This window comes from Engystomops pustulosus, chromosome 3 (genome assembly GCF_040894005.1).
Source record: "Engystomops pustulosus chromosome 3, aEngPut4.maternal, whole genome shotgun sequence".
Lineage (NCBI taxonomy): Eukaryota > Metazoa > Chordata > Amphibia > Anura > Leptodactylidae > Engystomops > Engystomops pustulosus.
Window position 1 is genome coordinate 204,885,830 of NC_092413.1, and position 61,515 is coordinate 204,947,344.

A 61,515-nucleotide genomic window follows, 5' to 3' on the forward strand; every position below is an offset into this window, starting at 1 on the left:
GCAGTTGGACAGGTGTACCTAATAAAGTGGCCAGTGAGTGTATTTGCTTAGTTAGCAAACAAAAAACAGATCAGGTTAAGACTAGAGAATCAGACTACACAGGGTTTGTTTGTTGTCTGTTACCAAGGAGACACCTACATCTGCAGAACAGTAGATTTCTTTATCCAAATTAGCCAAAATGTAATCCCATTTTACTGTATATGCATTGGAGCAACAGAAAAATGGATGAAATAGCTTATGAGACAAACAATATTACAGCTTCACACAACATGGGGGTCTCTGGCGGCCGGTGACAAATGTTCTCTCTATAGGCTGTTACTGACACGCAGGGCACACATTGCCAAAAGTAAAGAGAACTTTATCTCAACTTTATTAAACTTTTCCTGGAATGATAGGACGGCAATTAAGAAAACTCCAAAATAGACTGACTCCACTTCTCTGCCAATTTTTTCCGAGGCGTTTGTCAGATACTCCCAGCGCGCTTCATACCATACACTTACTATAGGAAGAAGTGGGATCGTAGGACTCAGTATGCTAGAAGTTATGAGAACTGCAAAATCTGCAGGTCCTGGGACCCCCCATCACTGAAAAGGGGCCCCTTGTTTATCCATCATGATAGCCCAGGGACATTACTCATAGATCCGGGCACCATGACTGTGGTATCTTCTTATATTTGTTATCCATGGCCTCCCTCCTTTTAAATTCAATTTTTGCTTTTTATAAATGAGCCTTAAGGACACCTGGGGTTTTTACTGGAGCCCCTCTGTGCTGTAGCTTCACAGGCTGTTACACTGTCTCCACCTCTGCTCCTTCAGCACTTCACTCTTCTCTTCCTGCTGTAATCTCACACAGTGATAGGGGAGAAGTGCTCCTGCACAGTGTAACAGCCTGTGAGGCTACAGCACTGAGGGGCTCTGGTAACACCACCAAGTATAACAAATATAAGAAGATTATCGCAGTCACAGGACCTGGATCTATGAGTAGTGTCCCTGGTTTATCAGGATGGATTAAGATTCATACTTTATACTTTATAGTATAGTATATACACTCACCGGCCACTTTATTAGGTACACCATGCTAGTAACGGGTTGGACCCCCTTTTGCCTTCAGAACTGCCTCAATTCTTCGTGGCATAGATACAACAAGGTGCTGGAAGCTCCTCAGAGATTTTGGTCCATATTGACATGATGGCATCACACAGTTGCTGCAGATTTGTCGGCTGCACATCCATGATGCGAATCTCCCGTTCCAACACATCCCAAAGATGCTCTATTGGATTGAGATCTGGTGACTGTGGAGGCCATTTGAGTCCAGTGACCTCATTGTCATGTTCAAGAAACCAGTCTGAGATGATTCCAGCTTTATGACATGGCGCATTATCCTGCTGAAAGTAGCCATCAGATGTTACAGGGTACATTGTGGTCATAAAGGGATGGACATGGGCAGCAACAATACTCAGGTAGGCTGTGGCGTTGTACCAAGGGGCCCAAAGAGTGCCAAGAAAATATTCCCCACACCATGACACCGCCACCACCAGCCTGAACCGTTGATACAAGGCAGGATGGATCCATGCTTTCATGTTGTTGACGCCAAATTCTGACCCTACCATCCGAATGTCGCAGCAGAAATCGAGACTCATCAGACCAGGTAACGTTTTTCCAATGTTCTACCAATTTCGATGAGCTTGTGCAAATTGTAGCCTCGGTTTCCTGTTCTTAGCTGAAAGGAGTGGCACCCGGTGTGGTCTTCTGCTGCTGTAGCCCATCTGCCTCAAAGTTCGACGTACTGTGCGTTCAGAGATGCTCTTCTGCCTACCTTGGTTGTAACGGATGGTGATTTGAGTCACTGTTGCCTTTCTATCAGCTCGAACCAGTCTGCCCATTCTCCTCTGACCTCTGGCATCAACAAGGCATTTCCGCCCACAGAACTGCCGCTCACTGGATGTTTTTTCTTTTTCGGACCATTCTCTGTAAACCCTAGAGATGGTTGTGCGTGAAAATCCCAGTAGATCAGCAGTTTCTGAAATACTCAGACCAGCCCTTCTGGCACCAACAACCATGCCACGTTCAAAGGCCTCAAATCACCTTTCTTCCATGTGATTGGCTGATTAGATATTAAGTGTTAACGAGCAGTTGGATAGGTGTACCTAATAAAGTGGCCAGTGAGTGTATAGTATAATTTATACTTGAAAATAAAGGAATGTACTTATTAAGTAGATCCTGACAGTAGATTCCCAAAATAAAATGAATCCCTATTCACCTTTTATTATCTTCTATAAAACAATAGCTATACGCTTTATATTTTACTGTTTACAGTAATTACCTCCAGAGTGTACAGGAGCATGGAGTAGCCTCTGTAAGCTCCGGGGTTAAGGATAATGCACACCCCTAGTTGCCTCTGCAGCGCTGCACCCCCTGGCGCGTTGCATGACTGAGCTGGTGATGGGGCACTTGGCCCAACGCAGGGGAAGGGGGGGGAGGCGGCTCTTCAGCGGATACTCAAGTCATGGAGTAGCCTTAGCCCCGGAGGTCACAGAGGCTACTCCACACCCCAGTAACCACTGCAGTTAATCACCATAAAAATAACATAAAATAAAAAAATGTATAATTTCGTTTTTAGAAGATAATAAAAGATTATTCAATATAAATAAACTTTAACTGTGGGAACTCTATGACCACATGTAGCGTGCACAAGTTTGGGAAGTTGGGGTATCCTCAACATAAAATATATATGAAATAGTATAAGAATGTAAACTGGCACGGCAATAGATGGATATATCACATATGTTTTTTGATAGTAATCTAAAAATGTATATAACACACAAACATGTAAATGCAGGGCCCTTGCATAGAATATTACATGGATATAATAGACACATCAGGTAAGTATAAAAATTACTATAAAATAAAGATAAAGTAAAAAAAACAGCATTTATTCTTATTACAGGCAGTCCCCGGGTTACATACAAGATAGGTTCCATAGGTTTGTTCTTAAGTTGAATTTGTATGTAAGTCGAAACTGTATATTTTATAATTGTAGTTCCAGACGAAAACATTTTTTGACCCCCACTGACAATTAAAATTACACATTTGTTTGCTATAATGGGACCAGGGATTAGTCAGTTCAGAGCACATGTAACTACGGCGTCCCGGAGTGCTGATAAGAAAAGCTGGCTGATCGCTTGGCTGTGCGCATGCGTGGTTTGTTTCAGTGGCGAACCTCAAGTCCCAGCAGGACACACTTCCGCCGCGGTTGATATTACAAACTATTTCACGGCATCCAGTCGAGCTGTAGTGTTCACACAAGGTCTCCACAACAAACAGCGGTATGTCATCCACTTTTTCAACAGCGTTCAGTGGTGAATAGATGGTTTGAAGCCACGTCCACAAAGTGGACCACATACCACTGTTTGTTGTGGAGATCTTGTGTGAACACTACAGCTCCATTGTATGCCGTGATATAGTACTAGGTCATAGTAATGGGCAGCAGGCGGTCAGGCAAGGAGTAGTTATATACAGGCTGAGGTCAGGGCAGGCAGAGGTCAGGGACAGAGACAAAGGAAGAAGCCGAGGTTAGGGAAGGCAGAAATTATTTAGAGTGAGATCAAAAAGAATAACCGGATTGCAGGTCAGACACAGAGTCCTATAACAGATCCGGGGTCAGGAAAAATAAAAGTCAGAACGTAGAGCAGACACCTGCCCAGGAAACCAGGGAGCGGCACCTATAACGCTTGGAAAGTATCTTATCATTGGGAGAATGGGTGCAGACACTTTAGGAATGGGCAGCGCATGCAGACACCTTATGATGCGGTGGAGGAGGTGGTCAGGACCTGGTGACAGTAAGAAGAAGCAGTGCACCTGTGTACATACCTGGCAGGCAAGAAGCAGCCATACACCTACCCAGGTCTGAATGTCCCTGTTAGTATAACACTGACGTGGTGATCTGGCCTCGCTGCTCACTGTGTAAGTGACACCGAACATGCATCTCATATTGTGCACAATATATTATTATTTCTGGTTTGGTTTTTCAGCTTTTTTTTCTCCCCCTTTCTAGGATTTCAGTCCATAGATTGTGTTCTACTGCCACCTAGTGGCCTCATGTGTCCCTGATGGTAAGTCACCAGCCTTGTCATTTCCCATGTTTTTAGTACAGTGCTAGGATTGCAAGAGGGGGGGTCACATAGTGTAGGGTGGTCTCCAGATATGAATATACAAATTTATCAAGGGTGCAAGTACTGGATCAATGTCAAGATCTCTGTTGGCTGTCCATTTATTTTTCTTTAACTGCATACTTGATGCTCTCACAGCTGAGAGTTTGCTACAATTGCATGGATTCTAAACAATTCGCTGGACTACAGGCTGATACACTGTAGCAAATTATCAGGACAGTTAAGAAATTGTCACAAATTGTTAAGGGCAGCCACAGCAAGCAGAGATCCTGATTTGATTAAAAACAACATTAACGCTAAATAATAAAGTACATTCAAACCTTATGTTGCCTGTAGCTTGTAGAGTAAGTCTCTGCATACTGCTGCTAGCTGGCAAAAAGTGCCTGTGGCTGAGCTGGTCTTGTAATGTAGGAGGGAGTGGCAGGAGACAGAGAGAACTACAGTGTGCAGACAAGAGAAGCTATTCATGAGAAGAATGGAGCGCAGGGAGGGTATGCAGGGAGTGGTGGAGCTGGGCGGGCGCATGGTGTCCGCCAGCGGCAGGGAGCATGTTGCTGGAGGGCGGGTGGTAGCAGCAGGAGGCGTACCGCCTAAAGGTGAGATTCTCAACTAGCCTAATGGCAGGTGTGCCCCTGTATCTACTCAAGCTGTTAAATAGTTATATTTATACAGAATAACCATTACCATCAGCCAAAGCTAAAGATATTGTTAAAAAATATATATATTTTATTATTAAATAACCAGAAACACAATGGCATGGCAAGTATGTGCCCCAACAGTGGCAAAAGTCACGATGTCAACCACTAGCCAATTGTGTCAATGCCCCCAACAGCCACAGTGTCCCCACACCATAGCCAATAATCACAGAGCCCCCACAATAGCCAATAGTCACAGCCACAGAAAAGGGGGGTTACAATAGAAAAAACATTTATACCCCTGGAGCAGCAGCAGTCTTTTTCTCTTCTCCTCTGTGCGGCGGCTGTATGCGGCTCTGAAGCCAGAAGACCTGAAGTGATGACATCATCATTCCTGCCGGCTTCAGAGCTGTATACAGCCGCAGCACAGAGGAGAAGATGCTGCTGCTGCTCTGGTGGAGCAGAGGAAGGTGAGTATGGAAGCACCTAGGCCTTATGCTGAACTCCTGCCTAGCACAACATAATAGCAGGGAGATGGGGCGTATAACACAAGGGCGCGGGCCAGATTTGGCACCCATGATTTAGCCAAGAGTGCCCTAAAGCCAATTCGTCCAATCCAACAATGTGTTCACACCTGCCGCATCACAATGTCCAAAGCAATGTCCAAGATGTGGAGTGGGAGCATGTGGGGAGTTGTAGTCTCTCAGCAGCTGTAGAGCCACACGTACAGACACTGACGTAAGAAGAAGAAAAGCCAAAAACAATGATACAAAGAGACGCACATTACAGCGCTGCTTCCTGCAGGGACTTTCTAAGAGGATAACCTAAGCCTTGTTGACGCAGTGATACGATAATCCAGAGCTTCTCGAGAGCTGCCAGCGATGGGGATTTCACTTATAGCGAGCGCCGCTTTAGATAGCTCACTACATACTTTCACTGTTGAGAGCATTTTTGGTGTCGATTCAGTAAAACCAATGTGTTTCTAATCTGCACGAAGCAAAGAAAAAAAAAAAAACCCTCCGCAAATCCGGAATAACTTAGTGGCTGACAACACAAAATGGCGGAGATGACATTCGCAGCGGCTGCTTCGTTTCTCCTCTGACACAATTATCTGCAAACGTTTTATTGATTGTGTCACTAAGTTCTGCCCTTGGATCCTCCCGCCGGATTATGTTTTGAACAGGGATTGTTAAGCGGACAATGCCAAAATGGCTCCGGATAGGGGGGGGATATCTGATGTATGACGCAATGCGAGGAACATATCAAGAACAGCTTAAACGCTGTGTTTAATAACCCCGGCAGCCATGCCAGCACCTCCGATCCACACGCTGAAGTCATCCCGGCTGCGTACAATCTATGTGTCAGGCTCAGGCACTGACTTTAATAAAAATATATTAAATCTACGCCTTATAATGTATCTGGATCACAATGGACGCTGGCGTGTTTATTTTCTTAATGTGGTAACGCTTTTCTCCCTAATGGGCGCTGTATGTGTAATGTTCGGGGGCCTGCGCGGTGCCAAGCTTGTGCCTGGATCGTCAGACTAGGCCGGCGGATGCCATGGAATCGGCTCTGACCTCGGAGGAGCAGGGCAGAGGGTCTAGACACTAGAGGCCTGGGTATCCGGGTTATTCTACTGGAATCAATGGGTTGTCTTTTAAAGGAAATCTACCACATGGTAGTGATGGGAATTCCGGCTCTTCTTAGTGATCTGGCTCGTTAGGCTCCGCTCACTAAGAAGAGGGGCCGGCTCTTCTGGCTCCTGAACGGCTCCCTATTATAGTCAGGTGCCTGGTACCACTCCACTTTTAACCCGATATTATCGGGTTAAAGGTGGCGTGGTGAGCCGTTTAGGGGCGGGTTTTAGTGAGCCATCACTGAGGTGGTCCGGCTCAGGTCGTTCACGCGAATGAGCCGGCTCTTTCGCGAACGACCCATCACTACCACATGGATGCAGCGCTTCTAAACCAAGCACACTAACATGCTCATGTGCCTCCTAAAACAGGATCGATTCTTCATATTACTTCTAATAACTTAGTTTGTTATAAAAAAAAACATGATGCAAGTGAGCCTCAGGGGCTTCTGTTACGTCAAAGGAGCCCCTGTTGGTCCTGTAATTATTTACACCTCCAGCAATGGAGGAGAAGGCAGAAACCCTGAATGGAGGTGCAAATACTTACAAGCAGGGGCTCCTGTGACGCAGACAGGAGCCCCTGAGGCTTATTTGTATAATATTAAAAGACATTTTCCTCAAATACTAAGCTATTTGAAGCAAAAAGAAGTATGAATTCTGTTTCAGAAGGCACACACCAGCGTGTCCGAGCTCTGATGAATAGGAGGAGCTGTAGTAGCCGAGTTATAAATCACTCTGCTCCCTCCCTCAGGACACATAGAGGGTGATGACATGAGGATGGTCTGGAGCAGTCAGAGACAGAAAGCTGTGTATATATGCAGAGGGCGACATGGTGAGAACAGGGAAAGGCTGAAGCTATTAAAGAAGGCAAAAACACAGGTACTATACAGGTCTAATGGGAGAGATGTATTGAAAAGTGGCCAACCCCATTAACAACTAAAAGTAACGAGACAATAATTACTGGCCTAAACAGCCTTGTGCTGTAAATGCAAGTATCATATCAAGCCTGTGAGTTGTGCATCCTACAGCAAAGTAAATGAAGACGTCCACCTGATAGAATCCTGTGTGTAGTCCCAGGGGTTGGGCTTTGGTTTGGATGCATTTCAAAAAACAACCTGTGACTGTGTCTGTGCTGCAGACTCCCCAGCTCTCAGCCCCCACCTTTGTGCTCCTGTACAGATCCTCCCTCCCCCACTTGTGGCAGGCCACCAGGCTGTGACCTATGTTCCTGTGAAGGAGCACAAAGGTGGGGGCTGAAAGCTGAGGAGTGGACAGCAAAGACAAGTCACATGTTTTTTTTGTTTGTTTTGTTATATATCATTCTTTATTAAGAATAGTTAAATGTTACAAAGCTGAGATGAACATCATGTAGATACATAGGACTCGCAGGTCCCGGTAATGTAAAGTACACTATAGAGTATGAATATCGAATTTAAGAAGAACTAAGCAAGTTAACAGAATTTTAAACTTACATTAAAAACTGAGAGGGAATGTGGGGAATAATCTAACTGAGCAGTCAGACAGTGAGTGTGACGCAAAAGCTAAATTATGCAAATGTATTGAATTCTGGTGATTGCCTGAAAGTAAGCCAGGGGCCCCAAAGGGTTGTGTTGGCTTCTCGAGTGTTATGGGTGGAGGCAGTTAGTTCTTCTAGACCAGGGGTAGGGAACCTATGGCTCGGGAGCCAGATATGGCTCTCTTGTTGGCTGCATCCGGCTCTCAGACAGATCTTTAATAAATAGCGACGGCTGCTGCTGTGTCTCTTAGACTAATCACTGGACACAGGCAGCAATGTTACCGCTGCCTACATCCTTTGTACGACCCAGGCGCCATCGCCTAAGCCTGGGTCAAAGAGAAGAGCGTGGGAGCGATGAGGAGCTGGCCGCAGGGAGCGCTGGTAAGTGAATATTCTTTTTTTTTTGTGTGATTACCTATCTAATGGGGGGCATGTGCTGTGGCTACCTATCTAATGGGGGGCATGTGCTGTGGCTATCTATCTACTTGGGGGCATGTGTTGTGGTTACCTATATACTGGGAGTATCTGCTGGGGCTACCTCCCTACTGGGAGTATGTGCTGTGGCTACCTCTCTAATTAGAGTATGGCTATCTATATACTGGGGTGTGTGCTGTGGCTACCTATATACTGGGGGACATGTGCTATGGCTACCAATCTAATAGCTGCCAGTCTTTATAGGAACACGGGAAGTGGGTGGCACCAATCAGCGCACTGGCCCTTTAAATCCGCGAGTGCAGGAGCGCGTGCTGGCCAAGCGGGACAGAAGCCGCAAAGTGGTGGGATGAGTGAGCACGGAAAGGGGCGCCGCCACGGAGAGGGGCACGGGTGTGCCTGCAATCCGCCAGCAATCTACTGTGGGGCATGTGCATATGCTACGGCTCTTATGGAATAACATTTTAAAATATGCGGCGTTCATGGCTCTCTCAGCCAAAAAGGTTCCTGACCCCTGTTCTAGACTGTGTAGCAGGGCTATCTCACCGAACCAATCTGACAGCTGTGGGATTCGGGTGGTTTTCCACAGTCTTGGAATGACACCTTTTTTTTTTTTAAATGCAGCCAAACCAAAGCCCAACCCCTGGGACTACACAGAGGATTTTTTTTAGGAAGCCAGGTAAGTTAATTATATTGTAATCCAAACGCTTATAGAAGGGAGAAAGGCATTTTTGCACTGCAGCTGTAATGGGCTTCTGCAACCTATCTTTAGTGAAAATTAGGTCCCTGGTGACAGGTTCCCTATAAATGACTATAATGCCTAAGGGAAACTATAACAGAGATGACATTTCCAATCATTTTTTATTCTCCATATTATTTCACGCTTTAGTATTCCAGTTACTGGAGACCGGTTGCTTATTCAGGGGTTTGTTCTGATTAGAGATGAGCGGACCCAACCCGTTTGGCAGCTCCACATAACCAGGACATGTTGTGTGATGGGCTGCAGAGAGGCAAATATAAGATACCACTAGTCACATCCTGGTTGCCTCCAGATGCCTGGATCCGGGGACCTGGACCCCAGTGTATAAATCTGCTATAACCTAAAGTCCTATTTCAAGTAATAAACATCCATCACTCAGTGGCTGATAACAGCGAATGGTCCCGTCCATGGAGGCGTCCACACAGCAGTCACTTATCAGTCAGAGGTCCTCCGCCGCCTTTCCTCCTTGTCCACCATACATTGTTTTAAGCCAATTTTGGCGTCTTCCAATTTGGGGTTCAGCTCTAACACCTTCTGGAAATCTTTAATAGCTTCATCATAGAATCCTGCAGTAAAAATACTGTTACCTTATTGGCCACGCATTATACATTGTATTCTTATACAACAGATGTAACGAAGGCAAAAAAAAAAAAAAACTCAAATGAAGTATGAAATCGAGGGCTTCAAAAATCCCCCGAAATCTGATATTTAGATAGAACGGAATGTGTCCCAGGCTTTGACCATTCAAATCTGCAGACAGTGCCCAAGTGTGTTTTGTTAGTGGCAGCGGTGAAAAATGCTTTTATATTCCAGGTTTGTAGCTGGACTGGTATGTGAGATCTCTTCACTGAACACAACAATGCCCCCCCCCCCCCTGCTGTAGCAGCTTCTGCTTGAATATTACAGCACTTACTTGGGAGGGAGGGGCTGTGCAGCAGTATAGTGAAGAGATCTGCCAAATAAGCGTACAAGTCCAGCTTCAATCCTGGAACATAAACGCTTTTTTTTTTTTTTTTTTTTTTTTTGCATAGTCCTGCTTCTACTAACAAAATATATAATTACACAGATGTCCAACATCTAACACTGTCTTTAGCTTTGTGTAGTCATCCTGCTGATAAGTTGGGTAAAAACTTCCTAGTAAGGGGGTCATCTAGCCCATGAGACTGGTGGATGTGGTGTATGTGGGAGACAACTCCTAAGAATAGCAGCACTCACCAAGTCGATACAGGATCAAGCCTCTGTTGTAATAAGGAACCTCAAATTTGGGGTTCACTCGTATCGCCTCAGTGTAATCGTCCATAGCCTCATAGAAGTCAACGCGGAAATATTTAATCTGCCCCCGGTTGTTGTAGGCAACGGCGAGCTCATCCGTGCTGCATTTGCTGCGGGATACAAGGACAAGTGATTATAGCGACAAGTACCGTATATATATATATATAATTCACAAGGGTCTGTAGGGAGAGGTGTAATCCATAGGACATCATGGCGGCGGCGGATGGTAGCCCCACATGACCAAACCAGATATGAGCACATACATCCTGGTAACACACTGCTCCTCGGTATCTCCGGACTCTGGACCAGACTAAGGACTGTGGCGTCTTCTTACACATTCCTCCGTCTTTTCCTGGTTATTCTATAACTTCATATACAGCAGTAACCAGCACTATATCCTGACTATAACACCCTCCATACAGGACGACTGCTCTAATAGGTCAATTTTAAAGGGGCAACCAGGGCCCAGTGAATGGTGGTGGGGGGCCCCTGGGTGAAAAAACAAATGTGGGCCCCCAAATCCTTATTTATTAACAGACTTCGGGGTTGGTGGTCCCAAGGCTCAGGCTCTGGGTACCCACCCTATAATCCAACTCTAGGGGGGGCAACCATGACACTGCCCAATAATCCGACGTGTTATTCTCTTTTCTTACCTCAGGCCCCATAGTCATGGAAAGCCCCTTTAAGTAACAGCAGGGGAGGCTATAATCGCAGTGATGTCACCACCATTACATGAGAGTCTCACCTGTTGCGCTCACACCTCTCTATGATCTTCCCGTACAGCTCCTCGGCGGCCTCCAGGTGACGCTTCTCTAGCTCCGCGTTGGCGGTGTGCAGTGCGCCGCGCTCCATTCTACATCTATAGGACAAGAATTCACCAGATTGTAATATAAATACATTAAAAAATCCACAACTACATCCTCATCTACAGGTCACAGAGACCCCGGCGAACAAAACAACGCGGCGCCCGTCCTGCCATCATCTATCTAATGCGCTCGGTTTTCTAAAATGACCTGATTCACCCTGAAAACTGCATATTTGATGTTGATATGCACCGGTTGATGCTGCACCGTGTGAATGCACACTTACAGGCAACATAACAGCTTGAAGGTATTTAAGGGTAACTACATGTAAAGTACAGGCACTCTTCCCTCTGATGCATGCTGGGACTTGTAGTTCCTCGTCTGTATAATGTAGCAGCCCTTCTAGGGGCACAGAGTCTGTATATACGATCATGATCACACCTGTCCGCACAGCCCTGCAGCCCACTACACCCCAAACTCACCAGCACATCCGGGAGCCCGCGGGTCATGTGACTCTCCTGCCTGTGCGCGTCCTCGCAGCGCGCACCCGCGGATTGATTACCGGGAGGCGGGGTCGCTGTATTCCCGGTCTAGCGCGCGCTCCGGCGCCACCTGCTGGCGGCTGCTATTACTACACTAGTGTAAGACAGTAGAGCTGTGATCATGCAGCAGCCAGTTATTAAAGGGCCACTCCAGAATCCAGTACATGAGGAGCTCATATAGTCTGTACTGGACTGTTAATCTAGTAACTTATTTAGGATCCAAGGAATTTAGAGGAGAACAGTAATCAGCCCCTTATCAGTGGAGAGAGATGGTGGATTATGGATCTATAGTGACTACTAATGTACATCCCCGGGTTCCACCATAACTGGACACTTCTTAACTAGCTGTGCAGGCAGTTTGCACTAGAAATAACGTGCAAAGTCCAACAGAAAACCGACGTAAGGGCCTTAGTAAATGTGGGCCACTATTTTTAGGTGTCAGGTCCTGCTTTATAGCAAATGACTGCGCCCCTGATGCGCCTCCCCTCCCCCCCCCCCATTTTTGCTGCAGGTGGTGCTGCCTGAGACAAGTGGCTCAACTCGCCTCATGGATGGCGCACCCCTACTGTCCTGGCCCCCACACAGTGCCACTCCAGGAAGCTGACAGCACACAGCAAAGTCTTCACCAAAGACCCAATGGTGTAGAAGGAAGCTGATGGCTCCCTGCATAACCATTGTGTCACCCCAGGACATACCTCCAGCCACCAAATCTCCACCAAAAGTCATCAGCCTGAGTTCTTTCCTTAGACCATACCTGGACATTATCTGCAGATGTAGTCTTCCACTGCAAGTGTCAGGGGGCACCAGTGTGGTGAAGGGTCTGTACAATCTTTAGGTAGGTGGCCACATGATACTAGTACCTAACACAATCCTTCTCTTGGTAGGTGCTGACCACTACTTACCTGGGCCTTTCATTGAGAACATCTGACCCGGTCATTACCATCACAATGTGGCCCTTGTCACAGTCTCTTAGATTGTGGATGTTTTTGCTTGTCCAGCACACACACCTCAGGAACTGCTTGTTCAGGAGCTGCCTGTCACATAGCACCCCGGACAGGTGTCCGTCAATCCCCCCCACCGCTGTATCATAGTATCATAGTATATAAGGCTGGAAAAAGACACAAGTCCATCAAGTCCAACCTTTAAGAATTAAATAAATGTTTTATCCCCATAACCCGTGATATTTTTGCTCTCCAGAAAGTCATCCAGGCCTCTCTTGAACATGTACATAGAGTCCGCCATAACAACCTCCTGCAGCAGAGAGTTCCATAGTCTCACTCCTCGTACAGTAAAGAACCTTTGTCTATGGTGATGGTAGAACCTCCTCTCCTCTAGGCGTAGAGGATGCCCCCTGTCTATGGTGATGGTAGAACCTCCTCTCCTCTAGGTGTAGAGGATGCCCCCTGTCTATGGTGATGGTAGAACTGCCTCTCCTCTAGGTGTAGAGGATGCCCCCTGTCTATGGTGATGGTAGAATCGCCTCTACTCTAGGTGTAGAGGATGTCCCCTGTCTATGGTGATGGTAGAATCGCCTCTACTCTAGGTGTAGAGGATGCCCCCTGTCTATGGTGATGGTAGAACCGCCTCTCCTCTAGGTGTAGAGGATGTCCCCTGTCTATGGTGATGGTAGAATCGCCTCTACTCTAGGTGTAGAGGATGCCCCCTGTCTATGGTGATGGTAGAACCGCCTCTACTCTAGGTGTAGAGGATGCCCCCTGTCTATGGTGATGGTAGAACCTCCTCTCCTCTAGGTGTAGAGGATGCCCCTGTCTATGGTGATGGTAGAACCACCTCTCCTCTAGGTGTAGAGGATTCCCCCTGTCTATGGTGATGGTAGAACTGCCTCTCCTCTAGGTGTAGAGGATGCCCCCTGTCTATGGTGATGGTAGAATCGCCTCTACTCTAGGTGTAGAGGATGCCCCCTGTCTATGGTGATGGTAGAACCGCCTCTACTCTAGGTGTAGAGGATTTCCCCTGTCTATGGTGATGGTAGAACCACCTCTCCTCTAGGTATAGAGTATGCCTCCTGTCTATGGTGATGGTAGAACCTCCTCTCCTCTAGGTGTAGAGGATGTCCCCTGTCTATGGTGATGGTAGAATCGCCTCTCCTCTAGGTGTACAGTATGACCCCTGTCTATGGTGATGGTAGAACCTCCTCTCCTCTAGGTGTAGAGGATGCCCCCTGTCTATGGTGATGGTAAAACCTCCTCTCCTCTAGGTGTAGAGGATGCCTCCTGTCTATGGTGATGGTAGAACCACCTCTCCTCTAGGTGTAGAGGATGTCCCCTGTCTATGGTGATGGTAGAATCGCCTCTCCTCTAGGTGTAGAGGATGCCCCCTGTCTATGGTGATGGTAGAGCCGCCTCTCCTCTAGGTGTAGAGGATTCCCCTTGTCTATGGTGATGGTAGAACCTCCTCTCCTCTAGGTGTAGAGGATGCCCCCTGTCTATGGTGATGGTAGAGCCGCCTCTCCTCTAGGTGTAGAGGATTCCCCCTGTCTATGGTGATGGTAGAACCTCCTCTCCTCTAGGTGTAGAGGATGCCCCTGTCTATGGTGATGGTAGAACCTCCTCTTCTCTAGGTGTAGAGGATGCCCTATGTCTATGGTTATGGTAGAACCTCCTCTCCTCTAGGTGTAGAGAATGCCCCCTGTCTATGGTGATGGTAGAACCTCCTCTCCTCTAGGTGTAGAGGATGCCCCCTGTCTATGGTGATGGTAGAACCTCCTCTCCTCTAGGCGTAGAGGATGCCCCCTGTCTATGGTGATGGTAGAACCACCTCTCCTCTAGGTGTAGAGGATGCCCCCTGTCTATGGTGATGGTAGAACCTCCTCTCCTCTAGGCGTAGAGGATGTCCCCTGTCTATGGTGATGGTAGAACCGCCTCTCCTCTAGGTGTTGTGGATGCCCCCTGTCTATGGTGATGGGAGAACCTCCTCTCCTCTAGGTGTTGTGGATGCCCCCTGTCTATAGTGATGGTAGAACCTCATCTCCTCTAGGTGTAGAGGATGTCCCCTGTCTATGGTGATGGTAGAACCGCCTCTCCACTAGGTGTAGAGGATGCCCCCTGTCTATGGTGATGGTAGAACCACCTCTCTTCTAGGTGTAGAGGATGCCCCCTGTCTATGGTGATGATATATTCTCCTCTCCTCTAGGTGTAGAGGATGCCGCCTGTCTATGGTGATGGTAGAACCTCCTCTCCTCTAGGTGTAGAGGATGCCCCCTGTCTATGGTGATGGTAGAACTGCCTCTCCTCTAGGTATAGAGGATGTCCCCTGTCTATGGTGATGGTAGAACTGCCTCTCCTCTAGGTGTAGAGGATGCCCCCTGTCTATGGTGATGGTAGAACCTCCTCTCCTCTAGGTGTAGAGGATGCCCCCTGTCTATGGTGATAGTAGAACCTCCTCTCCTCTAGGTGTACAGTATGACCCCTGTCTATGGTGATGGTAGAACCTCCTCTCCTCTAGGTGTAGAGAATGCCCCCTGTCTATGGTGATGGTAGAATCGCCTCTCCTCTAGGTGTAGAGGATGCCCCCTGTCTATGGTGATGGTAGAATCTCCTCTCCTCTAGGTGTAGAGGATGCCCCTGTCTATGGTGATGGTAGAACCTCCTCTCCTGTAGGCGTAGAGGATGCCCCCTGTCTATGGTGATGGTAGAACCACCTCTCCTCTAGGTGTAGAGGATGTCCCCTGTCTATGGTGATGGTAGAACCTCCTCTCCTCTAGGTGTACAGTATGACCCCTGTCTATGGTGATGGTAGAACCTCCTCTCCTCTAGGTGTAGAGGATGCCCCCTGTCTATGGTGATGGTAGAACTGCCTCTCCTCTAGGTGTAGAGGATGCCCCCTGTCTATGGTGATGGTAGAACCACCTCTCCTCTAGGTGTAGAGAATGCCCCCTGTCTATGGTGATGGTAGTACCACCTCTCCTCTAGGTGTAGAGGATGCCCCCTGTCTATGGTGATGGTAGTACCACCTCTCCTCTAGGTGTAGAGGATGCCCCCTGTCTATGGTGATGGTAGAACCACCTCTCTTCTAGGTGTAGAGGATGTCCCCTGTCTATGGTGATGGTAGATCCTCCTTTCCTCTAGGTGTAGAGGATGCCCCCTGTCTATGGTGATGGTAGAACCTCCTCTCCTCTAGGCGTAGAGGATGCTCCCTGTCTATGGTGATGGTAGAACCTCCTCTCCTCTAGATGTAGAGGATGCCCCCTGTCTATGGTGATGGTAGAATCGCCTCTCCTCTAGGCGTAGAGGATGCCCCCTTGTCCTGGTCACAGGTATAAAAAGATCTTTGGAGAGATCCTTGTACTGTCCGTTCAGGTATTTGTACATTGTAATGAGGTCTCCCCTCAGTCGTCTTTTTTCTAAACTGAATAATCCCAAATTTTGTAATCTGTCAGTGTATTCTAATCCCCCATTCCCCTAATAATCCTGGTTGCTCTCCTCTGCACCCGTTCCAGCTCTACTATATCCTTTTTATACACTGGTGCCCAAAACTGTACACAATATTCAATGTGTGGTCTGACTAGGGATTTGTATAAGGGCAAAACTATGTCTTTATCATGAGAATCTATTCCTCTCTTGATACATCCCATTATTTTATTTGCTTTAGCAGCAGCCGCCTGGCTCTGGTCACTAAAATTAAGTTTACCATCCACCAATACCCCCAAGTCCTTTTCAGCTCCAGTTTTACCAAGTAATTGACCGTTTAGAACAGGGGTCAGGAACCTTTTTGGCTGAGAGAGCCGGGAACACCACATATTTAAAAATATAATTCTGCGAGAGCCATGCAATATGCGCATGCCTTCCAGTAAATAGGTAGCCACATTACATGGTCCCAAGTACATAGGTAGCCACAGGCCATGCCCCCCATTAGATAGGTAGCCACAGCACATTCCCCCCAGTATATTGGTAATCACGGCACATGTCCCCACCAGTAGATAGGTAGCCACAGCACATGCCCCCAAGTAGATAGGTAGCCACAGTAAATACCTCCCAGTAGATAAGTAGCCCCATCACATGCCCCCAGGCCCCAGTAGATAGGTAGTCACAGCACATGCCCCCAGGCCCCAGTAGAAAGGTAATCACAGCACATGGCTCCCAGTAGATAGATAGTGTCAGCACATACTTGCCCCCAGTAGATAGGTAGCGCCAGCACATGCCCTCAGTAGATAGGTAGTCACAGCAAAACAAAAAAGAAAATACTCCCCTACCTGCTCTCCCTTCAACAGCTTCTCATCACTCCCGCACTCTTCTCTATGACCCAGGCACCGCTGCCACCGTTGCTTAGGCAATGGCACTTGGGTCATAGAGAGGAGTGGATGCAGCTCTACTCTATGACACAGGTGCTGTCACCTTAAAATCTTAATGTGTAACACTGTCTAATTAATGTATTGTAAATAAAAAGAGTTACAAGCACACAAGCTAGATATACACCAAGCTGAAAAATATAATACAAAGTCAGCTAGACGGCGATGTCCCGTTGGTGGTAACATCCCTGTCTGCGTCCAGTGGTCATCGCTGTGTGTGTCTTAGATGTACACACTGCCAATCTATGTTAATCAATGATTTGTCTGAGAGCCAGATGCAGCCATCAAAAGAGCCACATATGGCTCCCGAGCCATAGGTTCCCTACCCCTGGTTTAGAACATAATTATACTTTTTGTTTCCATGGCCCAAGTGCATAACTTTACATTTATCTACATTAAACCTCATCCACCATTTCTCTGCCCACTCCTCAAGCTTCCACAAATCCCTCTGTAATGCTAAACTATCAACCTCAGTATTTATTACTTTACACAGCTTAGTATCATCTGCAAATATTGAAACTTGACTGTGTAAACCCACTACAAGGTCATTAATAAAAATATTAAAAAGAAGTGGCCCCAATACTGACCCCTGTGGCACTCCACTGGTAACGTCAACCGAATCTGAGAATGTGCCATTAATGACCACCCTCTGTTTTCTATCACTAAGCCAATTACTTACCCAAATACACAGATTTTCTCCTATTCCCAGCAGTCTCATTTTATATACCAACCTTTTATGTGGCACGGTGTCAAATGCCTTTGAAAAGTCCAAATATACAACATCCACAGCGTCCCCCAGATCCAGTCTTGAACTTACCTCCTCGTAGAAACCAATCAGATTAGTCTGACAGGACCGATCTCTCATAAACCCATGCTGACGCTGGGTTATAAGGTTGTGCACAGTGAGATACTCCAGGATAGCATCTCTAATAAACCCCTCAAATATTTTCCCCACCACAGCAGTTAGACTTACGGGTCTGTAGTTTCCAGGATCGCTATTTGATCCTTTTTTGTGTATTGGTACCACATTTGCTATGCGCCATTCCTGTGGAACATAACCAGTCCTCAGTGAATCTTCAAATATTAAAAATAACGGTCTGTCTATCACCGTACATAATTCATGCAGAACCCGGGGGTGTATGCCATCTGGCCCAGGTGATTTATCTATCTTAGTGGTTGCGAGGCGGCGCCGTACCTCTTCCTGGGTTAAACTGTTGACATTATAAAAAGAATTTATATTATTCCTCATTGTGTCTTCCACCAGGGGATTTTCCTGGGTAAAGACAGTTGAGAAGGCGACATTCAGTAGATTGGCCCTTTCCTCATCTCCTTCCACCATGACCCCCATGTTATTTCTAAGGGGACCCGCACTCTCTGTTTTTAGTTTCTTATCATTTATATACTTGAAAAATAATTTGGGATTATTTTTGCTCTCCCTGGCAATATTTCTCTCAGTCTCTATTTTTGCGGCCTTTATCTGCTTTTTACAGGATTTATTTTTCTCTCTATAATCCTGTAATGCCTCATCGCTACCTTCACGTTTTAGCACCTTAAACGCTTTATCTTTCTCGCTTATTGCTTTCCTTACAAGACTATTTAGCCACATTGGCTTTTTCTTGCTCCTCTTATGCTTTTTGCCATAAGGTATGTGTTTCTCACAGGACTTTTTCAGAATATATGAGAAAAAGTCCCATTTTTTTTTTTTGGGGGGGGGGGGGGGCTTTTGTCTTTGAGAACATTATCCCAGTCTATGCCTTTAAGGTCTTCCCTTAGTTGCTGAAAATTTGCCCTCCTGAAGTTTAGAGTGTTGGTTGCCCCTTCACTAACGCTCTTAGTAAAGCGTAATACAAAATCAATGATATTATGATCACTATTCCCCAGGTTCCCCCCCAACCTGTAGTTTTGATACCCTATCAGGTCTGTTGGTAAGGATAAGGTCCAGCAGTGCCCCCCCTCTTGTTGGCTCCAGGACTAGTTGCGACAGGTAATTGTCTTTTGTTGTTGACAAGAACCTGCTGCCTTTGAAGGACCTGCAGGTTTCTGCCCCCCAGTCAATATCTGGGTAATTGAAGTCCCCCATGATAAGGACTTCACCATGCTTTGAAGTCGCATCCATTTCACTTGTACAGACCCCTGACTCCCCCGCTCTCACAGCTCGCTGCCTCCATCACAGGTACAGCCTGTAACCCGCTCACCATTGTCCCGTCACTCGCTGTAACGTCAGGGACGGCAAAATACACAAAGGAAGGTTTATGTTTATGGGAAGTTTGACAGCAAACGGTTAATAGTAAAAATGTTTCTGTTCGGCGCAGTAATTCCTGTCACTACACGCAATAAATGCGTCGCCTCGAAGATTGTGGACGAGGCTCTCGGCTTCCAAATTCGAGAGATTTCAAGCAACACATGACCTGGTTACTGGAGGATAAGTGAGAGACATAATCATCTACAGTCAGCGCCGCTAGAGAATCCAGGAAAATACTGCACTAAAGGAATTATCACCGGATCAGAACTTTTTTGGGATAAAAATCTGCATTAAAGTCAGAGGTCACAGCCGCAGTTATACGGAGATATAATAGGCGCTGCTTATCTCCCTCCCCGCAAAGGAAATCTGTGAAGAATAGCTTTTGCAAGACGTTCCTGTATAAAGCTCCGGTAGAAGAGGTTCTGCAGCAGCTTCAGTGTGCTTCATACAGTGTCCCACATCTGTACTTCTTAGCTTTGATCTGTTAGGGTTTCGGAGTGATTAGTGACCACAATGTAGCTACAGCGCTATGGGAAGTCAGAGGTAGCCTGAGACACGCCCCCTGCCTTGTCATTGGTCCAGGCTGCTGCTCTCTCCTCTCCTTCCTCGGATTGGCTGCTGTGTATAACACAAGTCTATGTCACTGGAAGGAGGAGTATTGGAGGCAATGGAGTATTACTATACTAGTTACAATAATAGGGAGAATGTAATTGATGTAACTTTGATTACCTTCTAATCGGAGAAGGTCTGAACACAGGGACCCTCCACCAATCATGTGAATGTGCGTCCAGTTCCCCCATCTGAACAAGTCAAGCACCCATACTCCTACTCCATTTATTGAACAACAATTCAAGCACCTATACTGCCACTCTATTTATAGAGGAACAAGTCAAGCACCCATACTGCCTCTCCATTTATTAAGGAACAGTCAAGCACCCATACTGCCTCTCCATTTATTGAGAAAAAGGTCAAGCACCCATACTGCCACTCCATTTATTAAGGAACAGTCAAGCACCCATACTGCCTCTCCATTTATAGAGAAACAAGTCAAGCACCCATACTGCCTCTCCATTTATAGAGAAACAAGTCAAGCACCCATACTGCCTCTCCATTTATTGAGAAAAAAGTCAAGCACCCATACTGCCTCTCCATTTATTGAGAAAAAAGTCAAGCACCCATACTGCCTCTCCATTCACTGAGCAACAAGTAAGGCACTCATACTGCCTCTCCATTTATTAAGGAACAAGTCAAGCACCCATACTGCCACTCCATTTATAGGGGAACAAGTCAAGCACCCATACTGCCTCTCCATTCACTGGGCAACAAGTAAGGCACCCATACTGCCTCTCCATTTATTAAGGAACAAGTCAAGCACCCACACTGCCACTCCATTTATAGAGAAACAAGTAAAGCACCAACACTGCCACTCAATTTATATAGGAATAAGTCAAGCACCCATACTGCCTCTCCATTCATTGAGCAACAATTCAAGCACCTACACTGCCACTCCATATATAGAGGAACAAGTCAAGCACCCATACTGCCACTCCATATATGGAGGAACAAGTAAAGCACCCATACTGAATCTCCATTTATTAAGGAACAAGTCAAGCACCCATACTGCCTCTCCATTTATAGAGGAACAAGTCAAGCACCCATACTGCCTCTCCATTTATAGAGGAACAAGTCAAGCACCCATACTGCCTCTCCATTTATAGAGGAACAAGTCAAGCACCCATACTGCCACTCCATATATAGAGGAACAAGTAAAGCACCCATACTGAATCTCCATTTATTAAGGAACAAGTCAAGCACCCATACTGCCTCTCAATTTATTAAGGAACAAGTCAAGCACCCACACTGCCACTCCATTTATAGAGAAACAAGTAAAGCACCAATACTGCCACTCAATTTATATAGGAATAAGTCAAGCACCCATACTGCCTCTCCATTCATTGAGAAACAATTCAAGCACCTACACTGCCACTCCATATATAGAGGAACAAGTCAAGCACCCATACTGCCACTCCATATATAGAGGAACAAGTAAAGCACCCATACTGAATCTCCATTTATTAAGGAACAAGTCAAGCACCCATACTGCCTCTCCATTTATAGAGGAAAAAGTCAAGCACCCATACTGCCTCTTCATTCATTCCCTTCTGATTGCACGATGCCATATATGGATATCTCAGCAGCTGCCATGAATAAGCAGGAAAGTCATTAGTAAATATATAACTTTTATTTACATTATAAAATGACGTTGGCTGGAGGTTATTAGGATATGGAGCTATGACAGAGAGGGCAGAAGCTGTAAGCAGCGATTTCCCGGTCCTGCACGCCGTGGTTACAGACGCTGCACATCCAGAACTGATACTCAGTGATGGGTCTTCCTGAAGCGATGCATGTTGGGAGCTTACCTTCCCCTCTATGAGGAGTAAAATGAGATTTTAAATTATACCACAACATATTATTCATCAATAATTACACATTTTTATATATATAGCATAGACATACGGTATTATTCCAGCTACTTGTATAGAGGGCTGGGGGTGCACTAGACATACGGTATTATTCCAGCTACTTGTATAGAGGGCTGGGGGTGCACTAGACATACGGTATTATTCCAGCTACTTGTATAGAGGGCTGGGGGTGCACTAGACATACGGTATTATTCCAGCTACTTGTATAGAGGGCTGGGGGTGCACTAGACATACGGTATTATTCCAGCTACTTGTATAGAGGGCTGGGGGTGCACTAGACATACGGTATTATTCCAGCTACTTGTATAGAGGGCTGGGGGTGCACTAGACATACGGTATTATTCCAGCTACTTGTATAGAGGGCTGGGGGTGCACTAGACATACGGTATTATTCCAGATACTTGTATAGAGGGCTGGGGGTGCACTAGACATACGCTATTATTCCAGCTACTTGTATAGAGGGCTGGGGGTGCACTAGACATACGGTATTATTCCAGCTACTTGTATTGAGGGCTGGGGGTGCACTAGACATACGCTATTATTCCAGCTACTTGTATAGAGGGCTGGGGGTGCAGTAGACATACGGTATTATTCCAGCTACTTGTATAGAGGGCTGGGGGTGCACTAGACATACGCTATTATTCCAGCTACTTGTATAGAGGGCTGGGGGTGCACTAGACATACGCTATTATTCCAGCTACTTGTATAGAGGGCTGGGGGTGCACTAGACATACGGTATTATTCCAGCTACTTGTATAGAGGGCTGGGGGTGCACTAGACATACGCTATTATTCCAGCTACTTGTATAGAGGGCTGGGGGTGCACTAGACATACGGTATTATTCCAGATACTTGTATAGAGGGCTGGGGGTGCACTAGACATACGGTATTATTCCAGCTACTTGTATAGAGGGCTGGGGGTGCACTAGACATACGGTATTATTCCAGCTACTTGTATAGAGGGCTGGGGGTGCAGTAGACATACGGTATTATTCCAGCTACTTGTATAGAGGGCTGGGGGTGCACTAGACATACGGTATTATTCCAGCTACTTGTATAGAGGGCTGGGGGTGCACTAGACATACGGTATTATTCCAGCTACTTGTATAGAGGGCTGGGGGTGCACTAGACATACGGTATTATTCCCGCTACTTGTATAGAGGGCTGGGGGTGCACTAGACATACGGTATTATTCCAGCTACTTGTATAGAGGGCTGGGGGTGCACTAGACATACGGTATTATTCCAGCTACTTGTATAGAGGGCTGGGGGTGCACTAGACATACGGTATTATTCCAGCTACTTGTATAGAGGGCTGGGGGTGCACTAGACATACAGTATTATTCCCGCTACTTGTATAGAGGGCTGGGGGTGCAGTAGACATACGGTATTATTCCAGCTACTTGTATAGAGGGCTGGGGGTGCACTAGACATACGCTATTATTCCAGCTACTTGTATAGAGGGCTGGGGGTGCACTAGACATACGGTATTATTCCCGCTACTTGTATAGAGGGCTGGGGGTGCACTAGACATACGCTATTATTCCAGCTACTTGTATAGAGGGCTGGGGGTGCACTAGACATACGGTATTATTCCAGATACTTGTACAGAGGGCTGGGGGTACACTAGACATACGGTATTATTCCAGCTACTTGTATAGAGGGCTGGGGGTGCACTAGACATACGGTATTATTCCAGCTACTTGTATAGAGGGCTGGGGGTGCACTAGACATACAGTATTATTCCCGCTACTTGTATAGAGGGCTGGGGGTGCACTAGACATACGGTATTATTCCAGCTACTTGTATAGAGGGCTGGGGGTGCACTAGACATACGGTATTATTCCAGCTACTTGTATAGAGGGCTGGGGGTGCACTAGACATACGGTATTATTCCAGCTACTTGTATAGAGGGCTGGGGGTGCACTAGACATACAGTATTATTCCAGCTACTTGTATAGCGGGCTGGGGGTGCACTAGACATACGGTATTATTCCAGCTACTTGTATAGAGGGCTGGGGGTGCACTAGACATACGGTATTATTCCCGCTACTTGTATAGGGGGCTGGGGGTGCACTAGACATACGGTATTATTCCAGCTACTTGTATAGAGGGCTGGGGGTGCACTAGACATACGGTATTATTCCAGCTACTTGTATAGAGGGCTGGGGGTGTACTAGACATACGGTATTATTCCAGCTACTTGTATAGAGGGCTGGGGGTGTACTAGACATACAGTATTATTCCAGCTACTTGTATAGAGGGCGGCGGTATTATTCCCGCTATAAAGTAGGGCACCACCTCTAGCATCAGTACATTACACACTGTACTCACCCATCAGACAGGACATCTACATCCGCCTTGCGGCTGTCCTTGGGGCTGTGCTTGGTGAAGATTTCCAGGGCCAGGTCTTCATACTGCTGCTTCTGCTCGGGGCCCAATGTCTCTAAAGACTCCAGTTTGATGAAGGCCTTAGAAGACGTCCCGAAGGCTCTGTTAGCGCAGGCGCAGAGTGCCACCAGGGAGTAGATCTCTACAGCCGGGATGATGTCCTCATAGTCTCGCAGATGGAGAGCTGCAAGTGACAAAGAAAGGTTAAAGAAGATTCCTTTAAATTAGGTTTGATAAATATCCCCGCAGGAGGGGGGGAGGTGCTTTCGGGGGGTCTAGTCTCTGGGCCTGTGTACTGGTCATTATCAGTAGTAGTAACAAGGGTGGGACCTCCACCGATGGCACATGGATGGTTTCCCGCTTTGCCTAAATGTGGACTGGATCGTCCCCTTGAATGTGCAGTACTCCTCTAAGGCTCCGGATCTTTCCTGGCCATTCCCAAGAACATAACCCTAGTTCCTATAGGCATGGTCTTTTAGATTGTCCATCACCAGGTTTTACCCCACTAAACTACCAGACCCCTCAGGGAGGGAATGAAATGTCCTTTCTAGAATTTCCTCTTTTATGTGAAATCTCATCCATTGACCTACAAAATCTCCTCCAAAGTCGTGAAAATGAGCCAAAAATATGAGCGATGTAGCAGCTAAAACAACAGTTCTGGTATCATATTAAAGTTAGGAATTTCATCTTTCAGTTCGGATCAGGCCTGCATAAAAGCAAAGATTAGTGTTTAGTTGACCCAAACTGCAAAGTAGGGGTTTACTCCGAACTTTGCATGTTCAGGTCAACTCCCTCTCCTTTAGTGCCCGCAATGGGTGCTGCCACCTATAGCGGGTGTCAACTATTTAAATGTTGCTGGCAAAATTGCCAGCTGCATTTACATTACTGGCGTCCAATGACACATGCAGGTTGGTACCAAACCAAGACTACCAAAAATACAAGCAGTTAAGGTCATAATTGGGAAGTGGATCTTTATCTGCACCTTGCATTTCCCTCTTTATCTGTAACGCCTGTATCTCGGATTCTCTAGCTGCTACAGAGCTAATGATAGGGGCGTCTTAAGTGACGCTCCCCTTCAGCCTGTGAACTTGACTCACCTCTTGCAAAAGTGACTCTTCTCGGCTCATTTGGATATAACTTTGGAGGACATTTCACTAGTGGCATGCATGCACTGCTGCCATCCTCCTGCGCTGCCTGGATTACTACGTGTCTGCCATAGGACGTTTCATAGCTTGTCACCCTACGACCTGGGTACGTGGATGCATTGCTGGCAGCATATGGGAACATGTGACAATCATTGAATTCCACTGGGACATTGAGTGATAAAAAGTAAGTATTAAACAGTTAAACCTCTTTGAGCAAACCACATCATTTTGGGCAGAAAATTGGTCTTTTAAAAGAGTGGTCTGCTCATAGAGGGGCAACTTCCATAGAACATAATGACAAAAACAGACACTAAAAATTGGTCTTTGATTCTGGAGAGGTGTCACTGTATATGACTACATGTCACGTGAGGGACGTCTACATACCTGTCCTCATGGCAGCGTCTACATAGCCCTCGTAGAGCTGTCTCTGAGCCAGCAGGAAGAAATGGTAGGCCTCAGCCCCTCGCCAGGGGTTGTCCACTATGCGGTTATCTGATAGACTGTCCTCCTCCAGCAGACCAGCTATGGCGGATGTAGCCTGCAATATATGCACATAAATAAGACCGATATCAGATGCCAGGGAGGAGGTGAGAGGTCAGAGGTCGCCTACTACACTCCTCCAGTGTCCTGCTCTCTCTGTCCCCTGTGAGCTCAGGCTCCCCGTGCTGTCAGGGTGGGGGTGAGGTGTCAGAGGTCGTCTACTACACTCCTCCTGTGTCCTGCTCTTTCCATCCCCTGTGAGAACAGGGTCCCCATGCTATCAGGGTGGGGGTGAGGTGTCAGAGGTCGTCTACTACACTCCTCCTGTGTCCTGCTCTCTCCGTCCCCTGTGAGCTCAGGCTCCCCGTGCTGTCAGGGTGGGGGTGAGGTGTCAGAGGTCGTCTACTACACTCCTCCTGTGTCCTGCTCTTTCCATCCCCTGTGAGAACAGGGTCCCCATGCTATCAGGGTGGGGGTGAGGTGTCAGAGGTCGTCTACTACACTCCTCCTGTGTCCTGCTCTCTCCGTCCCCTGTGAGCTCAGGCTCCCCGTGCTGTCAGGGTGGGGGTGAGGTGTCAGAGGTCGTCTACTACACTCCTCCTGTGTCCTGCTCTCTCCATCCCCTGTGAGCACAGGGTCCCCGTGCTGTCAGGGTGGGGGTGAGAGGTCAGAGGTTGTCTACTACACTCCTCCAGTGTCCTGCTCTCTCCGTCCCCTGTGAGCACAGGGTCCCCGTGCTGTCAGGGTGGGGGTGAGAGGTCAGAGGTTGTCTACTACACTCCTCCTGTGTCCTGCTCTCTCCATCCCCTGTGAGCACAGGGTCCCCGTGCTGTCAGGGTGGGGGTGAGAGGTCAGAGGTTGTCTACTACACTCCTCCAGTGTCCTGCTCTCTCCGTCCCCTGTGAGCTCAGGCTCCCCGTGCTGTCAGGGTGGGGGTGAGGTGTCAGAGGTCGTCTACTACACTCCTCCTGTGTCCTGCTCTCTCCATCCCCTGTGAGCACAGGGTCCCCGTGCTGTCAGGGTGGGGGTGAGAGGTCAGAGGTTGTCTACTACACTCCTCCTGTGTCCTGCTCTCTCCATCCCCTGTGAGCACAGGGTCCCCGTGCTGTCAGGGTGGGGGTGAGAGGTCAGAGGTTGTCTACTACACTCCTCCTGTGTCCTGCTCTCTCCGCTCTCTGTGCTGTCACAGTGGATTATCTGGCAGAGGTGGCCCCTTTATTGCACCAGACTCTAGTGACAGCTGAGGGTAGACCATCAAAACCAATTCCTAGAAAACCCCTTTAACACCTTACCACCCACTATTTGGGTTTTTACCGTGGTCAATAAGGGCACTTCATCTGATCTGCCGTCTGCATCAGAAGAAGATTGCCAGACATCACAACCTTATTCTCCCGGAGCTGGGTGTTAGCAAAAGCTCCAATCCTGAGTTTTTAACCCCTAAGACATGGACCGTGCTGTCTACTCAGTTGCAGAAGGCGTGAGCTCCCTCTGTCATCCATTGCAGGGCTCTGATGATGTCACAAGGCAGCCAGGGGTCCACTGACACACCCCAGGGCTGCCTATGGCCTGTCCTAATGATGGCTGTGAGTGACTGTATAATGCACTGTGCTACATGAGTAGCCCAGTGTATTATACAAGAAATCAAACAAAAAATCTCATCTCAGGGTCCCTTTGTGTTACAAAGTAAAATTTAAAAAAAAAATCTAAAGTCTAAAAAGTAGAAGAAGAAGAAAAGAAAAGAAAGCATCACATAAAAATCCCCCACCCTTTGTAAAAATAACATGCATAAAAAAAAATCTACACCCGCACCAGCCAAGGCTAGAAAATTATAATATTATTTATTCTGCTTGACAAAAAGAAAAAAAGAAAAAACATTGCCCGAATTTAGATTATTTAATCATCCATCGTATAAAAATGAAAAAGATATTAAACGAGATCAAAAAACTTTATGTGTACAAATAAAAACTACAAGTCTGTATGCAAACCGGGATCGTGTACATTAAGTATATTGTAGAGAAAGGGTTAATAAGAGCTCATCAGTAGGAAACATGAAACCCAAAATTATGCTAATATAAAATCTATATAATAAAAATAATTTAGAGCTTGTAGAAGGGGTTGATGGTAGAAAACTGAGAAATAGTCTGGACAGTAATGTGGAAAATAATATTCCTGATACCAGTGATGGGTTTGGGCCTGGTCCTACCTCCGTCTGTTTCCCTTTGAGTTTCCCCCTCTGCGTGTTCTTCACGTGTGCGTGATATTGTTCCACCAGTAAAGCCGCCAGGACATACAACTTCTTCACACGCAGCGGCTTGGTGCGCTTCTTAGCCTCCTCATCAGCAATCTGAAAGAGCAGGAATAACCCTGAGTAATGTAACGTACAGTGCAGGAGCCGGACCAACCCTTAGGCTGCGCTCACACGTGGCGTTTTGAACGCGTTTTTGGCCCCTTTTTAAGCAGTCCGTTAAAAAACGCATGCGTTTTTGACAGGTTTTACCAATTATCTTAATTAAAACTGGTCAAAAAAAGCATGCGTTTTTTAACGGACTACTTGAAAAAGGGCCAAAAATGGGTTAAAAACGCCACGTGTGACCACAACCTAATACACACCCGTATGGACCACACTGCTAAGGTTAAAGGGAATCCGTCACCAGATTTTACCCCCATCAAACTATTAGTCCCCTCAGGTAGGGAATGAAGATTTCTATGTGAAATCTTTCCTGATTACCTATACAAAACAGTGTCTAAAGTCACGTGCTAATGAGCAGAGAGGAGTCACTTTTGGCCAGAAAGGAGTCAAGTTGAGAGGCTGCGGGATGAGTGTGTAATTTCAGACCTCTTTATCTATGGCTCTATGCAGGGCCGGCACCAGCACTGGGCATACCAGGGTAAGTGCCAGGGCCCAGAGCTGCTGGGGGGGGGGGGGGGGTAGCACATAGGGCTGTACATAAGGAATCTATGGGGTTGAGGGGTGGGGTTATGTAAAGTAACCATGAGGGGCTGATTGGTATGATGAACTAGGGAGTATATTAGGGAACAGGAGACTGTTTTCATTTCTGAATTTTTTTATTCTGCCATATGACTGCAAAGGGGCCCACTGAGGCTAACTGCATGGATTTCCATCATTTACCCTTGTTAGGGTAACACGCTTTACAGCCAAGTGGGCTAAAGGTGAGCCCCCCATTTGGGGATTGTTTTATTCCACCCTATGTTATTACCCGAGGCGCCGTCCTCCGTTTGTTGTTTTCTATTTTCTACTGTAAGGTTCCTTTAAATATGACACCAGGAGATGTTTCTAGGTGCTGGAGAACTGAAGACAGAACTCAAGACAGACGATCCCCCTGCAGCCTCTCAACTCATGCTAAATCTGACTCTTCTCTGCTCATTTGCATATGACATAGATGTCATTTTTATTAAAAATAAAGGTAAACGAGCAAAATTTCTAATAAAAGAGGGAATTGTAGAAAGGACTTTTCATACACCACTTGAAGGGACTGCTAGCTTAATGCGGTAAAAGTCCATTTAACCACAGGATAAAGAATAACTTGCTAAACGCCTGGGACCCCAGCGATCATGAAAACGAGAGAGCCCTGTACTCCCTAATGAATGAAGTGGCTGGTGGCTTGTACTCGGCTATATTCAGCAAAAGTGGCTTTACCAGGTCCCTTACTCGTGTGACCCACCAGGAATACTAGTTACCATCCCCTCATCCTCATAGTCTGTAAGCTCTTGTGTCACCCCCTCCTCCTCATAGACTGTAAGCTCTTGTGTCACCCCCTCATCCTTATTGTCTGTAAGCTCTTGTGTCACCCCCTCATCATCATAGACTGTAAGCTCTTGTGTCACCCCCTCATCCTCATAGACTGTAAGCTCTTGTGTCACCCCCTCATCCTCATAGACTGTAAGCTCTTGTGTCACCCCCTCATCCTCATAGACTGTAAGCTCTTGTGTCACCCCCTCATCCTCATAGACTGTAAGCTCTTGTGTCACCCCCTCATCCTCATAGACTGTAAGCTCTTGTGTCACCCCCTCATCCTCATAGACTGTAAGCTCTTGTCATCCCCTCATCCTCATAGTCTGTAAGCTCTTGTGTCACCCCCTCATCCTCATAGACTGTAAGCTCTTGTGTCACCCCCTCATCCTCATAGACTGTAAGCTCTTGTGTCACCCCCTCATCCTCATAGACTGTAAGCTCTTGTGTCACCCCCTCATCCTCATAGACTGTAAGCTCTTGTGTCACCCCCTCATCCTCATAGACTGTAAGCTCTTGTGTCACCCCCTCATCATCATAGACTGTAAGCTCTTGTGTCACCTTCTCATCCTCATAGACTGTAAGCTCTTGTGTCACCCCCTCATCCTCATAGACTGTAAGCTCTTGTGTCACCTCCTCATCCTCATAGACTGTAAGCTCTTGTGTCACCCCCTCATCCTCATAGACTGTAAGCTCTTGTGTCACCCCCTCATCCTCATAGACTGTAAGCTCTTGTGATCAGGGCCCTCACTCCCGTTGTCCCATATGACTGTTTGTACTCAGTAATATATTATAGTTGTATATGTCCCCTGTGATTGATGGCGCTATGTAAATAAAGATTATTATTTATTATGTGAGACTGGAGTCTGAGTTGCAGGGGAGTTTACACTTTGGGAATCTAATGGGTTAAACAGATGGGGTTGTGATTTCTGAACCTCCAAATCCAGCATCATCTACATGTACAGAGCAGGTCACATGACCTAACGCTCTTTCTACTTTTTTTTTCTACCAGGTTCTTAATACAAAATATGTCCCAAAACTGAGCGCTTTCAGTTCTGCGTCAATCTCATAAACAACCAGTAGAGGGCGGCGCTGCTCCATCTATGATCTCTATCTGCATGTACAATGGACATTTCTGTATGGAGGTCCGGGTCCTGGTTCTGGGTTATACTCCCTCACCTTGAACAAGAGCTTGGCCGCCTCCAGGAAGTGGTTGGCTTTGCGGTAAAGCTCAATGGCGTCCAGCGTCTTGTTCTTCTCCAGTAGGTGAGAGGCGTACTTGGCCAGTAAGGAGCCGATCTCCTTCATGTTGTGGCTCTTGGCGAGCTCCACCGCTTTATTCCACTGTAATAGAACAGGTTCTGGTCAGTTCCATATATGTCATGTAGTGTCCGCTATGTATGAACACGTATTGGGAGGAATCGAGCATAAAGGCAAGGGATATCGCATAGAGAAGCATCACGTTTATTATGAAAAACAGCAACAGCTTCTTGCAATATGGCGCCCCCTGTGAACACTGGTGGTGTCTGGTATTGCAGCTCAGCTTCACTATAATGAATGGGGCCCAATCACAGAACCATAGACAAATGGTCATGCTATAGAACCCCTTTAAGAAAGCCCATCAGCTCCTGATTAAAGGGGATGTCAGTAGGTTGAGAAACATGGCCGCTTTCTTCCAAAAACTGCTCCACACTTGAACAGGGGTGGCGCTGTTTCTGGAAGAAAGCAGCCAGGTATTTCAACCTCCGGACAACCCCTCTCACCTGTACTTTATGTGGCACTACAAGTCACAGCACAAAAACCTGTCCCGTCTACAAAGGAAGAAATCTATATCCAAATTCGGTACAAATCTGCACATCTTCCAGCCCCAAATCAAATCCATTGTCAATGTTGTCCAATTGTCCTGGAAATGTACATATAACCTCCTACAATCCTAGAAAACAAAGATTTTATTTTTAAGCTCCTATCTTGTTTCGCTCATTTTTCGGCAAATGTTTTCATTAGGGTTACTGTAAAAATTTGCAGATAAGAGGCAGGAGACGAGATAATATTCCCGATTTCCAGGACAACTGGAGCAAATTCAGTCAGAAGCGATTTGATCCCAAACCCGAATATTTTGAAGCTACGCTTCAGCGATTAGAACCTGGAGGGGGCGCTCACAGGTAGCGTTTACATTTATTTTCTAAACGCAATTCAACATCTGTGGAGAGAAGATTTGCATTATTGATTGCGTTAACACTGCGCCAACGCGGGCTAACACTGCACCCACAGTGGGGGTCATTTACTAAGGACCCGATTCACGTTTTCCCGACGTGTTACCCGAATATTTCCGATTTGCGCCGATTGTACCCGAATTGCCCCGGGATTTTGGCGCACGCGATCGGATTGTGGCGCATCGGCGCCGGCATGCGCGCAACGGAAATCGAGGGGCGTGGCCGAACGAGAACCCAACGTATTCGGAAAAACCGCCACATTTAAGAACGGGAAATGTGTCGCTCGGGACGCGCTTACCTTCACTCAGCCCGAGCCGGTGAACTCCAGCACGTTCAGATGCTTTTCAGTGCAGCAGCGCCACCTGGTGGACGGCGGAGGAACTACCTTATTAAATCCCGGTCGGACCCAAATCCAGCGCAGAGAACGCACCACTGGATCACGAATGGACCGGGTAAGTAAATCTGCCCCAGTGTGTTAACATAAACACAATGTAAACAGAGTCACTTTCCTCTCTGCATCTATTGCATCCTACACGCTCCTCCATCGGTTTCTGCCGGTCCGGTCACCACCTGGCGAGGTCCAGAACAACTGATGCACTGGATCAGAAACCAGCCACAGGATCCAGTCTGCTGTCAGATCTGAGCGATACACTGAGGGCAAACTACACGGGATCATGATGGACCCTTCCCTTATGACTACATGACCTTCTATTATATACAGGTCAGGGTTGTGCTGAAAGCAGAGACTGGAATATACACGGGGCGCGGGAACCTTGAGAAGAATTTCACACCAGCTACAATCCTCGGCTGTTAGAAATGAATGGCGCGTTATGCCTATGGCCGCCCTGCTAGACCAGAAGAAGCGTCAGGAACGCGGCTACAGCGACACAAGGTCAGGTCATCACGTGCGCAGACCGTGACCTATCACCCCTGGTGTTTGCAAACAATAGGAAAAATGCAGATGAAATACAGCGCAGGTCATGTACATATCACACAGACACGTCACATTCATGGCAGCAGCTCTAGAATGTACACAGAGGAGATCTGATGCTATAATGTATAGAGGAGCAGGATGTATATACTGTATTACATGGGGATACAGTGACCAGTGACATCACTGCGCCTGACAGAGGAGGCAACATGTCATCAGAACCTGCCAGGCCCCAATCTTCCAGGTAACGCAGCAAGTACGATGCTACTTTCAACAAATAATTGATTTTGATTTTGCAAATAAAAGTTAAACAATTTTCAAATATACTGTATCGATTTTTTTTCTAGATCTCTGCTTGCTGTCATTTTATAGGAAGATTCATAGTGGATAATCACCAATCCTTGGTCATGTGATGTCACACAGGTGCACGGCTCGTTATATCACTGGTCATGTGATGTCACACAGGTGCACGGCTCGTTATATCACTGGTCATGTGATGTCACACAGGTGCACAGCTTGCTATTTCACTGGTCATGTGATGTCACACAGGTGCACGGTTCATTATATCCTGGTTATTTGATGTCACACAGGTGCATGGCTCATTATTTCCCTGGTCATGTGATGTCACATGTGCACGACTCGTTATATATCTCTGGTCATGTGCTTATTATAACACACAGCACTAAATTCTCTCTGTGATATAACGAGCTGTGCACCTGTGAAACATCACATGACCAGTGATGTAACAAGTTGTGCATCTGTGTGACATCACATGACAAGGAATATAACAAGCCGTGCACCTGTGTGACATTACATGACAAGGAATATAACAAGCCGTGCACCTGTGAGACATTACATGACAAGGAATATAACAAGCCGTGCACCTGTGAGACATCACATGACAAGGAATATAACAAGACGTGCACCTGTGAGACATCACATGACCAGGGATCGATGTTTATCCACTGGAAATAAACAATGAAGCTTCCCGTAGAAAAACAGGAAGCAGAGATCTAGAAAATCATGAGCAATTGATACTGAAAGTGCATTGGAAAATGATATATCTTTTCGTTACACAAACAATACCTATAATTTGCTAACAATGGAAAACCCCTTTAGTATTGAATGTCTTACTTTCTTACCTATAGAGATGAATGCAGTGGGGACGGAGCAGTAACTCACCTGGTTCAGGTGCATGCAGGCGTCTACCGCTGCCTTCGGCATGTTGCACTTGAGAAAAGCCGCCACGGCCTGTTCACACATCCCCACGGTCACAAACATGCGGGCGATGTCCTGTACACACACAGTCTATCAGTAATAATGCAGAAGACTATGGCACCCCTATACACACAATAGATGGACCCCATTAATAGTCAATGATGTGACATGGCTTACATTTATAACATAGTGGATACATGTGAGCAGAGCCTGATGAATGCAGAGACATGAACCAGTCCCTGACATGATAACCACGAGTCTGGTTCACATCTCCTGGAAATCAGATTTGTTCCATATAATAATAACTAGGAGAAACTTACTGGAAGCAGTTTATTATTTTCAGGCAAGGTATTGGCCAGAATCTCCAGTCCGTCATAATCCTCCAGCATGTAGTAGCACTCGGCCAGGCGCTCCTGATTCCTGCCCTGCACATAGTACTGCACTGCGTTCACCCTGCGTGTACAGAAGGGGTTAATAGTCTCCATTATACAACATTCATTATGGATCAATAGTGTGTCCTGGATCCAATGATTTCCCATAGGGGATAAGCAGCATCCCGGCTGGTGGGCTGCTTATCTGCCCACCCCCCTTGTACTAGCTAAGATGCATCCTCAGCCAGTTCAGGGGTGCAGGTTTATATAAGTTTGACTTCCTGCCTGGGTGAGTACAGGGAGCGACATGAACTGGAGTAGTCCCTGGGATTTGCAATACAGTACTGTGCAGAAATCCTTCTCAGTTAAAGGGGTTGTACTACGTTTGCATAATAATAATTCCTTTATTTATATAGTGCACACAGATTACGCAGCGCTGCACAGAGCTTGTCACATCAGTCCCCGTCCAGAATGAGGCTCACAATCTAATCATCCTACCAGTATGTTTTGGAGTGTGGGAGGAAACCGGAGGACCCGGTGGAAACCCACGCAAACAATATCCCCTATCAACAGGATAACAAACTAAAAGGCAAAGGTCCAATAACTGGGACCCCCAATGACCACAAGTAGTGGAACCCCTGCGACACCCCATCAATTGGGGAGATGGAGACCCCGCCTTCTCTGTATTGCTGGGACCCCTGTTCTCGTGATCAGTGGGGGATTTTTAGCAGTCGGACCCTCACTGATCAGCTTGTTACCCCTATTCTGTGGGCAGGAATAACATGCAAACATATATCTGGTATTAGGAATCCTTTAGGTACGAGTGTGAGGAGTAGACAACATTGTGCATCTTATTTACAAAGTATTTTCACTTTGCATTAACAGTGCATCTCCCAATAGGCAGCTAGGGGGCAGCACATTGAGCCTGAGCAGTGCAGGATGGAAGTGGTTCATAGCGGATCGGCCCAAGTACTGCTCCACTTTAAATTTAAAGGGGTCGTCCACTTTAAGCAAATAATTGATATGGTTTTCTGTAAGGAAAAGTTATAAAATTTTCCAATATCCTGCATCAATTCCTCATGGTTTTCTAGATCTCTGCTTGCTGTCATTCTATAGGAAGCTTCTATGTTTCTTCCAGTCGATAGAAACCTGTCCATCATCAGATAGGTGCAGGACTCGTTATATCACACGGCTCTGATTACCCTCTGTGATACTAACGAGCCGTGCACCTATGTGACCATGGACAGATTTCTATCCACTGGAAGTAAACATAAAAGCTTCCTATAGAATGACAGCAAGCAGAGATCTAGAAAAGAGTGAGGAATTTATACAGAAAGTATATTGGAAAATTGTTTAACTTTTCCTTACACAATCCATATCAATTATTTGCTGAAAGTGGACAAGCCCTTTAAGTTTCTTACATAGCACCAATACGTATAGTGCAGCCTTAAAGCGGTATTCCCATCTGGGCATTTACATTTGATTTAATGCATTTGCCATATGTAAACATTTCTTCAATTGGATGTTATGAAAAAAATGTTCCTGTGTGAAGATAATTTCCCATAAATGTAGCAATGTTGTCCCTTAGAAACGAGATGGCTTCCTCGGATACGACCACCTCGCATTTTGGCAGTGGTGGCCAGACATGCGCTATAGAGTCCTGCCAAACCACCAGGATTCAGCGATCATTACCACAGGACGGATGTGAGACATGCAGTAACTCCCAGACATTTCATATACAATAACCGTTTGTTTCTTTGTGCAATCCCTCCAACAGAGGTGGTCGTATCCAAGGAAGCTATCTCGTTTCTAAGGGACCATATGACAACATTTATGAGAAATTATCTTCACACAGGAATAGTTTTTTTAATAACATCTAATTGAAGAAATGTTTACATATGGCAGATTAGTGAAACTGAATGTGAGTGTCCAGATGAGAATACCCCTTTAATGACAAATCCCTTTTCAATGTCATATTTGCAGCTGGTAAAGGAAGGGATAACGGGGCTATAAATGCAGAAATCGGGTCTCTAGGTGCCCCCAATTTTTCTTAACATACTCTACAAACCACTCCTCTATACACTTATCAGATCATACCATTTCTGTCGGTCTGCAAAGTAGTCCCCTATGGCGTTGTAAGCCTGCTCCAGCAGCGCGTCATCCGAGTCTCCGGAACCAGTCCTGAGCAGCTGCAGCACTCGGAACCAGTCACCCAGCTTTATACGGAGGCTGATAGCGAGGTCTCTGTGATGAAGAGGAGAAGTGTAACCACCACATCATACCTACAGATCTAGGCCTCTGTCCGACTACAGATTGCAAACAGCAGAACATATATGATATATCCATTAAAAGGGGTTGTCTCACGAAGACGGCCCTCGTCTGGCTGTCATGGCTTCCTCCATCACCAGGAGGACCAGGAGCAAGAGGATCAGCTGATCGCCCCTGGAATCAGGACTATATATCACTATACAACATTACGTAATATACACTATTTGTAGTTTGAATTGGGAGAAGGTGTATATTACAAGGTTGCAGCTGTGTTTCAGGAGCCCATATAGGAACCCTTTAAGATGTAAGGAAACTTTTAAAGCTACATTTATTTTTATTTTGGAAATGTACAGTACCGGGGATAATAGGAAACTTTGTAATAAAGTGTAAAAAGAGAAATGTACTTTTTGTCTTATTTTTTGCTCCTTTCTTCTCCTGTAGTGAGAAGTTTTTTCCGTAAGTCTTCTCAAATCCATACACAGCAGATATATAAGGGGAGGAGGATAAAAAAATAACTCCTTACATACCTAGAGTATATTTCACTTAATAATTCAGCTCTGTAAGGAGATAACACTATACAAAGACTGTCTGTAAGGAGATAAGACTATATAGTGACTGTATGTATGTGAAGAGATTAGATTATACAATGATTGTATGTAAGGAGATTAGATCAGCCAGTCTGTATGTACACGTCTGCAAATGGCAGCAGTGAGCTAGCTCACAGTCGCCATAGAGATGCACTGTGCATGTCTGAGGCAGAAAGTCACACAAAAGCTAAGGCAGGACAATTCCTGCCCAGATTTGCGATGCAGACTCTTAGCTTGTGGCTTGCAGGACACATCTGCTTACATGGACGTGTGCATCGAGTCTTAGGGGATATGATTATCTGGTGACTGTATTAAAGGAGATAAAAGCAGCCAGTGAATGACTGTAAGGAGATAAAACTATTCAGCGAGTGTAAGGAGACAAGTAACTAGAGACTTTATCAGCTTCTCCTCATTTATCAGCTGTCAGTGGACTGTCAGTGGAGTACAGGAGGGAAAACTGATTTATACACACTACTAAAAGCAGGAAGAAAGGAGGGAAAAAAAAAAACAGGAAATACTTTATGAAAGAAAAATGTCTGTATTTTACAAAATCTACTATTATCCTCTGCAATATTGTTTTATGCATTTATGTTTAAACGTTTGCATTATTCTTTAAAGGAAATATACAAAATCCATCCTGATAAACCAGGGCCACTTACACGTAGATCCAGGCACCGTAACGGAGGTAATCATCTTATACAGGCGGTCCCCTACATAAGAACGACCGACTTACATACGACCCCTAGTTACAAACGGACCCCTGGAAGTTGGTAATTCACTGTACTTTAGCCCCACGCTACAATAATCAGCTTTAGGAGTTATAAAAGGTGTCTGTAATGAAGCTTTATTATTAGTTCTGGTTCTTATGACAACCCAACATTTTTAAAATCCAGTTGTCACAGAGACCAAAAAAATTCTGGCTGAGGCTTCAATTACAAAATATACAGTTCCGACTTACATACAAATTCAACTTAAGAACAAATCTACAGAACTGGTACGTAACCCGGGGACTGCCTGTGATGTCATTTCACTCATTGTTACAATAAGCAGAACATGTCTCATCTAACCCCCTGCTCTCTCCCTCCCTGTGTAATCTAACAGCAGCAGGAGATGCAGTGGGTAGGGGAGACCTGCTTTGCTCATAGTAACATCCTATGAAGCTACATAACCATTATTTTAAAAGTTGATTTTAGAAGGCAGGCGGTCATGGATAAGAAATATAAGAAGATACCACAGTCACGGTGCCTGGACCTATGAGTAATGTCCCTGGTTTATCAAGATGGATTTTGATGGCAGATTTTCTTTAAACAAGCACATACAAAAGTATTTTCCAGTGAACTTCTTACCTTCTATCCATATCCAGGTACATCCTCTCTGCTTCCTCAAAACGTCCAAAATATGCGGACACCTCGGCTTGCTTCATAGGCTCGCTCTGCAGGTTGCCCAGCCGCTTCACAAATTCTATGCCCTGGTAATCCTTACAACGCACAAAGGCTTGCTCTGCCGTCGGAAGGTCTAGTTTTTGCAACGCGGCTTCGGCGAGTAAACGCCTGCAGAGGGAAAAGTTAAAAGATTTTTACAAAATCAAATATGCAGGGAAAAACCTACAAATATACGCCTAATATGCTCTTTAAATTTTAGTCATGGCAATATTTTATCCCTTACTTCTGCCATACCAGCACATGACCACTGCGGCCAATCAGTGTCCTCACTGGTCACATGGCAGCTCATTGGTAGCTTATAAACAAAGACAGGCTCAGTGGAGAAATTTTATGGGTCCTAAATAAATCTTCCATCAAAATCCATTATGATAAACCATGGACACTTATTCATAGATCCAGGCACCGTGACAGTGACAATCTTGTTATATTTGTTATCCATGGCCCCCTTCCTTATAAAATCTGCGTTTATAATTATGCTGATGAGCCCAAATAGCTCCTAGGGAATTACCAGAGCCCCTCCATGCTGAAGCTTCACAGGCTGTCTCCCCCTTCCTCCTGCGCCCTTAGCACTTCCTCCTCCCTCTACCTGATGTAATCTCAAACAGTGGGAGGCGGGAGTGCTCTTGTACAGTGTAACAGCCTGCGTAGCTATAGTACGAAGGGGCTTTGGTAACACCCCCCAGAGCCCTTCTGGCTAATTAGCATAATTTTTCCAGTTGATTTTAGAAGAAAGGAGGCAATGTATAACAAATATAAGAACATTACCACAGTCACGGTGCCGGAATCTATTAGTAAATGTCCCTGGTTTATCATGATGGATTTTGATGGTAGATTTCCTTTAAAGGCTTTTTCCCACAAAGACAAGTTAGGCCCTATCCACGGGAAAGGGGCCTAACTTGTTGATCAGTGGGGGCTTCAGTGCTGAGACCCCAGCAGATCGCAAAAACAAGGGATCCGTGGGACCTCTCGAAGGAGCAGACTACTGCGCATGATCATTCTGCTCCATTACTCTCTATGGAGCTGATGGAAATTGCTGAGCGCCGCGCTCACTGATCTCCATCAGCTCCATAGATATTAATGGAGCAGTAGGGTCATGCCGCCTGCTCCATTAGTCTGAGTGGCGGCAAGGGGTCGACGGACTGCTGGTTTTCGCGACCTGCAGTGGTCTCAGCACGGAGACCTCCACTGATCAGCAAGTTAGGCCCTATCCCATGTATAGGGCCTAACTTGTCTTCGTGGAAAAACCCCTCTATAAAGTTATTTTCTAACATGTGTGGCTCTTATCCACAAACCAGACACTGTTGATAAACCAGACTGTTCTGTTGATAAACTGGATAGAAATATGCAAAACCTGGCTACAAAACTCACATGACTGGCTACTTTACTGCAAATAAAAAAACATTGAAACATAATAGGAAAAGGGGTCCACAGCAACATAACTACTTACCTGGCTCATAACAGCCCTGCAGTGCTATAGCTCATGTACTGGAAAGGTTATGTAACAACAACCCTGTTCATCTCAAGGGTTAAAAAGAAAAAAAAGGTTTATTTTTTTTTCCAGTCCAATACAAGACTTGAGTCCCGGGCTGAACCGTCCTCATATGTAACAGTGATGGGTTTATGGGCTGTGTAACACCTGGCTATAAGGTGTGCGGGTAACAAAAAGCAGCCTTGTGCCGGGGTTTATTTTCATCCGCCGCTCCATAAGCTTCACATGGACATTCCTGCCTCCGTCTAGACCTCAATGTATCTCACATTCCACACCGCTCCGCTGGAAGTCACACATACAGGACAAATCCCCTCCATGGACAGCGCCGCATAAATCATCCCTATAATCTGAAAACAATCTCAGTAATGAGACCTACTTTCCCGAGCTATGAGATGCTCACTCAGGACGTAAACAAAGGAATCAGGGCTAATTCACTGACAGCAAGTAGAGATCTTGAAAATATTGAAGGGGAAATATTGTCAATTTTTTAATTTTTTTTAATTACTGTATTTTTCAGACTATTATGACGCACCACAAAGTCAGTCATCCAAACAAAAGGAAAAAATAGATTTTACACTAATTAATAATTCCCTGTTGGTCACACACAGCTCTGCTACATCCATTCACTCACAGCGACACTCCTGGCAGAACAGTGATGTTAACAATAGTATTACCCCCTAGCAATGTACCCCACACATGGCAGACTACAACAGGTCCAGTGATCACACAATGTTCTATCCATATACGGCATGTAGTCTCTTATTACCATAGTCTAGGGTGAGGGTTATCCTCTATAAACTGAGAGGCGTCTTCAATTCCAACTTTCTCAATTAACGCTCGGCTGTCCCGTAGTGAACGGATCTCAAAGTTTATGATGTAATCCTTGTTAGGGTGTTCGGGATCCTACAGGGGAGAACATGATATATCTAGTAGTCCCAGAACAATGAGATATAATACTGTCTACAGCATGAGATATAATACTGTCTACAGCACTTCTAGGGAATCTGATATACCAGTATATATAACATAAGGCACGTGGCACCTCAGCACCGCACTTACCTATACTGGTACATATATCTATACTGGTACACTACAGCCCAGGTGTAACCTCTAATATACCAGTATATATAACATAAGGCACCTCAGCACCGCACTTACCTATACTGGTACATATATCTATACTGGTACACTACAGCCCTGGTGTAACCTCTAATATACCAGTGTACATAACATAAGGCACGTGGCACCTCAGCACCGCACTTACCTATACTGGTACATATATCTATACTGGTACACTACAGCCCTGGTGTAACCTCTAATATACCAGTGTACATAACATAAGGCACGTGGCACCTGAGCACTGCACTTACCTATACTGGTACATATATCTATACTGGTACACTACAGCCCAGGTGTAACCTCTAATATACCAGTATATATAACATAAGGCACCTCAGCACCGCACTTACCTATACTGGTACATATATCTATACTGGTACACTACAGCCCTGGTGTAACCTCTAATATACCAGTGTACATAACATAAGGCACGTGGCACCTGAGCACTGCACTTACCTATACTGGTACATATATCTATACTGGTACACTACAGCCCAGGTGTAACCTCTAATATACCAGTATATATAACATATGGCACCTGAGCTCCGCACTTACCTATACTGGTACATATATCTATACTGGTACACTACAGCCCTGGTGTAACCTCTAATATACCAGTATATATAACATAAGGCACGTGGCACCTCAGCACCGCACTTACCTATACTGGTACATATACCTATACTGGTACACTACAGCCTGGGTGTAACCTCTAATATACCAGTATATATAACATAAGGCACCTCAGCACCGCACTTACCTATACTGGTACATATATCTATACTGGTACACTACAGCCCAGGTGTAACCTCTAATATACCAGTATATATAACATATGGCACCTGAGCTCCGCACTTACCTATACTGGTACATATATCTATACTGGTACACTACAGCCCTGGTGTAACCTCTAATATACCAGTATATATAACATAAGGCACGTGGCACCTCAGCACCGCACTTACCTATACTGGTACATATATCTATACTGGTACACTACAGCCCTGGTGTAACCTCTAATATACCAGTATATATAACATAAGGCACATGGCACCTCAGCACCGCACTTACCTATACTGGTACATATATCTATACTGGTACACTACAGCCCTGGTGTAACCTCTAATATACCAGTATATATAACATATGGCACCTGAGCTCCGCACTTACCTATACTGGTACATATATCTATACTGGTACACTACAGCCCTGGTGTAACCTCTAATATACCAGTATATATAACATAAGGCACATGGCACCTCAGCACCGCACTTACCTATACTGGTACATATACCTATACTGGTACATATACCTATACTGGTACACTACAGCCTGGGTGTAATCTCTTATATACCAGTATAGAGAGTATAAGACATATGTACACCTCAGCACTGCACTTACCTACACTGGTATACAGCGCTTCTGCGCAGAACCCTGCTCTTACCTTTAACAGTTCGTCCAGGAGAACAGATTTTATCTCTAAATCTTCAAAGTTGCAAATATATCCTGAAGTTTGAATAGGTTCCTGAAAGTATATAAGAAAATCAAGTGCCAAGCCATATAACAAGCTTTATTTATATAGATCCATCATATTCTGCAGCACTGTACAGATCACAGAGCACATATACAAGCATATTACACAGTAATAACCCAATCAGATGAAACAATAGAAACAATGATCCTGCCTACAAGAGCTTACAGTCTATGAGTATGTGCCTATAAACTAACCATATGACTAGAAGAAGACCCCTGATATCTCCTGACATCCTGTCCGTTTAGTATAAAGGTGAATTCCCTACATAATTACAACACTGTAGCATCTTTATTTATGACTCTTTGTTGTGCATCTCCATTATTCCTCCTGGAAATGTATGAAAGAATCTGACAAACGGGTGTTACCATTCACCTTCTCAGGGGGGCTGCCCCTACATGGCCTGACTTTCAGCACTGATTGGACACTCTCTGCCCCTGTATTTATACATCATATAAATATATCATCATATGTCATCCATATTTTTATATAAGAGAGAATGCAGAAGCAGAAGGTAAGTATGGCCCATTTCAATAAACAAGGCTTACTCTCCTAATCATGGGGATTTAAAGGGGTTTCCAAGACTTGTTATAAAAAAAAAGCTATCCTTTACATCAGAGGAGCTCTGTCTATACCGTAGCGACCTTTCCAATTGACCAAGGATTGGTCGTTCACAGTTAAAGATCCCTTTAAGAGACAATTGGTATTGAAAGCTTCACTCTAAGCTGACTGGCCAGAAGGGATCATGTGACCATCGTCACACCACATGGTGAGGGATTGTCAGAGTTGGGTAAATCAATGGGTGCATGCTGTAGGTACCATACTATAGGCACGTGAACTGTCATGGACACTTACTTCTGGATCCAGGTTTCTGAAAACATACATCCTAGTCTTCTCCATCATTGCAAACAGGTCGGGGTTGTCATTGGCCCACTTCATGTCCCACACGTCCTTACGCTCAAACTTGAGCTGCTCGCCGATGGTCGGCTGTCCAGAGTCATCAGTGTAGCGCGCCTCTAGATCCAGGAATGTGAGGACTCCCGAAATATCTATAATGGCCAGGCGGCTAGAAAACACCAGAAAAGGAGGTCAATAGATGGAAACTTTATACTAATAAATGAAAAGCAAAGAAAATGTGTATTGTACTTAAAGGGATTGGCCGGAGATTAATGATGGCCCTATCATTGGTAGGTAACAACGGTCTGATTCGTCTGCCTGTAGGTTGAGCTTGTACACTGACATTCTTGGTGAGAAATAGCTTTCAGCTACCTTCCCACTGAGGATGAATGGGGGAAACTGGGCCCACGTTCTGGTGATTGTGTTTGGCCCTAATAGCTGGACCCCATTGGGACATGAGACCATTAGGTCTTTTGCCAAACACTTTAACAAAATTAGGATCTTACTAGAAGACCTTGTAGGCCCCTGAAATCAACTATAGCATTGAAGAATGAGTCTGTAGACGTCTCTGTAAACTCATATAGAGGTCTGGATTGATTTGGGGTGCCCGAAGTAAAACCCACTTAAAGGGGGTTTTCCCAGGAATCAAAGTTAGGCCCTATCCACAGAAAATCTGTCACGATATACCAGGGACACTTACTCATGGATCCAGGCACTGTATCTGTGGTAATCTTCTTCCTTCTAAAATCAACTTTTAATATTATGCTAATGAGTCTGGGTTGGGGGCAGTTCCAGAGCCCCTGAGTGCTGTAGCTTCACATGCTGTTACAACGAACAGAACCAGTCTCACCCAACCTCCTAGACTTACTGCTGCTGCTAGATTACATCAGCAGTAGGAGAAAGAAGAGGGAGGGCGAGACATGTTCAGCTCATTGTAAAAGCTTGTGAATCTGCAGCACTTATAGGTTTTAGTAACTCCTCCTCCTTTCGACTCATTAGCACAATTTAATTTTAAAAGTTAATTTGAGAAGGAAGGGGGGCATATGGATAACATATATAAGAAGATTACACACAGTCACTGTGCCTGGATCTATGGGTAAGTGCCCTTGGTTTATCATAGTTGATTTTGATGATAGGCTTTCTTTATAGGCATCATTGAGCTGACCCCCAGACACAGTGTAATGTTGTAAAATGGCATTTAAGATTTTTGTAAAGTTGGGTGACAATCCCTATGGACACAGTGCCTGATACACAAATAGGACACTATAATAACTCTATTTTGGATCCCTCTATTCGTCATAAATGAAGTCCCAGGACTATGCACTACTGAGTATATATGAATGGGGCCTGTATAATACATTTGTGTAGCCACCTGCATCATCCCCACGGGTGCAAGAAACAGGTGCATCTATTCCAAATGCTAGATTTACCTGGAGTTGCAGTTCATGCTCATCTGGTAGGCTCGGCAGCTCACACTGTACTTCTGTACCAGAACCATGTTGGGTAAACTGTATCTGTGCACCGTTCCGGACTCACGAGCCTAAGTGACATGGAGAGAAGTGTCAAAGCTCAATAATAAGGATAGATAATAGGGAGACTCATAGGATAATATAGCAACCTATAGGTGACTATAGGTGTCTGGAGTGTGAATCCTTAGACAAGGACAATGTTCTGATCCACAGAAGCTGAGTTAGTATAAGAGTCTGGGGTTTAGACTGACATACGCAGTGATGTGAACACTTACCACTATGAGGACTCTATCAGATGCCGTTACGGAGCAGATGAGATCTCGGGTTGCCTGAAATTTAGAAGGAAAAAAATCAGTAAAGATGAGAGAGCCAGCAGAATTACTAGCAACATGGAATTCAGCGGGGAAACTTATTTTATCACAAGTGTAAGGACCCTTTACATACAGAGCAAAGTGTCCATTGTGTTGTAAGGACTAGGAAGATGTCTGAATCACTAGACTGAACACAGGGACATTTTTCGTCTTGAGATCATAAGTGTAAAACCCGCTTACCGCCAAAGCTTTATTGAAATCCATGAGCCCCTCCCCGGCTGCAGACGGGGCTTCATCAATGTGAAACATCCTGCAAAACATGAGGAACAGATAAACTATCCATGATCCCGCTGTGCTGGGTACGCAGAGGCACATCGTAACTGATGGTTACCGTTCTCGTCCCTCTTTCCTAGTCCGCAGCAGTTGATTGATCTCCATGGCGGTCAGCTTCTTCGCTACCCGATACTGCCAGACATAAAAGGCTTCCTTAGACGCAGCGATGACGTGGGTTTTGGTCATGGTGACAAACATCGGGACTGTGAAAAAACAATTGTATGTAAGTCTAGATGACACTGCATCAATAACCTGCTATAAATCGGACAGAGGTCTGCTGTATAATACATAATGGGGGTCCCAGAAGTTGGACCAAGACCAATCATAAAATGAGGACATATCCAGCAATGAGCCGCCCCTTTAAGGAATGGGAATACCCTATTAAAGACTGTGGTTACATATGATGATTTATGGTATCCTCCGCTCAGAGATGAAATGATCCATGTTTGTATTCCCCGCTGCTATGGAGGCTTCTGCACAGGTAGGAAGGAATTTTACAGGCGCAGGAGAAAATAGACGAACGCTGTACATTCGGCTGTGTTTACTGTGGGGCTATGAAAGGTCCTTCTGTTGGGAGACTATCGGGGGCGATGAATGTACATACCCGCCGTTTACCTTCTAAGGGTATAAATTCTCACTTGTGAGAGACGCAACTAGAGCGGTGCCATATATTATGTAATAAAGTAGCACCTAGCAAAAAAAAACAAGCTGCCGATTTATTTTATGTTCTGGTTCATGGAGCACCGGGGGCGATATTAGACAATGGTCTGTGAGAGAATCCATAAGCTAAGCATGTATATTACTGGACCCCCAAATAATAGTCCGGTGTAACATTATAGCACATGTAATAATAGCTCCGTAGGGTGATGACTGTATTATACCCGAGAGGTGCAGCCGAGCTGGACTTGTCACATAGCAACATGACTGCAAGTGAAATGACTGAATTCCCTACATAAAGACATGCAGAAGTGTTGGTAGTTACAGGACCGTGCAGGCAATCAGAGGTCTTAACTTGACCTGGACCCAGTTACATTAAGAGAAACTTTTAGGTACTAGACTGTGTTTTCCATCGACAGTCAATGAGGTATATCTTCTCTATTATCCTGCAAACACTTATGCAATTCCCCCTCCCTCCTCCTGCAGAGTCTGCTGAGAACTCTCCTTTCTCTCTACTTTTGTGCAAAACCTTTGTGATTTCTCCCTACACTACACTACAATGTGTGGGCTCTTCTCCCTATATACCCGCTGGAACTGTACAGCGTGTGATCTCCACTTGTATTATACTTACTATAAGTATAGTATTAGTATTTTACTCTTCACACTGTCATCTGCTGTGTTCAGCCTACTCCCCGCTACCTGCTGCAAACTCTTCAGATAGATGTGCGAAATGGGAATGGGCCTGCATGTTACTCAGACCCAGGGACTGCACATCTTGCACAGAAAGGGAGTACTTGCATTATACAGAAATATGATGAAAGGATTCCCTGACTTCAGTGCTGCCAGTGTAACAGTTAATACAGCACTGTGCTGCAGTACGGATGGCAGACAGGGAGTCCTTTCATCATATTTCTGCATGATTCCAGATATGTGCAGTCCCTGGGATTGGACATACAAGATTGGTTCCACCCTATAGAGGCAGGGAGGAGAGCAGGTACAACCAGGAGCAATGCGCTGCTTAGGAGTCACTTAGGAGGCTTTGTGAAGGAGTTACACAGGTAAAAAGGAGACAGTTTTTATGAAAATCAAGTTAAATTCATAAAAAATGTAAAACTATGAAATATCTGTCACTATGACATTGTCATAGATCTGTAGCAATGTGTGTATAACCCCATTTTGCTAATTTTTAGGGTTTTCTTCTCTGACTATAGTTATCTGTAATTGCATTTGTGTCTCTTGTCCCCTAACCTGTCCATAGAATAAACTTGAAAGCTAAAGAAAAAAGTCTGTGATCTTCTGTCCGTCTTACTCTAGCAGGAAGGAATTCAGCAGAGATAGACGAATTGAGGATGAGGGAAAGAAAAGAGCCACAAAAAGGAATTTACATAACAAATTTTCTTACAGAACCCTATACCGCTCATTCATACAAAGTTTGATAAAAACTTAGTAAGAACTTTAATGTCATGGGGTCCTCTTACCTATATCTATGTACTTGGAGTCCAGGGGGGTTCCTATGGAATTGCACAAGACCAGCACATACTGAAGAAAAATCATAACATTGGGACATTAGTAACAATACGGAGAACAGACCCTACAAACTATAATGTCTACAGATCATGTAAAGGTCAGTATATTTCCATCGGCTGTATATTGCTGACCTGAATGTAATGAATTAGAACATGGATTTTTGTTGGGATAATATTTATTGTATCACCTGTTGATTCTATTAGTGTTACACGCGATGGACCACCACCACAGATTTTTTACTTTCGTTTATTACAGAGTAATACAGGCGGTCCCCTACTTAAGAACACCTGACTTACAGACGACCCCTAGTTACAAACGGACCTCTGATAATTGTTAAATTACTGTACTATAGTCCCAGGCTACAATAAACAATTAAATGTGTCTGTAATTAAGATTTATTGTTAATCCTGGTTCTTATGACAACCCAACATTTTTAAAATGTTGACCAAAAAAAAAAAAATGTTGTTGGGGTTATAATAATAAAATATACAGTTCCGACTTACATACAAATTCAACTTAAGAACAAACCTACAGACCCTATCTTGTACGTAACCCGGGGACTGCCTGTACGTGGCTGGTGGGGTTTGCCAAGCTCAGAACCATTCATAGTCATCTTTTTATTAGTGATATTGGAATGACACAGCATACAAAATGAACCCAAGGAACATTAAGCATCGTACCTGTGCTCCGGAGGCTGACGCTCCCTAAGGACAAGAATAATGGGGGATTAGTAAGGAGTGAGGCGAACTATAAAAACATAATATACTGGTGCCATCCACAAACATGGCTAATCCACATACAGCATACGTGTTATTCTCAGCTGAGAATTGCCATGTTAATATAACAGCCGATTGTAAATCTTTAAGACATTTTGTAGGACGCTTTAGAAGCTTTTCTGCTTTCCAGCGGCCTTAACACATGATCCAGAATTCAGGTCCCTTGCTACATTGGGGCTTATTTACTAAGGGTCCGCGGCCGCACTTTCATAGGATTTTTCGTAGTTTTCAGGTTTTGCACGGCTGTGACAGGTATTTAATAGGGGATTTTGGTGCAGCGGCGCTGATTTTCATGCGGCAGAGATCGGGGGGCGGGCCGGACGATCAAATTGATTCGGACTGAGTGCGGGATTTAACTTTCAAATTGTGTCGCAGAGATCAAGCATTGACATGCACCAAGAAGAAGGTAAACTCCGGTGGAACTGAGCGGGGAGGCGACACATGCAGGATATCGGGTGCACGATCTTAGTGAATCGCGGTACAGTGCATTATCGTAGGACAATGCACTTTCTGTGAACGACTGCAGACCGGAGATTTACAGACTGCCGGGTGATGTCACCAGCAGTCTGAATGATATCAGGATGTTCCTGGCTACAATTAAAATATACCGGGCGTCCGCCCATCGGAGCCAGGAGGCGCTCAGGTGACGCAAGCCTCTGGCTCATTAGCATATAAATGTATATTTCCTCACAAAAAAGGTAGTAAAAAAATTTTTTATGAATAGCAGAAAACGGCATACCGGTGAGGTATAGGCGCCTACCATCAGTATACCCGATTGTAGATGGCCTTCATCCTGCCTTCATGCAGTCATAGGGGCACATTTACTTACCCGGTCCATTCGCGTTCCAGCGGCGGCTTCTCGGACGAGCGTTCGGGTCTTCCGGCGATTCATGAAGGTCCTGCGCCCGATGTCCACCAGGTGTCGCTGCTGCGTCGAGGTCCGCCGAGTTGCGTCGGAGTTCACTGATCTCTTCCTGGTGCATGTAAGTATAGTGCGTGCGACCAATTGGTGCGTGCACCTGCATGGAGGGATACACACTGACTAGTATCACTGCATTCAGACACAGGAAGTAATATTACCTTTACTCTGCCGGTATCTGTTTCATTGTCATCCTAAAAAGAAAAAAACATCATTATTATAATTTCTACAAATAACCTTCAAAAATGGTGGCAGAGGCACAAGCCAAAAACCATAAAGCAAAACCACATACACATAGAAATAGCTGTGGTTTTGCAGTGACTTGTAGGTGAAAGGTTGACCCTTAGGGATATGATACCTGGAGCACAGTGATCTGAGGTTGTTGTAATGAGGGCTTTGGATAATTGTTTTAATCATTATTTAAAAGAACACTACACCTAGAAATAAAAGACACAAGTAAGAAAGAAGTATGGCTGCCCCCACTGTTTGATGCCGTCATGCAGAAATCCTACAGAGAAAACACTGGCTCATCTACAAAGCAGCATGGCCTAGCAACGTAGGGGAGAATCCTGCTGCAGCCATTAGTCTTGTCCAAGTATTTAAGTTACATGACAGGGGAATAAGCTGATCAGTGAAGGTCAGACTGATCACAAGAACAGGACCCCACCAATGCTAAGATTGAAGTGGAGTGACAGAATTAACATGACCCCTCGCCGATCCATTCACTGTCTATGGGAGTGGTCAGAGGTAGAGGAGCGCTGTGCTCAGCTATGCCCATTATTCATATTGAATTAGATGGAGCAGCAGGACACGTGCTCAACCTGTCACTCTACCCATTAGTCAGATAATGATACCCATTTTATCTGATAGCAGAGGGTTCTTCTCGTTCTGAAGATAGGAGGTAACTTAAAGGGGTTCTCTGGAGGTTGAAAAATATGACTTCCAACACCAGTGCCACACCTGACCGTGGTTTCTGCATGAATCTCAGCTCTATGAAAATTAATGGTGCTTCGATGCAATCCCAAGCACTACCCATGGTCAGGAGCAGAACTGTTTTTGGAAGAATTGAACCATGATTTACAACCTCTGGACAAACCCTTTAAATACTTGGAACAACCCCTGTAGTGAGATTGAAATATGAGCAATGCATAGTAGATGATTAAAGGAAGAAAGCACAGTTTTTTTATATATTTCTGGATTTGCAGTGATCAGTTCCCCACATCAATATTTCAGTATATAGTCACAGAAATCCTGACAGCATGAAATGTAACTATAAATGGTTATGGAGGAAAGGGTTAACCATCCCCCAAAAACACCTAGGAATAATAGTGAGAAGAATTATAGAGCCGCCCCAATACACAGAATGTTATCCATACCACAATAATACAGATAAGCAGATATAATGATGGCACAGACCTGGGGGTGGTTCTCGTCAGCTTTAGTCGCCAGTATACAGAAGTCCCCGCATGTGGTAACAGACATCAGGCTCTTCACATATTTGACAAATTTCTCGTTGTTTTTGGTGTCCCAGAAGACGACACAATACTCGGGGCGGTCCGGCCTTGTGTAAGCGTACACCACTGTGTTAGAGCAGTAACCCCACTGTAATAATCACAACACAAAGCAGTTACAATAATGACCTCAAGGCTGTAATACATGTATAATGTGCACTAGTTATTACAATTACTGAAGAGCATCAGCCAATGAGCTTCAACTTAGCCCCACCTTTAAAATTAAAGGGCCGTTCAAAAGCAAAGAAAAGCATAATCCAGTGATAAAAAGGAAATCTACCAAAATCCATCATAACAAACCAAAGAAACTTACTCATAGATCCAGGCACCGTGACCGTGCGAATCGTTTTATATTAGTTTTCCATGGCCTCCTTCCTTTTAAAATAAACTTTTAAAATTATACTAATGAGCCTGAAAGGTTTTTGGGGGGGGAAGGTGTTACTCAAGCACGTCCATTCTGCAGATTCACAGCCTGTTACACAGTGTCACTCTCCCCCTGCTCTCTCAGTACTCCCTCACCCCCTCCCTCTGCACTGCAACAGAGGAAGTTTCAGCACATGGTGGGGGAGGGAATTGTTACAGCACAGTGTAACAGCTTGTGAATCCTTTAGGTTCCTTACCATAATTAAAATTGATTTTAGAAGGAAGGAGGCCATGGATAACAAATATAAGAAGATACCACAGTCACGGTGCCTGGATCTATGAGTAATGTCCCTGGGTTATCAGGATGGATTTTATTGGTAGATTTCCTTTCAGTGGGCACCAATAGAACAATACAGCAAATACCTGGGCACCGCTCCATTCACTATTAAGAGACAACCATCCAGTGTCCTATAGAAGTGAATAGAGTGGCACCTAAATATGCATATCACCATTCCATTTACATGGGGTACATGAGGACCCCGCCTTCTGATCAGTGAGGAGGGCATACAGAGACCCATCTATTAGATGTCAATAATGGGACAATCCCCTTAATGTAGTTGAGGTGCATATCAGAAACCCTCTCATAAAAAAAAATACAAGTAAATAGGTGGCATGTCTGAGCCAATGTCATCTAGAACTTCCATAACAAACTCTGAGATTTCTTACCTTGTAATCAGGTCTGATATTTGCAAAGTAAATGTATGAATCCACAGCCAGTCCGATCCTCAGCCCCCCGCCTTCCCACGACACAGCGGACATCTGCTTCCCGGGGACTTTCAATGTGCGCAGGTGCTACAAAGACAGACAAATAACTTTTATGTATAGATATAACAAGCATATGACGGTATAACTAGAGAGGTAACATGGGGCTGGTCTGATGTTTGAGTTGTATGAAGAGATTTAATGTACTGAGGTGTCAGAGGTGTCACATCAGCACCACAGAGATGAATAGAGCGGCAGGCACATGTGCAACCAGCTGCTCTGTTCAAGTAGGGGTACAACAGACCCCAATTTTGTGATCCACGGAGTATTCCCATTGTTTAGTAAGTAATCCCTCCTGTGGATAAGGGGCAGTTGTTGTGATTAGAGAATCCCTTTAATACCACAGCTCCTGGATGCTGATGGTATCGCATACACACACCTTATTATTTGTAAAGCGCTTGGATGGAGCTTTATAAAGACTATTATTATTATTATAAATATGTTTCATACAAACAGACTTACCTCTCCAAACGGGGTGTAGAACTGGACGATATTGATATCTTTATCTTGGTTGGATGTTCTCTGGGATCCGGCCACCGCCAGTACACTGCCACAGTGATTCCACTGGATGCTCACCACATTCATACCAGTGTCCACCAGAACCGGATCTGGGAAACCAAAGTACATTATACGTGATCTATATTGTGTCATTGGCAATGTGTACAAGCTCACCATATTACTAAATATCTTGTAGAGAAATAAAGATATCACAGCGTAGGTGTCCGTGGAAAAATAATCATGGACTGTGCCGAGACTTACTTTCATCATTCTCGTGTCTCATTATCTGGCACCGCCCGTTATCGAAGCATATGGCCAGGCAGGGACAATCGGGCTCCACGTATCCCTTACTGCCCGGATACCAGTGCATGCCAGCGATGCTCAAAGCACCGGTCACATTGGCCAAACAGCTCAGCACCATTTTTACCTAGAGAAGGCAAATCATGACAGAGGGATTAGACATGAGGAAAGACAGCCATGTTTACTGTGAAATGCTGAATGTATGGCGGCCATATTTCCCCCAGTGAGTAGAATCTGCAGTATCATAGGCATCTACAAATCCACAGGATTACTGTCATTACAATACAGGGCAGCCCCAGGAGAGACAGTGGGGCTTATTTACTAAGGGTCCGCTGATCAAATTTCCGTCAGACTTCCCAACGTTTTCGGGGATTGCACGACTAGGACAGGTATTTAGAAAGGCATTGTGTCGCACACGACCGGATTGTGTCGCGGCTGCGACGGCTTTCATGCAACAAAAATCGGGGGGCGGACCGTCGGATGATCTAAAGGATTCGGACTGAGTGCACGATTTAACTTTAAAATTGTATCGCAAGCCAAGCACTTACATGCACCAGGAAGAAGAAGGTGAACTCCGGCGGACCTGAGCGGGGAAGTGACACATGCAGGATATTGGGCGCACGATCATAGTGAATTGCGGCAGAATGCATAATCGTCGGAACAGTGCACTTCGGGTGAACTCCTCGGACAGGTAAGTAAATGTGCCCCAGTGACTCCTACCATCCTATATGACTATGATGCTGGGAGTTCTTCGACTGCAACATGATGGGAGCATCATTACAATATTGGACAGTAGCCCCAAGAGAGACAGTGACTCCTACCATCCTATACGGCTATGATGCTGGGATTCCTGCTCCTCCTACTGTACCATGATGGGGTTATCATTACAATACTGGACAGTAGCTCCAGGGAGGCAGTGACTCCTACTATCCTATACGGCTATGATGCTGGGAGTCCTGCTCCTCCTACTGTACCATGATGGGGTTATCATTACAATACTGGACAGTAGCTCCAGGGAGGCAGTGACTCCTACTATCCTATACGGCTATGATGACAAAGTGTTTGGTCTAGTGAAGTGTCTCAGTGGAGATATCATTTCATTCTAAACACATACAATGAAGTTGCCCTGGTTGTCATAAAGGTGGATTTCTCCATTTGCCATCCCGAAAAGAAGAATTTTGCTGTCCGGGGACCAGGCGACATGGCACAGCTGTATGCCTTTCAGTTCCTTGCCCCAAATCCGATTTCCTGAAAAATATTGATGATAAAAGTGGGAAGAAGCAAAAGTAAGACTGATATAAACATAACATTCCCTAGACCAAAGCATAGAAAAAATACAAAAGCTGGTTAGTTTTAATTGTCTTAAAAGGCCAAGCAATAGGTATATCCTAACCCTGCTGTGTTCTTAGCTCTCTGCAGAGAATTGCTAAACAGCCCATTTCCTGTGCAATGACTTAATGAAGAGATGTGCTCTGGTGTAATACTATAGCAGTCATTTAGACCAGAGAGGAAGGGGCTGTGGAGCAGTGCAGTGCAATGCAGAGACCAAAGAGCTCAGCAGTGTGAGGACACATCCCTAGTGCACTGGGAGAACAAATAAAAAATCTGGAATATCATTTACAGTCTTCCTGCTTCTGAAAACAACATCCGCAGCAAAATTGAAGTGCAATGCTGGAAGGAGCCCCCTTACCATCCACAGACCCCACAATGACCGCTCCGTCCTCATACACGATGCAGATCTTCTGGCCGTCAGCGTTCCAGCTCATGCTGCGCACAACCGATTTGTTCCTGTTGTTGATCATCTCTTCGTACCAGGAGCCTGGGAAGACAGGAATCACCCCAAAACTATAACATACATCTGATCCGCTATGAGCTACAACAATCTACAGAGAAGAGACGCTTAAGGGTTACCCTTGTAAAGCATCCAGACGATGATAAGTCCATTCTGATCACTGGTGGTCAGTTTCTGAAAATGTTCGTTCCATGTCACCACTTGTACGGACCCTGGAGAAGAAATATGGTATTAAAAATGTGGGTGAATATAAGGAGTCACCCTGGTCACACATGGTACTACAGCTAGCCCCATGGCACCACTGCCACAGAGGTGCCCCCGTCCCCCTGGTCACACATGGTACTACAGCTAGCCCCATGGCACCACTGCCACAGAGGTGCCCCCGTCCCCCTGGTCACACATGGTACTACAGCTAGCCCCATGGCACCTCTACCACAGAGGCGACCCCCACAATAATATAATCTAGTTAGCTGATAATTATCTACTGTACATTTAAGACATCATTGTATCAAATCACCTGATATACAATATAAGTGCAAATTACATTCAAATGTTTCGACTCGTGATGGGATCTACGCAGGGACCTTACCGCTGTGTCCCTCCAGGGTCTGATTCATGGAGAGATTGCTGGGTGCGGCCAGCCCTTTCAGCTTCGCATCATCTGGAGAGAGAAATCAGATGTTCAGGCAAACAATTGCCAAACGGGATGAAGAAGTTAATACTTTCCCTATAAACAGGGGATAACTAAAATCCAAAGAAAAACGCAGGTTCAATGAGTGAAGAACAATCCTGACATTGCTAAGAGGTCGTATGTAGGTGCAATTAGCTACAGCCAAAATATGGGATACCACGGGACCAATGGAACTGATACAAAGTTACCCCTACAAATCTTTATACTTAAAGGAAACCTACCACTTGAAGTGGCAGGTTTCCGATGGCAATACCGAGCAAAAATAAGCTCCGGCACCAGCTCACCCTGAGCTGGTGCTCGGTATTGCCATCGGAAACCTGCCACTTCAAGTGGTAGGTTTCCTTTAACTAGTGATATAGTGCTGCAACAAGATCCCTTATAATGTATGGACCATAAACAGTCCTTTGATATCCTTATAGGACCATAGCATATAGCCTGGAGGTAAAGCTGCACCTTCTGTAAAATCCCGTGATGCCATGTTGAGCAATGAATGTGGAAAGTGGAGTTACTTGTTATATCAAGGTTCTGGAAAGGGTTAAGAAGAAGAATGGGGGTACACCTAGGTCACCAGGCACACATCAGCTGAGAATATTCATGGATTATTTAGAAGGTGACAGCACCCTCAGCTCCTCAGGAGCCTGGGTATTGCTGCCAACCATTATATATGATGAGCGGGTATGAAAATTTCGGATTTAATATAGAGGAAACCTCCGGTGTAAATAGCCATCACCTAGTGAAGGATGCACTTTTTATCCAAATCCTGGCACAGGCTCAGACAAACAGGTATTTGCCACCCTGAGCCCAAAACTGACTAAATCTCATCCAAAATGTAAGTGAGGCCTCCAGTGACCACTCATTCACCTGTCTGCATTTCCAGCTTCAGAACCTTGAGCAGCCCGGACTCCCCCCCACAGGCGATGTAACCCTGGTCCTTGTTCCATGATATGCATTTTAGCCGGATGTTGTTGGGAATGGCGATCTGAAAGGAAAAAGAATAGTGACACACTGTAACGGATCTACAGCAAATCTGCCACATCCTGCAATACCACTTTACATATACAATAGAAACAAGGTTTTAAAAAAAAATGTAAAAAAAGAATCCTAAAAGAACCACCTTTCCGCAGAACTGGCATAAAACAAAACAAAATCATTAACAAGTTATGTATCACTGCGTCCCAAAGGTCCAAATCTATCAATGTGTTGAAACGCTTTTTTTTTCCGGCGGAGAACCACATAATGGAAAATAGCGCCCAAAATATCTCAAAAATTTTAACTAAAAAATCGAAAGGATGTACAATCCGAAAAATAGTAGCAATGAAAATGTCTTCTCATCCTAATAAATCCTAAAAATATTTGGTTTTCGTACTCACCCAAAGAATAAATGGGAGGTGTTATTTGTTGCGAACAGTGAAAGCCGTAAAAATGGAACGCACAAGTAAATGGCCCAAATGCGTTTTTTGGTCAATTTCTTTGCATTTGGAAAGTTTTTCCAGTTCTCCAGTACACGACACAGAATATAAAATACAAAAGTACAATTTGCTAAACAGAAAACAACCCGTTGTACCACTCGGTGCACAGAAAAAGAATCACTTTTTATTCCGAAAGTTAAGGAAGAAAAAAAAAAATCAGAAATCTAAAAACGAGGGCCTCATGGCAAGGAGATGACTGATGGAGCGCGAGGTTGGGCAGGTGTCCTGCTGTTCCATTACATCATAAGGGAGAGTTGGATATTAAGGGCAGCTCAGTGGTTAGGATTACAGCCTTGCAGAGCTGGGGTCCTGGGTTCAAGTCCCAGGATTAACATCTACAAAGAGTTTGTATGTTCTCTCCATGTTTGTGTGGGTTTCCTCTGGGTCCTCCGGTTTCCTCCCACACTCCATAACATACTGGTAGGTTGATTAAAGTGTGAGCCGCACTGGGGACAGGGACCGATCTGGCAAACTCTGTGCAGCGATGTGTAATCTGTGTGCCCTATATAAATAAATAATTATGATTATTATATTGCTGAGCACAGCGCACAGGTATCTCCTATACTTCCATTTGCTGTCTCGGAGATAGTGCTGTGCTCAGCAGGACTCCCATCGTCTGGATTGGGACTTAGAAATAGTGATATCAACAATGCGTTACTTTCCATTAAAACATTTTTTGAGATAAACAACCATGACCATGTCACGTTTCTGCCACGTCTCATTAGTGTGCAGGTTTTTTTCCCTTGTGGTGTACGGGCTTTCAAAAATCTGCAAGAAAATTTGCTGATTTTTTCCCCAGAAATTACATCAGATCACAGGTGGAAAGAAAAAGTAAAAAACCGCATAAAAAAAAAAAAAAAACATCCTCCACATAACACAAATCTGTATACAACACGTGATAAAAAGTGGAATTTTTTGCCGGATTTGCCTGCATATTTTTCCTACTTTACAATCCGCCCTGTGTGCACACAGCCTTAGATTTCCTCCTCAGCGTCTCCTGCACAAGGAGCTTTTCAGGTAGATATTTCCTCCATGTGCACATACACAGGAGCAGCCATTCCCTTGTACTGTGTGTGGACATGCATGCATACAGCTCTGCAGTCACATTGTCAGAATGTACTGGCCGATAATCACAGAATTAGTGAAATATGGTGATTTCTTATCTAAACAGACCCCCTCTTGAACCAGATGCTGATATCCGGGCAGGGGGGTGCAGATATCTTTTGGGAGATTGATGGCATTATTGTCCTTGCATGGTCTTTATGTTTGGGGGTCAGACAGTAGACATCCACTTCTGTTGTAGAACTACAACTCCCAGCATAGCAGCAGATAATCAGTGCATCCTGAGAAACAGGAAGCCTCTCCCCCTGCTCTATACTACACGGGGTCACTCCCCTCTCCCCCTCACATCACTGGCACGCCTGGCACCGGGCACTCACCTTCTTACTCAGATATATGAACATGTCTGCTGCTCCCGGGGTCACGATCTCATATCAGTGTCACTAAGATGCCGAGTTATCCTGTCTCTAGGCAACCAGGAGCCTCGGCCATCCGTGCTGACGTCACTTCCTGTTCTAGCATTGCGAGCTTCACAACCGTTGGGACACAAGAGGCCGCAATGCGTAGTAGAGCGGCCATGTTTACGAAGACCGCACTCGATACACTATCATACGTGAATGTCGTCACTTCGGACAAATAACTGTGATAGGATCCAGCAGCATGCTGTCTCTATAAACTGAGCTGTAGTGCCCCGTCTATAAAATAGATAAATAATAGAAGTAAACTCATCCTGTAAACACTATTGATTTTTTAGGCTCCAATCTCTAGTACTTTGAAGAATGTTGTGTACCAATGCAAAGCAGCTGTATGTCAAGTTCACATCTAATCTCATTTTCCACACACTTTACAAGCGGTGTCATTCCTGTTACATTTCTATGCATTATAAAAATTGCCAGTGGAATGTAATAAATATAGTGTAAGCCAAACTTCAGGCTCCTCAAATTTGCCTAACATTGACTCTAGATCCACCAAAATGGTCACTGACACCACAGTCCTGTGTTCCTGGTCCCTCTAGCAGTGCTGAAATAAATACGGGCATTCCTTCCCAGTGCCTTATTCCTCTGATCTGCAGTGGGAGAGCTTCACTGCTGAGCATGTACATAAACTGCAGCCACGTTTATCTTAACTAAAACCCCAGAAGAGGATGCACAACCCTTAGCCATCAGTCATTAGCATTTCAAGCCATGAGTTGCTGTCCGCATCCTGCTGATAGTCACAGTTCAATGAGCACTTCCATAACTGAAGTAACATAACTGATGGAAGGGATCATAGGTGCAAAAGGCTGGGTAGCAGTGAATGCAGCTGCTCTGGATCCTCTACTGTCCTGACTCCTGATGCTGGTTGTGTGCGTCAGGGTAAGGACACAGAGCAGAGCGGACCCAGAAGTGGTAAGTATTTATCAGCTGTACTGTACTTCTCCCGCGTCTTCCATAATTGATAGAAGCGTTTGTTGCTGCAGGAGGCTGGGTAGCAGTGAGTGCAGCTGAGTAGCTCTCACTGCTCCCGGGTCCCCTCCTGCTGCTCCGTTCAGTGTCCTGACTCCTCATGCTTGTTTGAAACAGGTAAGGACACGGAGAAGAGCGGACCTAGGATTAGTAAGCACTTGTCAGCTGTAGTGTACTGCTCCCGGGTCCTCTACCTTTCCTGACACATGCAGGAGGGAGAAGAGGAGTCAAGAAAGGAGAGAATTTTTTTTGTCTAGGAGTCTCCCCTGTTAGTAGTTTTATGCTCCGGGGGATCACCAGTTTTATTATTTATAACATCAGCACAGCAGTTTGTGGGTATGGTTGCTATCCCAAGGAGTAATCCAGAAATCCTCTGTATAACAGGCAGAGGCAGAAGGTCCTTCCTGCAGAGTCCACGAGGCAGCTAATGGTTGGGTTGCAGTCTAAGTGTAGCTCACAGCCCTGGTCCAATGACTTGGGGCTGGAGGATAGCTTAGGCTGAAGCAGCAATTTGGTGCTGTCTCTGTGGAGGGGAGCACACAGAGCTGCTGGTCTGGTAGAGGGGTTAGCCCTCTTATAGGATAGTGATGTGTTGTTATTGAACGAGTTGGCACAAACAGCCGGTTCTTGTTCGTGAACGACGCGAGCCGGCTCCCCTCAATGAGCTAATTTAACCCCGGCCCTAACCGGCTCACTACGCCCCCTTTAACCCAATACAATCAGGTTATTATACATTTAATAGGGAGACGTTCAGGAGCCAGAAGAGACAGATCTTCTTAGTGAACGGAGCCTAATGATCCAGCTGACTAAGAAGAGCCATAACTCCCATCACTATTATGGGAGACAGCGCCTGCAGGCTGCTTGTCTTTGCAGACCATTTGATGCAGACTGGCTGGAGACTGGATTTGCACTAGCCTGAAATCAAGCCGGAAGGTGTATTTATAAACTTCCACTCTGGAGGAATACCAGGATTACGACCAATGGCTGCAGTGAAGGATTGCATATGGCAACTTTTAATTGTAAGCAGTGTAAACATTTACCAGAGCTGCACACACTCTTACTAGACAGGAGTGGGTTCAGATCTTAATGCCCCGTTCTCCAGGTCATTACAGCTGTACTGTAATTTATTATTTCTGGGGTGGCATTTTGTGCTGTACTGTTGTTGTTGGTGCACATCCAGGGATTATCCACAATGCAGTAAAGGCAAATGGGCAATTTATGTAAAATAGTTACCAATCCATTTAACATCCATATTATCTTATATGGCAAATGTATGAGCAGCACATGTTCCTTTATATCTTTGTAAGCCTCCATGCACATGAACATAGTTTTCGTCCAGGTCCTATCCGTCTTTTATTGGGGAGGCTAAAACTCTTTATCACCAAAGATCATTACTGAGAAAGTATTTTCCTCTGGCCATTCAGGCTTTATGGGACACTTACCTGCTCTGCCAGGTGTTCTGCCATCTACCCCTTCTATTGGGGAGCTACAGACAATTTGGGAGTGTAATCAGAGGGGTTGAAAGACCATAATCTACATTTGTAGGGATCTACAAATAATTTCCAATATTTCCACAATTAAATGTTACTAATTTTTATTACACTTTTGGCTCAATAGATAGGGATAGGGCCTAACTTGCTGATCAGTGGGGGTCTCAGTGCTGAGACCCCTAACATATCGCGAAAACGAGGGATCTGACTGACCCCTCGTCGCTCCATAAGACTAATGGACCAGACGGCCGCGCATGACCGTTCTGCTCCATTAATCTCTATGGAGGTGATGGAGATCGGTGAGCGCGGCCGTCTGCTCCATTAGACTGAGGAGCTGCGAGGGGTCCGTCGGACCCCTCGTTTTCGAGATCTGTGGGGTCTCGGCACTGAGACCCCCACTGATCAGCAAGTTAGGCCCTATCCCGTGGATAGGGCCTAACTTGTCTTTGTGGGAAAAC

The 61,515-nt window shown here is 45.3% G+C and overlaps 2 protein-coding genes across 3 annotated transcripts; both read right to left on the reverse strand.

Moving 5' to 3' along the window:
• Positions 1 to 9,226: 9,226 nt before the first annotated feature.
• Positions 9,227 to 11,820, reverse strand: TTC32 (tetratricopeptide repeat domain 32). 2 transcript variants are annotated; one of them, XM_072139656.1, is made up of 4 exons: positions 11,702 to 11,820; positions 11,162 to 11,275; positions 10,360 to 10,526; positions 9,227 to 9,710 (listed from the first exon to the last, which is right to left on the reverse strand). In XM_072139656.1, exons 2-4 carry the CDS (start codon positions 11,266 to 11,268, stop codon positions 9,580 to 9,582), a joined length of 405 nt encoding a protein of 134 aa, XP_071995757.1. In that variant the 5' UTR covers positions 11,269 to 11,275; positions 11,702 to 11,820; the 3' UTR covers positions 9,227 to 9,579. The 2 variants fall into 2 exon arrangements, with proteins under 2 accessions (XP_071995757.1, XP_071995758.1); XM_072139657.1 differs by lacking the exon at positions 11,702 to 11,820 and adding an exon at positions 11,506 to 11,630.
• Positions 11,821 to 21,538: 9,718 nt separating this feature from the next.
• Positions 21,539 to 58,651, reverse strand: WDR35 (WD repeat domain 35). Its single transcript, XM_072143627.1, has 29 exons — positions 58,503 to 58,651; positions 56,456 to 56,573; positions 55,493 to 55,564; positions 55,023 to 55,115; positions 54,802 to 54,930; positions 54,226 to 54,359; positions 53,073 to 53,238; positions 52,776 to 52,921; positions 52,218 to 52,343; positions 51,034 to 51,219; positions 49,779 to 49,811; positions 48,603 to 48,626; positions 47,874 to 47,934; positions 45,797 to 45,941; positions 45,646 to 45,715; positions 45,370 to 45,423; positions 45,056 to 45,165; positions 43,584 to 43,794; positions 42,642 to 42,722; positions 40,845 to 40,981; positions 38,494 to 38,697; positions 36,390 to 36,536; positions 34,242 to 34,374; positions 33,886 to 33,996; positions 30,739 to 30,903; positions 28,012 to 28,152; positions 25,713 to 25,866; positions 24,127 to 24,367; positions 21,539 to 21,739 (listed from the first exon to the last, which is right to left on the reverse strand). The coding sequence occupies exons 1-29, from the start codon at positions 58,524 to 58,526 to the stop codon at positions 21,589 to 21,591; spliced, it is 3,567 nt and encodes a 1,188-aa protein (XP_071999728.1). The 5' UTR covers positions 58,527 to 58,651; the 3' UTR covers positions 21,539 to 21,588.
• Positions 58,652 to 61,515: the final 2,864 nt, after the last annotated feature.

Excerpts from the sequence above, each read along its gene's own strand:
- TTC32 (XM_072139656.1), bottom strand. The coding sequence starts at position 11,268 with ATGGAGCGCGGCGCACTGCACACCGCCAACGCGGAGCTAGAGAAGCGT. Across the intron at positions 10,527-11,161 it reads GAGAGGTGTGAGCGCAACAG|CAAATGCAGCACGGATGAGC; the intron begins GTGAGACTCTCA and ends TGTATCCCGCAG. Across the intron at positions 9,711-10,359 it reads CTTGATCCTGTATCGACTTG|GATTCTATGATGAAGCTATT; the intron begins GTGAGTGCTGCT and ends TTTTTACTGCAG.
- WDR35 (XM_072143627.1), bottom strand. The coding sequence starts at position 58,526 with ATGTTCATATATCTGAGTAAGAAG. Across the intron at positions 49,812-51,033 it reads CTGACGAGAACCACCCCCAG|GATGACAATGAAACAGATAC; the intron begins GTCTGTGCCATC and ends TTTTCTTTTTAG. Across the intron at positions 30,904-33,885 it reads CCTGCATGCACCTGAACCAG|TGGAATAAAGCGGTGGAGCT; the intron begins GTGAGTTACTGC and ends GTTCTATTACAG.